The sequence below is a fragment of the Macrosteles quadrilineatus genome, unplaced genomic scaffold (genome assembly GCF_028750875.1).
Source record: "Macrosteles quadrilineatus isolate MER2022 unplaced genomic scaffold, UCM_ALF_1.0 Scaffold_9__3_contigs__length_116548681, whole genome shotgun sequence".
In the NCBI taxonomy this organism is placed as follows: domain Eukaryota; kingdom Metazoa; phylum Arthropoda; class Insecta; order Hemiptera; family Cicadellidae; genus Macrosteles; species Macrosteles quadrilineatus.
Window position 1 is genome coordinate 102,752,301 of NW_026542602.1, and position 72,089 is coordinate 102,824,389.

Consider the following 72,089-nt stretch of genomic DNA (forward strand, 5'->3'; position numbering starts at 1 on the left):
AAAAGTAAACGTGAGGTAATGTTTCCAAGATTTTGTTGCAGGATTGCTTGTGACATCTGGAGAAAATCAAGCGCCTTCATATTGACAAATACACAGATTCTTTGGACAACTTTTTCAATGAGAAATAGCAATATCAAGATAAAAGGAACCCCCAAAATAGAATTTGATAAAAACTATCCAATATAATTACATGGCTTTTGTGACTTGTATTACGTTAAGTGAAATATACACTCCAAGCTTTCACGAAATTGGTTAGTATCAAGAAGTTGATTTTAATGTATGAATTTATCTTTCTCCAAAGAAATATTTCCCAATATTGAAAATAAAGTTTCTTCAAAGGATAATTACAGTGTTTGTACCATATGGATTTTATACTTTAATACTGTTAGATTTACTCGTACTACGCTTAAAAAGATATAAACTTAAAATAAAATAATCAAAGGTACTCCAGAGGATAAACGTTCAATGTCTAATTTCATATGTTAGAATCAGCTGTTTGAAAGTGTAAATTCAATGGCATCTGAGAACGGTAAACAAAACAAATTGTAAGCAGTGTTTTTGTTCGTATGAAGACTAATCAGTATTTACAATTTACTTTAAAATACATACTTCAAAACTCGCAAAGTCCAAAGAGACAGAGCTTTGAGGAAAATTGAGAGGAAATGTCTATGGCTATCGTACTTTTGGACACATACTTATGTTTATGAAAAAATCTCAACTAATTTAAATTAATAAAGGTGGAAAAGACAGGAAATTATCTAGTTATGATGTTCGGCAGAAGATTTATAATTATGCTTATATATTAATTTAGAAGTACTTAATAAATAATAAAATTTATATCATTAGATATAACTGTAATTTCAAAAATACCGTCACTATACAAAATTATTCTGGAAGAGGGGACAGGTACACAAATTGCGCATTTTAAAAGGATTCAACACTGAATTCCAAGGTAAAAATAATAATGCAATATAATTTTACTTTTCAAAGATAATGCTTATAAACACAGTTTTAGACGAATCAACCCATTAATTTACAAATTGAATTGTTTTATTTCAGATCCGCACAAAAAAGACTGAGGAGTGATTTACCTACTTCAATCAGGTTGAAATTGCGAAAAAGTATGCCTATCTATGTTCATAATCTGGTTCGTCTCTAGTTTATAATCTGACTGTGGTTAAAGGATTAGCCGTTAGACTACATTTCATATTTAAACCGTTATAAAGAAGGTTGTTCAGCACATATGATGGATCTTTGAAAGTAACCTATAGAAATAATTGAAATGCAAGGGAGGTGATGCCATAAAAGCAAATACATATTTCGTTACCAATCGCAGGTGTACTGAATCATAAGCTTAACGCTAACATCTCAATTATTGTGAAAATCTGTAAGTAAATCAGTAAGACGGCTAGAAAAGGGGTGTTAATGATAAACCTTTTATTGTATATAGCTTTAATATGTGTATATATTTATTTAAAATTTATTGAATTAGAGGTTTCATTTTGTACTCAATATACTTCAAAGCTATACTAATTTGACAGGATTAAATTTTTTAAGAGAATATATTTGGTTATTACAAAATTTAGACCAAAATTAGTAAGTGTAGTTGGATGTTGAATTGTCATTGTTATAGTTACAATATTAATGAGTAAGCATCGCATGATCAGTATCTAGCATTAGGCTAATATTTCCAAAAAGAAGCACTTTAGATAAATGACATATATTTTCCTTCTTCTTTATTTACTTACTGATATACAGGGTGAGTTTCTACTGACCGTGTTAACTTCGCCAGTGGGTTCTACTCACTAAAAGGAACAAAAAAGTTCCTATAAACCCATGTCCGATCAACATTGCATAAATGCAGGTTTATGTATCAAAGGAGGTCCATGAAAATGATCGTAATTAATTAATTTAATGACATTTTTACTTTATTTTGGTTATAACGTGGACTATGTAATGGTATAATTGTTGAATGAAACCTTTGATTTATAGCAAATTTAATGTTCTTTCCAATGATTTTAACTATAACTCTCTAAAGTAATTGGTTAAGTTTTTATTACATAAATTGTGGAGCAAAGTCTAATAAAATAAGAAAAACACAAAATCCCCCAAAACAGCCAAACGGTCGAAAATCGGACATGGGTTTATAGGAACTTTTTTGTTCCTTTTAGTGAGTAGAACCCACTGGCGAAGTTAACACGGTCAGTAGAAACTCACCCTGTATTTTCAAAGCTGTAATAGTATATTTTGTACCTAGAGCAGAAAATTAGGTTTTTCTGACTCGAGATAGTTTTTAAGCTCGAAACGAAGTCACGAACTTAAAATGATCGAGAGCTGCAAAACCAACTCAGTCCGTGGTAGAACGCTATTTTCCACCACACTATACCCTATTACCACTATTCACGACAATAATAATGGACACTGATAGTCAACACAACTACAACTTTAAGGTTATGTGAAGAAATAATTTGAGGAATCGGCACAAATGATAATAAATAGTTGCTAGGCAGCGGTGGGCAGCGGTGACAATAAAACAATTCTTTTGCAATGCTATGGTTACCGATTGTGTATTTAGTATGTATATTTATGTTTTAAGAAAGTAAGCGGGCAGCTGATTTTGCCCTAGGGATGTAAAAACCTGCTCGGTCCCCAAATGACGATGATAATTAGCATGGTCAGCAAAACGTAACTTTCAGCCACCAATTAACGTATGTAAAATAGCTAAAAACATCATAGTGTGGTGAAAAGTCCTTTTTGAAACCAAGGATTGACAGAATTATTGCAGTTAGTACATCCATACCAACTAATACAGAAAAGTTTACAATTGTTACCATAGTGCTGTGAGTCCTGCTGTACAGTTCCGTTCCGGTCGAGCGGTTAAGGTCAAGACCCAATGACTCTACCATTGTAAACTGCGCGATTGTTCGAGTTCTAAAATAGAAATTAGTCACGGCGTATAAATATTGAAAACATAAAGTCTTTACAAATACATTTATAGCATAAAGATGATTCTTGTTTACGAGTGTATTACTAGTCTATGGTATTGATTAGCTTGATAAGCCAAACTTAATTTGCAGTTAAATGAAGATACACAGCTTTCTTGATCAGAATGTATAATTTATGAGAACAGTAAATTTTATAATGAATTGTTGATTAAAGATATATTAAACACTTCTAAGACGTATGTAAGCCATTCTGTGTGGCATACAAGACGATAAATAATGGTATATGATAACAAATTATTAATTTCTGTTGGCCTATCAAAAAAAAATATCAATAAGGAAAATGAGAGTCAATTACGGAACGCGTATATTTACCTATTGTAACTGCCATCAATTGCGGCAATGCAATTTCTGTTACCATCACTAGAACCAAAGTGCACTTGTTCCCGTATTAATTTATCCATATTTTCATTTGATATGTTGTAAACATGTATTCCTCTTCCCCACGCATGCATCCCCCCCCCCTTTTGATTACACAAAATCAGTCCTCCATTTCCCACTTGAGCTTTTTTCTTTTTTCATGTTAACAGATAGCAACAGGTAGCAATGGTCATCTTCCACACCGACTCATGGTTATGAAATTGCTTTGAAAAACTCAACTTTGATCAGAAAAATTTCGCATCCAGTGGATTAAAATTTTTAAATTATGTCGGATTTGTCAAAGATACGTGATTAAACGATCTGCCAAAAATGGAAACTGGAAAAATGGAAGCCAAAACATCTAGTAAAGAGACCTACACAAAAAAAATTTATAAAAATAAAAACAAAATACGTAACTCGAACGAAAAAAAGTAATGACCACGAGTCATAGTTAATGTCAAAAGTAAATAACATTATACTAAGGACCTGAGCCATTTCGCACGACATTATAGTGAACTTTCTTCTTGTACAAATGAATCCATTCAGTTAGTAAAGTAATCAATATCAAAGTAAAAAAAGAATGTATACAATTTTGCTAGAATTCTCTGCTTACGATTTATCTTTGAAAACGACGTTGGTTAGGATCTGCACTGTTTGTCATTATCTTTTATAACAATCCTTGCTCTATCAAAGTAGCATTGGTACAAAATATAATAAAGAGTCTTTATTTATTGGGGACGTAGGCTTTGGACGTTCTAGCGGATTCCTAGATCATCTCCCATCACTACAGCCACGTCGTTATCATCTCACGCGATCACAAATACATTGGTTATTTCCTGCGAACGTGATGTACGTGACAAGAAGATATGTTAAGATAACAAATGACAATTTGTTGCAGATTGCTTTTGTCAATATTAAAAACTCTTAACTTCCCACACCAGTTCAAATATAGGCACAATACCTAACATTTATCCCGGTCATCAAAATTTAAGTTTATTTCTCAGGTTTCCCGGTTGGATGGACATACTATAGGCTATGTCATACAAATTTTGTTTAAAATACATTAGTTTTATTTCGTTTTAAAATTTATTTTGTATTTATCACACCATCTCGACCGGTGACTCTCCTTAAGTTTTAAAAGACAATTTAATAGGTATAGGTACTGATTTTTATCTTGCAAAACCAAACAAGTTCTACTTAAACTTTAAATTCCTCACACATTTTGCGTTATAATAATAAAAATTCCGATCTTCAATTTACATTTTTTAGGCAGCTAGATTTTTATCAGCGAAAATGCAAATAATACAACTGGGCATTCTGAATTTAACATTATAAACCTCAACAAAACAATGTCTTTTGCATCTCGGAGTTTTATGGTTTGAATCGAAAGTCTTATGCTATTTTTCAAATCTACACACCCAGACGGAGTATCGTATCCACAGTGCATCTCTATAAATATCCACAATTCGTTCCTTAAGACCTGATATGTTTTGCCAACACAGCAACATTCCTGGGGGACTCGGAAGTATTTTGTAGTATTCCACCGTTTGGGCCTTGGACCTGGACGTCCGACGGCCACGAAGACATCGCCCCAAGCGTGGAAGTGCAAGGCTATCATAGGAGGCGGTTTTTGTGGAGTTTGAGCGGTTTTGACCCACATTCGCGAGGCTAGCCAGTGCGGCCGCTCTGGCAATTAGACACTTCTTTAGTGAAACATTATCTGTGATTGGCAGGTCGACTGCACAGAGACTGATCCACTGGAGTTAATTTGGTCCGGAGTGTAGTTGGTTGATTTAAAAGGATGTGAAAAATACATGTTTCTTGTGGATTGTTTTTAAATTGTAGGTATTGTTTACATGTGCTATAGGAAAAAAAAACGTTTTAAATACGTTTTGAGACTCATTTAAAACAACTATAAGATTTTTCTATCAATTGTTTACATTTACACTCATTTTGTTTGAACCCATAAAGTCTCTTTCACATAAGTTATACTCTTTTACGAGATCCAAATAAAAACTGTTAAATTCTGGGATTCTATTATTGCACTTAATATGATCAGATCCCAACAAATATATTTATGCATGTGCTTTCAAACTATTACAATCGGTTTATTTTTGTTTATGATTTCATTATTTTCCTTGTTTCAACATTACTTGTGAGAGGGTACCAGAAGGCACTATGTACAATTTAATAAAGATAAAAACATTATTATTTCATTTCATGTAAACAAAATGAAAATCCACTCAAACTATTAATGAAGAGACAGGCAATATATGTGACTTTAATACAAATTTCCTTCAATATCCATATTATTGTCTAAAATAATAAAAAGCAATATTCGTAAGGTTAAATATTTCAATTTTCAGCACATTTTCCATAACAATTTTTGTACTGCAGTAACAATATAAAATCATAAGAAGTTGATTTTTAAGTTAATCCAAAACAATTAATGGACAATTAATTCTGAAAACTTCATAACCCTTCAATAAAACCAGTTTTACTGGAATATAATCTACTAAATCTTTTAACATAATGAACCGCAACTAATTGAACTATCTAGGATATCAGATGACTATTTGATTAATTAGTTGTCCTAATTTGCTCCGCACTTCAGGCAACGTGTTGATTTGAATTCCGACACATGAAACTCCAACGTAATTCCCACCTTAATAATTGTTACACTCGGTCCTAGATTAATTAACCTATTGCTACAACACTCAAACTAAATAAACAGTATATTAAAACAAATATTTTACCACAACTATAAAATTAGTTGTATTTGAACTATAATTATTTTACCAGAAAATATTTATATGGCATAAAAAAATGTATAGCTAAAATTATAACAGCTTTAATTATATTTCACCACACTATGATGTTTTTAGCTGCTTAACATACGTTAATTGGTGGCTGAAAGTTACGTTTTGATGGCCATGCCAGCTATCATAGTCATTTGGGGACCGAGCAGGGTTTTACAACTCTAGGGCAGCAAAATCAGCTGCCCGCTTTTTTTCTTAAAACTTGAATGCATATTAAATACACAATCAGTATCCATAGCATTGCAATAGAATTGTTTTATTGTCACCACTACCTAGCAACTATTTAATATTACGAGAGGTCGTCCAGTGGTCGAAACTCGACCAAAAATACGTAATGTACTCACTTATCTATTTTCACCCCACACTGTAAATAAAACATGTGATTTGAGTTTCTTCCATTTGTTTTGGTTTTCTGTTTATATTTCGTTGTTATTTTCGTTACCAGCATGGCAACGCATAAGATCCATGTTAATATTTTCAAATTTTTAAACTCATTTTTTGTGCTTATCTTTGAGCCTATTTAAATTTATAAAGGGATTCTGCACACCTACAGGAAAATAGTTTTCTAACGGTATGCGTAGATTTTCCCTACGAATAACACGAGCTGAGAAAAAAGGTTTTAAAGAAACATGCTTGCCTATTAATATATAGATTTTTGCTGATTCCTCAAATTATTTCTTCACATAAAAAGTTTTAGTTGGGTTGACTATCAGTGTGCATTATTAAAAACTATCTCGAGTCGGCAAAACCTCATTTTCGGCCCTTGGTACGAAATATACTATTTCCTACGACAGTTTTTTAAAGTAGCCATTTCAGTTAAGTTCTTAGAATTGAAATTTTTCTCATAATAGCATTGTTTACTTTCATAACAGCATAGTTTTACATAACAACACGGGTTTACGGGTCAATGAGGTTAAAGGATTGAGAGAGAAGAAGTAAAATTGTAATGATTTGAGCTTGTCAGCTAATCAGCTGTTCAGGACAATTTAATTATTGAGTGGTTCAATTAGTTGGTACAATGTTTCGTTGCATAACTGTCAAAGGCAATGAGAGGTTATAAACGAAAACATAACATCTCTTCAAAGTTATGAGGAGTGATTTTTAGTAATTAAAACACTGTCGTAGGTAAAGTAGTGTACGCAACTCGCGAAGAAGTTTTTAAATTTTCTACTCAAGTCGTTAACACTATTTTTACGCAATCTTTGCGTAAACTAAATAACAACCTTGTTTAAAATAATTGTTTTGATTTTATGCTACGGGTTCGTAGATACCATGTACCCTCCAAAAACACGGTGCACACTCTTCTTTATAACCGTTATGTACAATTTCCACACTAATCGCTAAAGTTTTATTTAATTCTGGTTCTTGAATATAAATGTTTGGCAGCAATAATCCGTAAACAGCTAGTTTAAGATTTCTGTTGGCTTTGAATTGTATTTCATAACCGTGTATTGTAAAAAGTATAGTATATTTTTCAGCGAAAATCTTTAAGAATGATAATTTAAAATTGTTTAACGTTAAGGAGCGTTTTTAGCCTCCACATTTGTACTACACAACAATTCCAAATGTTCCACAGTAAAAACAAACAAATCAAACCAAGATTTCGATTTGTGTCATCCACAACGAGTAACTGCACTATATTGAGACGGTTATCATAGCATTTCAATAAAATCCCTGCGTACTTCTTAATCGTATCGTTGTGCCAAATTATGTTGGAAGCCTTGAGCCGAATGTGTTCTGTCGTTGATGGTTGATCACAGACCATCGTCGAAGACAACCCAGACGAGTCATCAGTCAAGGCCAGTCAGGTGCTTGCAGACTACAGGGACGTCAACAATGATTGGAAACAGCTGACTTATGTGAAAAAATTCAGCTGTTTACAGTAACAAAGTTGTTTAATAATGGCAATGGTGGCAATGAACTGAAGTGGTATTTTTATTGAGTTTGTTCGGTTAGAGTTTTTATACATGGCCGTTAGAGATTAGTTTTGACTGAATCATTCGAGAACGAGTTTCTTAATGTTGTATTATTTAAGTCTCTCTCATCTTAAAAATGTAATTCTTGCATCTTCATAACGGATTAAATAAGTTTATGTGTGATGGCTGGGTAGCTGAGTGGTTGAAGGGCTCGCCCGACAGTCAAAAGGTCGCCGGTTCGATCCTTAATAATCAGTATCTTTTTAAAGTTAGAATTTGAACCCAGTCTGTTCAATCATTGATATTTAAGTAAATGATCCTGACTGATGAAACTGTTGATCTTAGTCAGTATCAAAGCTTCACAGATCACCTCACAAAATTGTACACTCATATTCATTGCCGTACTCATATTTGGCTTAAATACGCACCTAGGTGGCGTCTCCATCTCAATTAATAATACAGAAATTAATGGCTTTTTGGTTGTAAATCCGCAATTTATTTAGAATTTATAGATTCTACTCCGCATTCCTGATGATTCCATTCGTAATGTTTCGAACAAACATGAGAAGTGACATCAGCCAAAAACAATAATTGATGGCCTAGAAATTCCATACGATGAACAAACAAGAGATCGCATAATAATTCAAATGATGACATGATACATGTGAGGAAAAATCCATTACCGTACTTCATAAGAAAATCCAGCGAAATTATTAAAGCTTGAGTGGAATTAATTACCTATTTGAAAACACTTTTAACAAGTTCAAGAAATATACAAAACATGTTTACTAATCTTTCTCACAAAAAAGTCGAATTTTCTCTATCTTGCTTACTCTAAGCGATTGTAAACAAACCTTTAGGCAATGGACAATTATCGCGAAAGGTCACAAACTAACAAACCTATCAAACCATCTAACTTGTTATGACTTATCCGGCTTGATAAGGTCTTTAGTCTACCAGGGAAGTCATTCAGGTTGAGTGCAACAATGACTGTGCAACAATAGAAGTGACCTTTGAAGTACAAGGTCATAGTGTAATACTACACTCCATTCATATCAACTCATTCATTCACCGGGAATTCTGCCACCAACATGACTCTGAAACGTATTAAGAGTAAACATTTTTAGATGTATACAAAACTGCAGACGTTTGGAAGGTCGTTTGATGTAGAAGATAATACCTTGCTATCAATACACGGTGAGTTTTAAATGCCCCCCCCCAATTTGTTTCTACATTTGTTCAAATATCAATCCCAGACCACTTCCAAACATTGTTGGGTAGTAAGTACTTAATTTTGACAAGGTGGTAATTTCCGGCCGACATCTTGGATTCTCCATATTGAATTCAAAATATTTTTTTAAATGTAAAGGTGTGGCTATGACCAATTATTTCGAACTATATTTTTACCCTGATTACAATCCCACAAACCGTTTTTAAAAATCTTGATCCAATACAAAGTTATGAGGGATTTGTATAACCTTTACTTTTAGCCCATTTTAACATTATGCATCTACAAACTAAGACCATAATCTCAAAATAGAGCTAGATAAAGATAAGTATACACCACCAGTCATTGTCGACATATTTTCACTTGGTTATGGCGGATGACATTTTTTGGCCACCACCTTGGGTCCGCTATTTTGAAATTTAATAAGTTATTTTAAACACGAAGGGGGTGTTGTGACCCATCATTTCGAATTACTTTTTTAAGCTAAACTCAATGCCGCAATCTATTTTTTGTTTTCAAGCTTTCTTTATGAAATATTGAAGTTTTTTTGTTAAAAATGCCAATATTTCAAAATCAAGATATGAAAATGAAAAACGGATCGTGGAATTGAGTAGGGTATGTGTCAGAATGCTGATACCGTTTATTTAAACCGAAATAGATAGAAGTATCCTGTTTGTGGCATTGACTGTTAGCAAAGGTTCCGTATTTTTTTACATCAAAATATTTTTTAACCCCCCTATTGGGTAGGGGGTAGGGGGTGACTTATTTTTCCCAATAACAACCCCTATTGAGTAAACCCCTCATTTTGAAGGATTTGTCAAAAGAAACACAATGACAAAACCCCGAAGTGGATATCTCACCCCTAGAAAAAATGGCAGGTATTCCAAAATTTGTTCTACTGTATATGAAAAAGCACAAATTTCCCAAATATGGAAACAATTCTGTATTTTTTAAACCGTAATAATTAGAAATATTCTTTTTGTGGAATTGATTGTTAACATAGGCTTTGCATTTTTTTTAAATCAACAATATTTTTTAACCCCTTTAACAGGGTAGGGGATAGCGGTGATATATTTGTTTAATAACAACCCCTATTGGTTGTCAAAAGAAATACAATGATGCAAACCCGAGGTTGGTATTACATCCCTAGCCTAAATGGTGGGTATTAAAAATTTGATTTAATGTGAAAAAGCACCCATTTTGGAATGCCCGCCATTTTGACTAGGGTTGAGATATTCACCCAGATTTGCGTCATTGTGTTTCTTTTGACACGCCCTTCAAAATGAGGGGTCACTCAATAGGGGTTGCTATTTGAAAAAATAACCCCCCTACCCTGTTAGGGGGGTTATACAAATTTTTTTGTGTAAAAAATAGAGGAACCTTTGTTAAGAATCAATGCTACACACAGAATATTTCTATCCATTTCTGTTTTAAAAATACAGATTTGTTTCAAGACTTAATTTACACACTGTATTTTAAATAAAAAGGTATAATAATTATGGTTCTTTTTTGCTGCCAACTGACATTATTATTATTCTTTGTCATGAGAGCCGAAGCCCCCTGACTACGTACCCGGTACCTGTCGTGAGACTCAACCCGGGCCCCATGATGTAGGCCGAAGCTTATGCATCAACCTTTAGCACATCATGGGCGGATGACTTAAGGTCATCAGGCTCGCCGGCTGCCGAAGCAGACCCTTCGGAAAGAGGGTTGCCCCTCAATCCTAACCAGGGATTCCGGCTGCTTGTTTAAGCGTCACTCCACCTGGGTTCCACTAGGTCGGAACCTAGAGGTCCATAATGGAGCGCCCCGACGCATTTAGTGCAAGCAACACTCGGGACCTATCTAATCCCTGACAGGCAAGCCCGCCATCAATAGCCAGAAGGAAGGGGACCGTCAGCACGCTGACGGGGGGAACCCCAACCTCCCATTTACACCGCTGCCCGATCGAGGCCTTACCCATTGCTGGGAAACCAGAGATAACCAGAGCGATAGATCCCCAGATATCCCTGGCGGGCTCGGACCCAGCACCCGATCTACTTCGTTTGCCCGTCAGACCCAACATCACTGCCAAGCCATCAGGGTTTCCCAAAAGGAGGCAGGTATAGAAGTGGAACCCACCCGGATGAACCTATCCACCAGAGGTGGCGACACCCTTGACTCAATTGAGGTTCCGGGAAGAACCCCCCACACTCAAGATAACCATACCGTCCGTGCTCGGCCAACTGACAGGGAAATTCACTTATCCTACTGTTGAATACTACACACATTTAATGTTAATAGAAAATGAGACCGTTTTAACAAACTTTTTTATCCGCCGTTAGTGAGCCAAAACAGTACAAAGTTAAATATCGAGAGGCGATCTTGATTGATGAGATAAATGTCTATGTTTCAAGATGAGTTTCATTTGTTTAGAACATTATTTCCGAAAATGTGTTCCTAGTAGCTCCTCATCTCATCGTAATGATTCAGTCACGTCAGCCCAGTTACTAGGTTCGAGACCTTCCCTAGTCCAGAGGCACATCTCTGACCTCCACTCCAAGGTCACGTACGTGACCCCAGGAGTCAAACTAGTCAATTACCTGACTACCTCCAAAAGTCGGCTAGGTTTTTGCTTTGAGCTAAACTTATGTTTCCATCACTTGTTCTATGTTTTAGCTCAGATACCATTGAATTTTGACCTTTGGAGTGGTTTTTCTAGAATCACACAATGAATCAGTTTACCGCTTATGCCTTCGATACTAATTTAAAAACCCTGGAAAAGTTTGTTAACATTATGAACCGTATCATTTAATTCCCATTCAATCCATACCCCTCCGTACGTACCTTTAAACGTACGTACCTTTAGTTTCAATTTCAAGCTCTTTAATCATGTACAACTGCCATGCTAGTCGAACCTCTATAAGACGAATTTCAATGGGTAGGAGAAAACTCGTACTATCGAGGTATTCTTAATAAATAGGTTCGTTTTATCGAGGTATAAACTGTCCTTATTTGTCTTCTAGTGGCTTCTTCTCGCTCTCAGACAATGATTGAAGAATGTGGGGGTTTCATGTTGAGAAAAGCTTCCGTTTGTTTTCAAAACAACGTACTATGGAGGTTAAGATCATGAGAAATCGTCTTATAGAGGTCGCATTCGTCTTGTTGAGGTTTTGTGCTAAGAATATTTTACAAGAAATTTACAGTTGGGAACCAGTACACAAGATACTTAAAACCGGCCTTAATCCTCAGTCACAAAATCCTTTATATTTATAATTTTTTTAACTTTGGATGGTTAAAATTAAATAAATTCATCCTTGTGAATAATGAATCCATCAGATGCCCAATATGATGAATTTTTGGTTTACTGAGTGTTTAAAAATCCTTTCTCATACTAAAATGATACTTTTATAGTACAAATCCAGCTAATAATCTTTGCTATTGCAAATCTCAGATGTATTACTAATTCAATAGACAGATTTGAGTCAATAGATTATTCCAAATAGTACCATAAGTTTTACATTCCGAAACTTTTGTCTATTGATTATGTATTAATTTAAGTAAAAAATTATATTAACAGAATTCTTTAAATATTATTTGATCACTTTTTTTGCTCTGGATACATTTTTTGCCATGTACGACTCCACTGAAAACTGCATTACCCTAAACCTTGGCCTAATCTGATACTATAATCGACACGGAGTATCAATTATAGTTGCAACAGGTGAGGACACCCGCCTAAACACAGCTGATTTCGTTGACAAGCAGTCATTTTGGCGCGGAAATATTCCAATGCGCGACAATCACGGTAATGTTGTCTTCCGATGAAGCAGTAATTTGCGACAAATGTGAAGGCAACGACAACGACAAGGTCTGCTAACTGACTACATGTTGTGAATTAATTCATGGCGTTACTTCCTATAATGAGGTCACATGGAGTGGTAGTGGTGTGTTAGACTAATTTTATTAGGTCAAGAATGGTGTATTGCCAGCACACGAGATTACCTTAATAGTTAATAAATACACAATCAATATATTATGTTGATATTTATTGTTTAAGAAAATTATGTAGGCCTACCGGGGACTAACGACGTAATGTAATATTAGGGCCTATTTTAAACTCGTTGTTCATGTTTGGACCACGGTGTTCTACTTTTGATCGATTAATAATTACTTTTTCCACAGTTTTTGGACTAAGTTTCACACTTAGCGTGTATTTTCCCCAGTTAATTATAGAAAGAGTGGATAAATAGCTATTTCATGATTCCTGTTGCTAGGTAAATAGTATGCTACCAATCTAATCTATGTAGGCCTACTTACAAGCCTTAGACGCCAATAGTGTGCTACAGACAATTTCATAAGGTTGCATTGATCAAAAAAATAATAAAAAAACATAGTTTTACAGTGATTATAAGATATCTTGTTCCTGTGGTCGAAGATTATACATAGATATTTAAAAAATTAAGTAACAATTGTACTTTCACCTAACCTAGGTACAATGTAGGGCACTAAAAGCACTGTTACTTTGCGGATTATTTTACATTATCTTATCTTACCCATCGATCTTACCAAAGATTGTATTCTTAGTACAAGGGTTGTGCATCGAACCTTATTTGAATTATAGTGTTTGTATTGTACTGGTATTACACTGATTGTACAAAATATTTCACTCGTAGTACAATGATAGTACAGCAATCACATTCGTATAATATTGACAGGAGATCTTTACCTGTTACAGCTATTGGGTGGAAGATTTTTGTCTTACGATCGTTGTACAAACATCGTTGTACACTAATTGTAGAAAATATTGTACTGTTAGTACAGTTATTGTACTTGTAGTACTGGTATTGTTTGATCCGCGACAGATATTTTACCCGCCTAACCTACTTGTTGACTCGACATTGGCAAGTAGCGAAAGGAACAAGGACTGCCACCTCGTTATGGACAACTCACAAAATACATATAAACTGACGAGATGAATCACTTCACCTCCTGTGAGGCTAGTCCTTGCGACGACGTGGGAAAAACATCGCAATTGCCGGTGATACCGAGAACTACTTTGATGTGGAATTGTGGTCTTGGAGGTTAATAGATCAAGATGGGTCATTATACAGTACACCCACTCTACGAATCAGAGTGACGCCACTTATCAGAAAAGCACATAAGCTTAAACATAATTCTAAATCGAACCATTTGTCCGTTGTCTTTGGTATTTCAATTGTTTACTGACTAACTGATAAGCTGATCATAGTTAAAAGGAAGCTACACAAGGTACCCCATTGATATTTAAATTAAACAACAAATCGTGGAACCTTAAAATACAGTGCAATGTATGGAAAATATATTAATAAGTGCGACTCTTAAATACAGTACTATCACCAGTCGGCCTAATTTGTGACGTTGGCCATTTTTGTAGTACAGGATTTTGTTTCTGTCTCATAAACTTGGTACAATTTGGTACAAATGTGGCATATTCCAGTAGACTGTATAAGAATTATTTTTTAAATCAGTAAACTCGGTCGGTAGCTTAGTTCAACTACATACATTTTCATTATATAATAGGTGACAGCTACTGTAACATAAGCACGGCGCGTCTAGATCTAATCATAGTCAAAAATGCAATAAAAGTTGAACCATAATAGGTAAAATTTAATTCGATTTAAATTCTTGTCCTAATTATTAGTCAATTAGGAAAGTTTGTAACTTACTTAGCTGTCTTAAATGTTTAATGGATTAAATTTTGAAAAACATAGGCCTTACAGGAATTTATAGAAAGGGTTTTGTAGGGTGAGATATCAAGTACCGGCAAAGAAATCTTGCCTCAAAGTTCCATCTTCACTTGGTAGGTGACATACATTTTAAGGCAGCTTACTTGGTTGTGGTTTCGTTACATATCAAAATGGCATTAATAATTAAAAATGTATTAATCCTAGACCTTAAGTCTTGCAGTACGAGTCCGACCAATCCAACAGAGTAGTTAACTCATAATACTGCACAATGTACATACAATAGATCCAGATCAATAAATTTAAACTAACACCCATTCTTTGTTCGTGTTTTTGTTCAATTCCTGTACTTTCTGTCTCACAACCCAAACTGGACATGCTTTACAAGATTCCAAAAAATATACGCTGCCATCTGAATGGTTAATATAACGCGTCCCACCTGTGTTTTGCATTTTGATAAGTTAAAGAACTGTTTATATAACACAAACATCGTCCACAGCCTCACTGATAGATAACTGTAAAATTTTCCACTAACATGTGGCCATAATGGCGCCACACTACGACTATAATTTAACCAAATTAGCGACATTGACTGATTGGACGACTGGCAAACGAGCTCGGGCCAGTTGTAAACTTGGAAACGAGGAGTCGTTCGACCGCTACCGTTTTGGTAGTGACTTTGGCTAGGAGATTTAGATTAGTATACATCAGAATCCCATTTTCAAGCTGTAGCTAGTTTAAGAATGAAAATTAGTGTTGTTGAATTAATCAATCATCAGAGGGTGATAGTCAGTAACAACTAAACTGTTATGTAAACTGTTTAAGATTTTAATTACTCTTACTACAGAATTTTAGTGTCAAATAGATTGTCGAAGTACCTAAAACTAATAATTTCAACTATACCCTAAAATTGGTGTATTTCACTATGTTCTATCTTATAAGAAAATTGCTATACCTTCTAGTGTCCTAAATTCCAAGGTACTTTGTTCAGTATAGTTTGTGTGAGACAATGCAAAATATGGAAAATAGGCATAAATATTCAATATGTTTAATACTCTGAAAATATTTAATTCATGTAATGGCGAAAAATTTTACACTCGTTTTGAATATATGGTTTATTAAGTAAACCAATGTACTAAATTAAATGTATATTTTGCAAAATAATAGATAATGTGGGTACCTCCACTACTGGTTGTTTAGTATAAATTGGTTGGTCTGACCCTTCTGGTAACCGAGATTAAAATACAGTGAAAGTGAAACAATGCAATGCGTCTTGAATTACCGGTATTCAACTTAATCCATTCATAAAATTTGAAGGTGTTTTTCGATTCGTTTCGTGTAATAGTTATAATAATAATGTTTTTGATATTTAAGAAATTCAGACAGTTTTTCCTTGTTGGATAAATATTTTGTTACTTATTTGCAATACTGTGTTCAATGGTCGGTCAAAATAGTAAATAATAAACCTTAAAACGTTACATAAATTGTAATAACATGTACTACCAATAACATTGTCTTTAGTTGATAAATAACGATGATACTTTTATAAGAGAATAGGTATAATCTTTGCTTTTGTTTTGATAATACTAGTCAAAAGAATTATGCGAATAAAAGAGGACTACCCTTAAAGTAACTATACTTGTACTTTTTTTCTTTAATCAATACATCTAAAAATTGGAATACACTTATGAGATATTTGAAAACAATTTTAGACGTTTACTACTTTGTTAAATTCAGCTTTATGCATTATATTTACGAAACTATTATTGAAAAAGCTTATTAACGGAAAAAAGATTCATAGTCTATTTAATAATCATAAATATTAACACCACCGTAATGATTTTGAAAAAAAGTTTGAAATTTAAGTTTTCTCTATACTTATAAAAGGCAAATACCTCTGACTGCCAGATGATTATTATATCTCACAAAATATACGACAAAGAATTGTCAAGTTTGGGATAGGGGGTAGATGTGTATGGTGTAAAAGTGCAATAAGGCAACATTCAAAATTTTAAGGGGGCTTAAGGAGAAAAAAAAGCAATTTCCATTGAAATTCTTCCATTAAGCCTTTGTACGAGTATTTTGGTCTGTATAAGATGAACCAATGCCTGGATCTTAAATCTGATGGAAAATTGGTATTGAGGAATCAAATTATCTACAACCTTTTATTACAATTATTACAACAAAGTATCTAAGTTTTTTTTTCTAAAACGGGTTTTGAGTAAAATCAGTTTTAGGTCAAAACTGTGAAAATTGACTTTTTCCTCATGTTTGCGCCTCAAAACAATGCAGTTCCAGTTTACGCACTTCATTCCAGTTCCGAAATACATACAGAATAAAATCCGTAAAAAAAACATTGGACATTTTCTATCATAAAACTTTGTTTTAATGTTATTTTGCTATTACAATTAGCCAAACTGTAGAAAAAAAGTTACAGATTTCGATAAAATTTAATACAGGGATAAATTATAGCAAACCTGCCTACTCGGCCACTCAGCCAATTCCAAACAGATTTTGACCAAGATAAGATCATAAAAGATGATGCGATTTTTGTTAAAAATGTTGCTCATGACAAAACAAACTACAGTACTATATTTCCGCAATGATGGGTTGCACCCTTTTGCCACGGTCTCTTCCAAAACTTCTAATAATTTAATAACGTAAATTTAATGCAAACGGTCATTTCAGCCTTTAGCGAAGTTGCGGATTCAACGGGCTCATTGTACTACAGTACTGCAGTAGTAATAAATCACAAATCTATGTTGGGCGAAGCCGAGGGTTAACAGCTAGTTATTTTCTTATTTGATACATACATATTTCACACCTTCATGTGTTATAACAACTATAGCAAACAAAAGCTCATACTTCCGTATGATATTCGTGTCAATTTGAAACTAATTTAGAAATTCCGAGTGGCTAAGATACACCAGCCAACCGTAGCCGAGACATGTATATATGGCTTCTCCCACAACAATGATCAGTAGTTCACTCTTCTCCATATTGTACACTCACCATCATGAAATCAGTAAGTATTCGACTATACCTAAATAATTTAGATGTGTCAAAATAAAGTAGTAAGTAGATAATTTTTACAAACTGATACTTTTTAGCAGGATACAAAAGGCAGCTCAATCACTGTTCGCTGTCTTCTTTACTAAAACGTTGTAAAAACGAGTTTTATGCTTTAAAAACTCAGGATTGCCCATTTAAATACTTTATTGGTATTTTATTGCTACCACAGTGTTGTTTAAACTAGGCACATAGTAATGATATAGGTTTAAAAACAATGTTGTCATTGACGGAATATTTGCTTATTAATTTGATCAAACGATTACAAGTTCTATACATTACACTTTATTTTCGTAAAGTAATTTTAAACCTACTTAAAATTTGCAACGTTACATGAAATAAACATTTAAATTTATTTAGGATTTAAGACACGTTTTTCATAATGAACTACTTCCCATATTTTATTATTGGTAACATTGCTTAAATAATCGATCAAAGAAGAAAACTAATAATTTTGTATCTATTTTTCGTATTAAATAATGATTTAAAATCATTCTCTGAATCCAAAGATACTACACACGCATTTACACGAAAAATAAGTACACGTAATCAACAAAGATCAGTCCTACGCTGTCATAACTAATTTGTTTAACACAAACCTATTAATTAATCATTAGTTTTGAACATTTGGCACCAATTTGTATTCGGTACTTTATTATGCTTCAAAAAGACATAAATAGCGATTTTACTGAGGAAACTTGCTATGTTTTGATTATTTACCATTTACATTTTATATTATCTATATCTATACTATTATATAAAAATCTAATGGTATCTGTCTGTATGTGTATTACTAATAGGTGCAAAAACTACTGAACCAACTGGGCTTAAATTTTACAAAAATATAGCTACCATACCAAGGACCATTATAGGACTATTCACATTTCGATACTGACAGTAGGCTTTGCCCCTTTGGCTTTAAAAGTTCTGAGGTGAACATTTTAAAAGTAAATATTGATTGGTCTCCATGGCTGTGATGAGAACACTAACAATGTTTGTTTACATTTGCTTTGACATTTAAATATAAACAAGAAGAACTGCTAAACTGCATATTTCACAATTTCAGACAGCTGATACAAAGAAATTAAATATAATATTTTCCATAAATATGAGGTAGGTTTATTTTAATCTAAACTTTTATCATGGATTATTTATTCTAAAACTATGCCAATGATTATAGAAAAAAAAGATTTTAACCGTTGCTGTATCAACTCCTATGCTTTGGATTTTTTAAAGCGTCTTAAGTTAGTAATCTTAAGTGAAAATAATGTTATTGGTATGTTTTCATGGAGACAGTATGAAAATTACAATGTATGGATGTTTTGTATGAATTTGGAGGCTACTTTAAATAAATTATAACTGCTTCACATGTGTTAGAATAACTTAACATAACTTGCACATCACAGTGTTTTTTATATGTATATTTAGGTAAATTAAGTTATTGTGTTTTGCTAAACCTATGCTTAAATTAAACTAAAGAATATCATCAATAACTAAATTGTCGTTGATTTTAGTTTTCTAAAATCTGTTTTATATGTGTAACTATATTTAATTATCAAATGGTAATACAAAATACTCTTATTTTATCTTAACATAGCTTTCAGTTCACATTTACTTTATATGATACAATTATTATTTGTATTTTGCTACACCACTGATGTAATTAAACCAAGGAAAATATCATAAAACTAAGCAGTACACAGTGTTCTTTTGTCTCTAAAATCAATGAAATATCTGTTACTATGTTTTCTTAATGGTAAATGTGAAAATGTAAAGGAAATGGACGATGGAACTGTTTAAAAGAACTGGTTTGTATATTAAGTTGTATGTTGATATTTTTGTATAGTAGAATCAGAGATGCAATGAAACATATACTGTATTTGCTATTACATTTTTTAGTCCTTGATGCTTTGATAATCATATTAGTTTTGTCTGCTGTCTTTAATGCTAAATTATATTTGTTTGAAATTCTTTATAGTACCTATAGATATAGTTTCTTTAATATTTCAAAAGACTGTATTGATAAGGCACAGCAATATTTCTAAATTTTATAACAGCTGACTTAGTTTTGCTAATGATTTATTGTGAGTGAAAAAACTGAAGATGAAAGGATTTGTAATTTAATATAAAGAAGAGTTTAATATAAAGATATTTAAATTTAATAATTAGTATTTTTGCAACTTCAAAATTGAAATTTAAAATGTCAATAATAAATTAAAAGATGTGTAATTAAGGGAGATGAAGGTAAATCTGGTAAATCATGTATGTCAAAGTTTTACTCGAATATTTGGTCATTTTTTCTCATATCAGCCTACACAAGATTTAAAATTAATCAAAAGCAAAATGGTGGTTATCCACTACTTACCATATTTAAAAATCATAACTTTAACGTTTCTATTAAGGCCATAAAAGTTGAATTTTGTTTCTAAAAGCGTTGGCAGATGTGTAACTATTATATGCAAGAGATAAAGATTAAAATGTTTCTATTTTGTGTCCTCTTCCCGTTGCAAAGCACGGGTACAACAGCTAGTATTAACTATTTTTTTACTTGGGCCAACGTAATGTCGTATATTGTTATTATTATTATAATTTTACTATGTACCAGTAATAATAAATACTTTGTTAATTCTAGGTTTTAGTTGTCATAATGCTGGCAGCGACTGCGTTCGCTGGCCACCACGAGGAACATGAGACTCATCACGTAGAAAAAGAGTCCCATTTTGAACATGGACATTTTGAACATCATGAACCAAGAGTAGAACTTCATGAACAGACTTATCAACCTCATTTTGAAGTCAACGAGTCCGAGTTTCAACACCAAGAACTGGGAGAGCATGAATCTGAACACCAAGAACTGGCAGAGCATGAATCTGAACACCAAGAACTGAATTTTGAACTGCACGAAGGACATAAAGAACACCATGAGCCAGCCAGGTCTTACCAGAATTTTATTCTTCATGTTGGCCATCAGATTCCAATCAAAGTACCCGTGATTCATTTCTTTGAACATCACGACGAAAATGTTCTCCATCACCACCATGAACACGGACTTTGATTAGATTAAGAAAATGACTGAATAAATTACGTTACCAATTGAGTGTATGCTTATTTAAAAATTCCCTCAAGAAGTGCAATATCGTTACCTTATACATACAGCATAATGAGTCAAGTTTACGTTGTACATATTTGTTTATAATTCTTTGTCAACTACTTTTCATCCGAAAAATTGTTGTTTTATTGTTTGATAACATTTTGATAACGCTTTTCACAAAAAAATTCTTAGAATATTTTGTGAAACTTTTAACTAAGTAGTAAACCCTTTAATTTCTTGTACATCCCGTAGTAACGTTCTACTAGTAATGGTATAACCTCCTGTTGAGAGAATAAATATAGGGATATAGAATATTATATGACTGTACAGAGAATCGAATTTTATGAAATCGTCAAAAGTTACACAAAAACAAAATACATTGAAAATCTTACAGTTATTATAATTCCTGAAAGATGCATAAAATGGAGGTCTCATAAGTGTAACGGGTCACGTCACAATAACCACTAAAGAGTCAGAACAATAATTCATTAAACAGCATTGCGATGAACTTAATTGCTTCAATTACACTTTTTATCATGTTATAAATCTCAAAGTGTTAAAAGCTCGTGGAAAATCTAAAGAGAATGTAACTGGTCTTCCTTTCTTAAAAACCCCACATTTACTCTTAAATTTGTATGTACTAAAAACAAATCTGTATTTATTGTAGAAATAACAAGAAAATATATCTACTAAGAACGAGTTAATTGTCATTAACTTTTAACTTAAGTCAGCTAAACCACCTTTTATTTTAAAAGTAATTTTGTGAATTTTTTAGTTTACCATAAAAAAGTTGTTAACATCTTCGTAAAACTAAAATTCATTTTATTTAAATAAAATTAAGTGTACTAAGGCAGATGACTCTAATTACACGATTTACTTAATTTACTCTAATTAAATGGATTAAGTAATCAGTTACATGTTCCCAGTTGTTATTAACTTCCCATTGTCCAGGACGGAAAGATGGAGAATCTCAAAGCTTCTTTAGAGGAAGATGCAAAATTTTATGAAAAAGTCTCAGTGGTATAGGCCTACTCAAATAAAATAATTAAACATATTCTTAGAATCAATATCATACCAAAACACGGACACTAATAGTTCCAACATTAATCTATTTAACCAGACCTTAACCCACATATTAAAACTTGCAAATTAGTTTATCGGTTCCACACCAAAAATAATTGAGCCAGGTTTTTAAGAAAGGATCGATTCTCAATCCTTGCTTGGTCCAAGGTCCTACACTTGACCATGGCTGGAGGTATATATGGGCTCTGGTGACTACTTGACTACATTGTACCAACAGTGCAACCCTACACACCAACATGCAGTCCCTGGTGAGTAACAGACCATTTAAACATATTTTTATCATTTATATAAAAATCAAGTTTTAATATGATATAAATTTTGCTGTAAAATAAATTTCAAGTCTTGGTTCGTTTTGGGTAATATTTAATGCATTTTATGTACCTTTGGGGTTGAAATAATTTTAAAGTTTGCAATATAAATCCATCAGTAAACATTTGTTAGGAGTCGCTGTACGCTGTGTTATAATCCATTCGAAGGCCCATTTTTCATCAATTAAGAAACTTTTAAGCTTGTAAATATGCATTCCTTTCTTACCAAATAAGCTTAATACTCGAGTAAAACTTGTACCATTTTTATTTGAACCGATATTAAAATAAATTGGAATAAAATGCATTAATGCGATGATAATAATGCTTCGATGTTTTATTATAAAATCCTACACCTCATATTGAATACAAAATTAAGCTATTACACTTTCAACGAAAGAATTTTCAAGAAACAAGTTTAGGTAAAATTAAATATTCAAGGAAAGTCGTCATAAAATTTATACAATTTATCCGTATCCAAAATTTATCTTCAATAGTGAGTCTAAATTATTGTTACTCTTTTAAAACTGTATCTATTAAAAACCATACAACCTATCATCACGGGGTGAAAAACAATTGAAAGAGGAGATTCTAAAGTTTAGTTTGACACCACTTTGTAAAAAAAAATAGAAGCAAAAGTAGCCTTTACAGACATTTTTATATTTTAACTACGGGTTTAAATTAATTACACAATTTAAAATCCATAAAACTCTGGCTTCGCAGCACAAATACATTCGATGATTGAAGTCCTCCCAAACCCTACAGAACACTTTTTGAATTTTGAAGGTCCCCACAGCTTACAATAATGGAGGACAACAATAAATGAACGGTAAATTATAGAACTAATTGATACCCAGCAGTAATAATGAAAACTTTTTACAATTAAACATAGAGTATGTAGTTTTGAGATTTGGAAAGATAATGTGTGTTATTAATTACTATAAAATCGTAGTAAAATTAAAAAAAGTCTGTAGAGGCTAATTTTGCAACTATGGTGTTGTCATACAAAACTTTAGAATCTTCTCTTTCAATTGTTCCTCATCCCGTGATGACAGATTGTATAGTTTTTCATTTGTAGAGTTTCAAAATTGTAACAATAATTTGGAATCACCCTGTAATTTGATAGTTGTTACGGTGTATGCATAGGCCTACGCATATTAAATCAACAAAATGTTAAAAGAATACGGAAATATAATGAAATATTGATCAAGCACCACGAAATATGTAATCTATAGAAAAGAATATTGGGAAAGCATACATACAAGCAATATTATTTCTCTGGAGAAGAAGTCGCAGTAACAGCGGAACAATCTGTCATACAAGTTAAACAAATTCAGTTAAGTTAACTTTTAAAAACTTAAAGTGATAATGATGTTTAGGTATTTTATATCATGAAAAGTGACACCATTAGATCACGTTAAAAGGATAAAGTTTCAGTTAAAGCATACTATTCGAACCATAACTTCTTGTATTACCAAAACAACTTATTAATACGGAATATTAAAAATAGCAAATTTTATTACAATAATCATTTAACCTGATTGTAATTAGTTTCGCACAACCCCAAACCTCCAGTTAATTTTTTGATTGCATAAATTTAAGAAAAGATAAATCTTTATTACGAAATCAAATAAATAAATAACCAAATTAATTATTAAACTTGACTATATCAAGAATAAATAAACATTTTCATTTTAATTAACAATTAACTGTATATCAGCGGCTTACAGTTACAATATATTTTGATAAATTTAGTTTGCGTTTTCATAGTTTAATAGTATACATAGATATCAGACCTTGATACAAGGTAAACCAGCTGAACCTTGACCTGAACCCGGTTACATAATTTTGACATTGGCCTCTCGCCGCGCCGGTACAACACACCAACACACCCCAGAGTCCAACAGCCAATAGACAGCCAAACCTATGTAGGAGAATGAGTTTTAAAATACATATAAACATTTCATTTAGTAAAGGGTGGACCAAAAAAACAGGGACAATTTTAAAATGTTATTTCTCAGCTGTTATAAAGGCTGGAGAATTCATTGATGCGGCAAAAGAAAGTTTATTTGATGCCATTTAGTGTATTGTTTTATGGATCATCAATGGTTGCCGCAACATCGTGCATTTGTCATAGAGACTTTTTTGAAGAATAATTTGACTTTCATTTCTACTCAACGTCAATTTCGTGTTCACTTCAACTGTGGCCGTAATGGTGCAACCCCCAACCGAATAAACTACTCAAAGATGGGTAAACAACGTCCTAAACACGGCTTTTGTACTTAAAATTAAACCTATGCAAATTTAAATTTCAATGCAATGTTTTGCAAACGGTTGGCTTTGGACGCTCGACGCAGGACACTCGCGCGAACCATTTCAATGTTTTCTGGCGTTCGAACAGTCCGAGGTATCCCACTAGGTTTGACTTTGAGTGCAGAAGACGTGTTCTGGAAATTACTTACCCAACTTTAAATAGTTTTTCGCTTTGGGGTTGCACTATGACGGCACATGTTGAAGTGAAAACGAAATTAACGTTGAGTAGTCAAATTATTCTTCAAAAAAGTCTCTATGACAAAGGCACGATGTTGCGGTAACCATTGATGATCCATAGTAACTATACACTAAATGGCATTAAATAAACTTTATTTTGTCGCATCAATGAACTCTCCAGCCCTTATAACAGCTGAGTAATAACGTTTTAAAATTGTCCCTGTTTTTTTGGTTCACCCTTTACAAAATAGTTTGTTATTTAAAAACACAGTTCATCAGTTTAAACTCTATATATACCCACTAGATTTTAAAACCATAAAAGGTATTTAATTCAGTAAAATAGCAGTTTATTTTGCTATATTACCTCGTAATTATGTATTAGTTAAGCGCCTCGTGTTTGTTAACAAACAAGTGAAATGACAAGAATCATAATTATTTTTATTTACCTGGGATCTTGTCTAATTAAAATCTATGTTAACTACACTATGCTTCCAATTAATGCTTGGGTGAGCTAAATTTTATATTTGTTTTGCATGTGTTAAAATATTTCAAAGCAAACAGTACGAACCACTTTAAAGAAAATTAATTGGTCAAAAGAAATTTTTGATGTTACTACGTTACGATGATACCTTATTACATGATCTAAATATTCTACCCAATGGAAGAATGATGGTGTCTAAATAGAATATGTCGAGAATTAGTTTGTGGTGATACCTAGTACAATCAATTTAAATTTTTTCAGGGGTAATAATACCAAGGATAACTGTTCAACACATTCTCTTACTCGCTGTCCTCTCAAATTTGCTGGAAATGCTCTTCCTCTTAAGCAAAGTACATTTTTTTTTATTATTTCCAACAATATAAATGGAATCTTCTAATTATCAATGAATGCTAAATAAATAACTCCATTCGATTGCAAGTACAAAATTGAAAAAAAAACTGTATAGTATTGTTATTTATAACTAGTACAATTTTGTACAATAACTTGACATTTATTCATTCTACAATGTTTTGTATTTTTCCAGATTGTTTTCTCCCTGGCTATTGCCACCGCCTTCGCCGCCACCCCCTTCTTCGAGTCTCCCCACAACGAGAAGGCCTCCGCTTTCTACAAGGCCCCCGCTCACGGAGGTCCCGCCCCCATCTACAAACCTGCCCCCGCACCCTACAAGCCTGCCCCCGCATACAGCGCTCCCGCACCCGTGTACAGCGCACCTGCTTACAAACCCGCCCCCGCCCCCTACAAACCTGCCCCCGCCCCCTACAAACCAGCCCCAGCCTACGCCCCTGCTCCTGCATACGCCCCTGCCCCTGCATACAAGCCCTACAAGAGCGACTACTCCAGCGGCGCCACCAGCTACCAGAACGTCAAGCTTGAGGTCGGAGAGCAGTCTTACAGACAGCCCGAGTACAAACCCCAGTACAAACCTTCCTACTAGACAACACCACAGGACTCACACGCCATCTGTTATTTATTTCACCACATGATCACTAAATAAAGAAATCTGTTATTCTATTTGTGAGTTCTCATTGGAATTTCTTCTTAGATGTAGACCCAATTTAAAAATAATGAATTTACTGTAAGCGGGAAAAAATTCTGAGTAAAATAATGCAATGGTAAATTTTTACGGTAAAGACAATTATGGATAAAAATAAATAGTACATCCCCTAAAAAAAAAATCATGAGAATTAATTTGTATGTATGTATAAAATTGTATGTAAATTTAATTGTATGTATTTGTAATTTACTTTCATAAATTTTGATTTTTTTTTGGTCATTGGTATTTTTAGTAGTAGTATAGTGGATTGTGTAGCTAAATATACAGCGTGTCCACAAATGGTAGATAAAGGTAGATAAATTATTTGTGCTCATTGGTGAAGGGTTTGTGTTTTCGATTTATACTAACTCAATAAGCAATGGCACAAGTATACAAAGTAAGGGAGGTAGTATTATACTCAAAGTAAATTACAGAAATGTAACTGCTTGCTATGTAATTACAGAATTAGCTGAAAACATAATATTCCATAAATAATGCGAACAATGATAATTTATGTGTTTCAGTTCATAAAGTTGAGATGACAGTTGCAGTGGCAAAGTAAATTTATCGTTGAAGTTGAGTTATTGAGTTAGCTTAAAAAAACCTTATGCGCCAAGGTAAGATTAACCAATTCGCTCATTCAGGATGTAATAATTGGCTGATATTGGGTCTGTCACTGATCAACTACAGTTCGTGCAATCACCTCGATTGTAATTCAGCCAATGGCCGTCGTTTTGCGAGAGTGTGCTTATGTTGTTTGATAACAGGCCGTTGGTAGGTTAAACACCACAAATGTGTTAATATGCCTCGAGCTATAATGATTATGGACGAATATTGAAAGTGAAACCAAGCTATCAGAGCCGGCAAAGACTTGGATTGGGACAAAATGTTGTCAATGGTCTGGATTAGGATCTATTAAATTGTAGGAAGCCATAATAGGCAGGGTTGTTTTTAATTTACTTATAACATTTAAGTGTCCTAACGGTTTTTAGGATATAACCTAATGAAAATTGTTGCTCATGTTTAAAATAACAATTTTAATACTTTTATCAAGGTTGCTTTAGTTAGTTACTATACTTAACATTGTAGATAATTTCAGGCGGGGACGCATTCAATATTTTATACTAGGTTTATCATACTACATTTTTGTTGATTTAGCCTCTTCTCACGAAACCAGAATGAGCTGATTTATCACCTGGATTGTGTACATATAATCAACACTTTCTTCTCAAATTTGATTTGACCAAGCTGAACTCTGAACGCTCCAATTTGGGCAATACTACTGAAATTTGAAAGCTGAGAGTATTTATTTTGTAATATTAAAAAATAGCCACAAAAACAATAACCAACCCATTACACTACGTGTTTTAGTATAATATTTATTTGTAATAGTTCTAGTTGTAGCTACATTATTTTTTCTGTGTAAGATCACAAACGTTTAGATAATGTTGAGTGGATAAAGAAACAAAGAAATAATTAGTGATTTATATTTTTTGTTTATTGGCTTCAGTTAAAAAAATACCAATTAACTGAGGTAAGTATTTTTGTATTAGAGTAAATATTTCTTCAAAGTGCCTTGCACTACTTAACGTAAGTTCCATTCCATTCTTTATTCTATTACATTTACGATGGCAATATTCCCTAACATTTTGAGTTCTATAAATAAATGGTTTGTAATTTAAAACTATGTTAAGTGGTTTTACAAGTATCCATAAATACCTTTAAATGAAAAATCCTATGTGGTTATCTTTTTAAACATTTTATATCAAAATTTGTTATGCAAACCCACACAATCCGAGAAAAACTTGATGATTTGGATCCCAACACACAGCTCATCAATCGATTAATACTCTCCATGATACGAAACAGTTTTTTTTTTTATTACAACTCTAACTAAATACCAGTTTTACAAATCGATTAATTTATTGGTTTAAAATGTATTATCAAATTTCTTTACCAAACCTAATCCTCAATATTTTTCTCGTCATCTCTTTCCAAACTGATCAATAAAAATATATGTGATTGATAAAGGGCAAAAAGAAACATTATAAACAATTTGTCTATACGTTTTATAAAACATCCCCATAGTATTTTATCAACACGTCCTGGACAATGAGAACTTACTTTGATACTGGACAATGGATTTTATTGGATATGTGAACAAATATTGAGTAAAAAAATATTCTCGGACATTCAATATTTTTTAGAAAGAAGCTGACCATAATCTTGTAACAAATAACACTATTATTTCTTATTGTTAAAGTCTAAAAGAATGTGGTCATTAGTTTACTTGTGCTGATTCTCAAAACTAATAATCGCTCTTATTTTTGGTATCCCTTTACATTTTTTAATTAAAACATTTTTAGACAAAACGTAACTCAACCAAACATCTGATCAAGGCCAACAACCTGAAAACTGATCAAGGCCAACTACCAATCAATAAATTAATTGTTTTACCGAACAAACGTATCGGCAAAGAACAAACCATAATTTCAAATGAGTAAGTTAACTTAAGCTTAAGGGTTGCATTACACCTTAAACTATTTCTGATAACAAATCTGAATAGCTCTTAATTTTAATAAAATAGGCAGAGCGAGATATAAATTTATTGTCAATAACCCTACAAAAAAGGTCGTCGTCGATGAATGAATAATCAAGCTGGCGATTGAACTTTGAGCAGCTGATTCTTTTGTCAGAATATCTATATACAGGGTGTTGAAAATGTCTGGAACCAACATTATATCTGGTGAGTGGTTAAAGAAAAACAAATGATATTTTGTGTACGGATATACTATGGTTTTATCTATCTTTTGGTGCCTTATGAAAATTTTTACCACTTATAGGGAACGTCCTGTGGAGGATGCAGTAAAAAGTTTAAATGGAAGCCTATGGTAAATGATACATCATTTTAAAGGCCATTTTTTTCTGAGTAAGGAGCCACAAGTTTCATCTCAAAAGGACCACCCTAGCAAAAATGGTGACTGTTTGAAATTTAATTAACCACTTATAGGGAACGTTCTGTGGAGGATGCAGTAAAACGTTTTCATTGAAGCCTATGGTAAATGATACATCATTTTAAAGGCCATTTTTTTCTTAGTAAGGAGCCACAAGTTTCATCTCAAAAGGACCACCCTAGCGAAAATGGCGACTGTTTGAAATTTAAAAATTCCGTTCCCTATAAGTGGTTTTTTAAATTTCAAACAGTCGCCATTTTTGCTAGGGTGGTCCTTTTGAGATGAAACTTGTGGCTCCTTACTAAGAAAAAAATGGCCTTTAAAATGATGTATCATTTACCATAGGCTTCCATTAAAACCTTTTACTGCATCCTCCACAGGACGTTCCCTATAAGTGGTAAAAATTTTCATAAGGCACTAAAAGATAGGTAAAACCATAGTATATCCGTACACAAAATATCAGTTGTTTTTCTTTAACCACTCACGAGATATAATGTTGGTTCCAGACATTTTCAACACCCTGTATAAATAGGCAAGCGTGTTTCTTTAAAACCTTTTTTCTCAGCTCGTGTGCATGGCAGGGAAAATCTACGCATACTTTTAGGAAGATTTTCCTGTAGATGTGCAGAACCCATTTATAAATTAAAATAGGTTCAAACAATAAGCACAAAAATGAATTTGAAATAAAAACAAGTTAACATGGGCCTTATGGGTGATGAAATAACAACAAAATATAAACATAAAATCAAAACAAATGGAAGAAATAACAATCACATGTTTTATTTACAGCGTGAGGTGAAAATAGAAAAGCCTGTACATTACATATTTTTGGTCGAGTTTTTGACCACTAGTTTAACTAAAAGCATACTTATCCCCCCGGTCCAAATTCTTTAAAAAATACAACTCATATTAGTAAATTCACTGAACTTCTATTGTTAGAAACAACATTCCTCTTATCTCATTATCACGGAGACATTACCACAAAGGTAGAAGTGAACAGCTGTGTTATGTCATGGAGTGATAGCTATCAGCCAATCAAACAGTGATAAGAGCCCCACATTAACTGTCACCTCGGGCCACTACAACTGGTCCACGATGACGTAACATGCAGTGCAGACGATCACGAGATGTTGCAGAAATACTCAACAGTCAACAGATCACTGTATCCTTATTAAGCTGCCCTCCACGCGATACAGTTTGTGGGCTAATGGGGAACTAGGAAATAAGCATTTTTTTGCATACAATATTGAGCATCAGTTCGTAGTATTACTGCCCCTTTTATGACCTGGAATGTACTTTTAACAGTTACTTGGTTCAACTTTCAGTGTGAGCTATGAAAGGTGTTAATAATGTTTCACCTCTTGTATGAACTCAAAATGATAGAAATTACAACAAACTAATAGTACAAATATTATTAGTAAATAATATTATTATTAGTAGTACAAATACAAACTAATAGTATATTATTAGTTCATGAGTGCAGTCGAGAGTGTAATACTCCCCCTTTTATGATTTGGAATGTAATTTAAGCAGTTACCGTTTTCAAATTTCTGTGTGAGCTATGAAAGGTGTTAATAATGTTCTCTTTGGATGAACTCAAAATTATGGAAATTAAAACAAACTAATAGAATTATTACTTTATGAGAGCATCCGAGAGTGTATACTCCCCCTTTTATGATCTGGAATGTAATTTAAGTAGTTACTGTTTTCAAATTTCTGTGTGAGTGAAGAGGGGTGTAAATGATGTTTCATATGTTGAATGAATTGAAAAGTATAGAAATATTCCCATTTCTGTTGGCCTTTTTGCACTGAAATATTGGATAAATTTTAGAGCTTTTTATAACTCAGTCGGGACCTTCGTTTTTAGTTAATCACCCGTTTCTATATAATACTGCTTTGAGCGTTGGTCAGCATTAAAGAAGTACGGAGACAGGCCATTATCAAACAAGCAATGTGAAACTTGTCAGATGAAACATCTACCATTGGTCTACTGTGTTTGTTAAACTCTAAACACAGACGTGAAGCTATTTAATACGAGCTAAAAAGATTTGTTTAGCCTAAAGAATTCATCATTACTGGTATTGGGATGGAGGCTTTCTTTTCTCACAAGTGTGTTCAAACTTGACTGACCCTATGCATTCAGTCAGGTCTGAAAATGTAGTATCTTAATTATGAGTGTCTTGCTGAGACATGTGTTAGAATGGGAAAATAGTTTCCACAATGATAAGTTTAACCGTACAACGATTTCGAATGTGTTTCCAGAGGACATGCTGCCATTGCCATTTACCCTGAAGTGAAAATTATGTCTGAAACCGCCGACATTTTCCTTTAGAATTGAATTGCATACAATCAATTTTCCTTTAGAATGGTTGACCGTAGGAACTTCTACTACGCAAGTCCTATCTAAATATCAAGTAAACGATCTATTTGAATTGATTTTAGTCGAGAAGAGTGTGCATTCTCGCATTAAGGCTAAATGTTTTTATAAGTGCAAAAAATAAAACATGTCAATAATTTTTACAAAGGATTTATACACAAAATATATTTAATTTTCCTGGCCAAGTATCAGCAAACCCGAGCGTTCATTAGCTTATACTTAGCTTATAGTTTATGCATATACTTGGCCTGGACCTCTAAATTCACTTTTTTAAATCATGAACCTACTTGAGTAATAACAAATTTAAAATTAATATTTAGTCTACATGTTACCATGCATGCCGATTAATTAACGTCACGTCTCATTCAAGTCTATAATCATTCAAAAATAATGAAAATTATGAAGTATCTAATTTATTAATACCACGAAATAAACAATGCGCGATTTATAGCTTTTTATTCCAAGGAATGGCATTATTATGGTTCTAAATTGAAAATGTAGGCTTATGAATTCCTGTATTATATAGATAAAGGACATGTTAAAAAACAAAATATACTTTGAGTACGTATCCATTTTACATAAATATGAAATCGAATGTAATTGTTACTAAAACACACAAAAATGTTAATATTAATAAGTTTTAACTGCATGAGGTTAACATTCCACTGTTACATCGCTGTTTACGCAATCATCACTTTTGGAGAAAGTGAATCCACCCATGCGATGAGTGATTATTCGTTATAATACTCGAAGTACAAGAGATGCAGCCATTCTTCAGCTACGGAGCTGGAGTTTCACAAGTCCAATATCATGATCAAGGTGGCCAGTGTATCACTCATGCAGTATATATCATGTGAGTATCGGTTAAAAACTGTTGTACCATCAAGAAGTAAGAAATTAGGTGATTTGGTAAAATCTTTGTTTTTAGCGAATTCATTTAGGGAATAAGATATTACTGTGGGTCTCATGGTAAGACCTGGACCCATGACCATTTTTTTCGGTTTTAGGTCCCTAGAGGCCAAAACACCATCCGTTCAAACTTATATTCTCGTAGTATATAGATACTTTAATATATGTGTCTGTTAGCGCAATTACTCATCAAATATCCGATTTTGATGAAATTTTGTATAAACTTGTAAACCTATTTTTATTCTAAAGATTTCGTGAATATCAGGCTATAGAAACTGGGGTGTATAGGAGATTTTTTGTGGTAAAAATGGTTTTCTCCCAACTTTTTTACCCTAAAATCATAATATTTTACAAGTTCTTCTCTAGCTTATTTGTAGAGCTTACAAAGATAAATAATTTGGTATATTGAATGCACTTGGTATGTTAATGGTTAAGGAGAAAAAAAATAATTTTTAATTTCCATTATTTTTATGGAGAATAAGTTAACTGTTGTAGTCATCATATCAGGAACATTTATTTATTTTATCCTATACTATTGAAATTTAACTATAAAACACTTTATCACCTTCCCTGTAGCAGCAAGCCTAAGAAAGTACTCGTTAAATTAATGTTATTTAAATAGGGCTTAAGTATGCAATTTTTAAGGAGATAATTTAGTGAAAATCCAATCAGGCAAATGAAAATTCACTTAGCCTGCAGGTTTGCTGTGGCGGGGGTATTTTAACATAGGTCAAAATTAAGTGGAAAAGGTTTGGAAAACAATGAAAGGCCAAGAAAGGACACAATAATTGTTGCTAGATAATGGACTCAAGATAATTAGTTAAGCATTTATAGTAGTACTTCCTTATGGTTTTTATGGCTTACTTGTAGCAAAATAAGGTTAAACATAGTAAAAGCATGATCACTCGATTGTGATCACAAATTTACTCAGCAATGCATGCAAACAAGAAGAAATTAAATGCAAGACTATCTAGCTATACGACAATGAGTAATACACTTTTAATGCATTGCTGTACTTTTAAAATTCGTAATAACTATTAATTTAATATGAATGTTTACAGGGATATTTCGTAACAATTCTTCCTCCAATGATAGTACAAAGAAGAAAACAAAAAGTGTAGCGTGTGAAAAACAAGCATTTATTGTTGAAGAAACGTACCGATCTTCGGAAGATAGACATGAGCAACTACAAACCTCATGAGCATTGTGTACATATTGTGTTTAACTGGTCCTTCATGATTAAGATCATTTTGCCTTATCATTAAATTATATGTAATTTAATTAACAAATTTATCTGTCATCTTTTTTCTTCATTCTAAAAATTGTAAATAAATCAAATTTGTTCCCATTTTGCGTATTTCTTATTCCTTTACTCCTAAATTATATAATTTTATTTGTGGTGAAGCAGAAAATTACCTCGTTTGAAATTCTTCATGCCATCCAACAAAAGGGAAATTGAAATTTGGATTATAATCTGATGAAAAACCACAGAACCCACTGAGTTTATGTACAAAGTCAGCAACCAATCATTTCATTATATAGTATATGAGTAGTATATAACAGATGTACATAAATGTAACAAAATTCATAACAATGACAATATATTCCAGTAACATCTATAAAATGATAAATAAAGTTTGATCCAAGCACATTTTGTCTTTAAGTGTCACCATACTTTTATAACTTTGGTTTATAAACAATCTGGTTACAATATATCTGATTCATTCAATCCTATCAAATACCTACAACACAATTAGTAATAATTTATTCGATTCAAAGACCAACGAATGGTACACGTTTTCTCACCGACCACTACATGTAGACTGGTAAGTGCGTCACTGGTTTAGACTCTGCTCTACTCGCAGAATGACGATGCCTTAAAGTATTTTAATCATGTTGTCCGTTAACGTTCCTAACCCTATCGCCTTTCGCCTCAAACCGCTAATTGTAGAAAAAGTGATTCCATCTGAAAGTACACGACCTTATGTCAGTATATAAGGGTATCACTCTGATCAACACAATCATTCTTGCATCATGAACAGTCTTGTAAGTATCTGTTGTAGAATAAGATTTGATTGTTCACTTTTATCCTTTTTGTAAAGAATATACTGATAATCATAGATCAACTGCCTTTTGATTACTGGTTTTTGGAGTTAATTTAGAAATTGACGTGTTTATCATAAATGTTATCTATGTAATATAATTGGTTAAATAGTCAAATTTTTCTTCTTTATTCAGTTTATTAGGTAATTAAACTGAATATTTTATGCGGAGCTCCTGCAGATTGGCTTATTTTCACTGAGTGTTAAGAGTGATCACTTAATTATCCAATGCTATGGTTTGTCATTATAATATAGTAACGGGTTAACTGTAAGGACTATGTAATGTCACCTCAGCAAAGACGCTTTTGTACTCAATTTATTTTCCACATTTCATTTCATTTGCAAAATTTATCTCTGGCTAATCCTAATAACGAGAAACCTCTTTGCGTTTATTCTGGGTCTACTTAAAAAAAGTTAAAGGTCTGTAATTACTATTTCAATAAACTTGAAGCTACGTGGTTTCAGGAACAACCCAGTATCCATACAACCAAGCAATAATTAGTTTGTTTTTAGTTTCAGTAAATTATATTTCTTTTCTATTCTATTGAGTAAATTCTAGTTTGTTTTCTAGTCCACGATAGGATGGTTTAGTTAAATTACATTAGGTTTCCAGTTCACCAAATGAATCAAATAAGTTGATTGATGAATACAATAAAAGCTATTCTACTTATAAACCGAACAGGAACATACCTTAACATCAGGCTGATCCACAAGGACAATGAGTACATAGAGTATATTTAAAGAGATGTGTACTGGAATGCACAGTTAATAATGAATAAGATTACCAACGATATATTATTTGACCGCTGTAAAATAACTGTAAATTGTCTACAGTTTGTAAAATTACCTTGGCAAATTAATTTGTTTCTAATAATGCCTCAAAATGAGACATGATAGAAAATTTCATACTTAGAAAATAACATTTTATTTTATATTATATGAAAAATAATTTAATAAATTTATTTTATGACAAGAATTAAAAAAAATGTGATTTAAATTTAATCCGTATACTTCTAGTTTAATAATCAGGAGAATATCTTACTGTATCATTGTAATTTTTGTCAGCTTTCATTCTTGAAGTTAATGATTTAGTATTAACCGTACTTATTACGTATTATTTTCTCTATCTGGATTTGATTTAACTTACAATGAATATCAGTCAAAGTTCTAATAATAACTGCTGCGGATTTTCTCTAGGTTGTACGGTTAAATAGAAAATAGAGATTATATTAATTCTACAAAATAATTATAGCTTCAAGATACTAAATTTTTGCCTAATGAAAATACAGTGATATTGTTAACAAGTAAATCTCGTAGAGGCCTTTATTATATGACTAAATAATTTCCAGACCACTGGCAGATGTTACGAGTAAGAGACAAAACTGTAATTAAACGTTTAAAACATAATTTAATTAATTGTATTTTGTGTTAGTCTTTTGAATTGTAAAGTTTCAAAAAACTCTAAAACACCATACATTTCACAAAATCGTTATCGCAATAAAGAAATTATTTAAAATAACGGAAATCATCACATTGCCACAGCTGTAAAAAGGACGCAAAGTAGCTCATTTCCGCTCTAGAGCGGGTATGGATTATTCCCGCTCGCCAAATCAGCTGATTTCACTGATGTGGTTTCTAGACAAACCACGGCCGCGGATCCGATACTTTAACAAGCACTAAGCAAATAACTTATATAAAAAGAAAACATAACTTAAATGACATTTAATTACAGCTAAAATTTAATCTGTGCGATATGACAAGTTATGGCGGTAGAAAAATCTTGGGCGTTAGTGTCTTTGCCGCTCTTTGCCGCCGAAGATTGACGTATACTGTATTGCTCTCTCAATACAAATATAGCTATTTTTTCCATTTCTGGGATTTGTTGTTTAAACAATAGGCAATACGAAACTAAATAGGCATAGACAAAAATAGAAAAAGTGACCTGATTGAACGCATTGAAAGTGCAAGTGGTGTGCTGCTGCTGTCAGTGAGCGTGCAGTAGTTGACCTAGTGAGAGGCAACACGGTGGTTACTGCTTATATAACGTTACAAGGTACCGGTTCCGCTCACAACCGGTTACTCGATCAGCTGTTCCTCTGGAGAGCTGCCAAGGATCAGCTGATTGTCAAGGTTACAGCGGTCACTGATCCTCTAACTTAGATACTTGAGCAAAGTTCTGAGATATTACTTACCGGATGTAAAGCCTTTGGCTATATACACACTGCGACGAGGTTTACATTGAAGTTTCATTTTACAAACTGTCCACGTCTTGAAAAATAAAACTCAAGTTGACTGTGTTCAACTTAAAAATATTTAGTTGGCAACGAATACCAGATACAAACATTATAGTCTTTTCATTTCTTGATAACTTTATTGGTAGATTTTCTAACGATTTATTATTGTTTAGGCTTTCTGTCTACTAATCATGGTTAATGTAACATTACATTATGTAGCTAGTGAGTTCATAGTTTTGCACTGAGCATCCACTCATTTCACTGAAATACAATTTGGTCCAATAATGCATAGTTTTTATTTGGAACAATTCAAGGCACTTTTATTGTAACACACTAAAAATGGCAACACAACCCATATCATTTTACAAATCACGCTTTACACCTTCAGTTGTTTATAATGGCAGATATTTATTGGTTTATAAGTATTTCAGTGTTTTTTTTTCAATGTGAATAACCATTTTCACGTACCGTATAAAAGTCAGGAAATTTTGACTAGTATTAATCGTTATTTACCCAGCCTGGAATTCAATAGCTTACCCTGATTGATGCTATAAGGTAGCTACTGTATAATCCCCTTAATATAATAACCGACAGGTTACATAAAAGAATTTAAAAACAAGTTTATAATGTGATAACTACTTAATATACAAGTGTCAAATATACATTTGTTGAAATTTATAGCTCTGTTTTGAAATGACTTTTCTTGGGTTCTGAAGTAGTTTGCACTTTTCCAGGTAGTTTTCTCCGCCCTGGTGGCCGTCGCCTCGGCCGCGTCCTATGGGTACGAGCCCAAGTACGAGCCCAAGTACGAGCCTAAGTACGAGCCCAAGGAATATGGAGGCGCCAAGAGCTACGCGAGCTTCCACATGGAGTCTCACAGTATACCCATCAAGGTGCCAGTCGTGTACAAAGAGAAATACGAGTACAAGCCCAAGTATGAGGAGCCCAAGTATGAGAAGTACGAGCCCAAATACGAACCCAAGTACGAGCCCAAATACGAACCCAAGTACGAGCCCAAATACGAGCCTAAATACGAACCTAAGTCTTACAAGTACGAAGAACCCAAGTATGAAGTGAGCTACGAACCCAAGTACGGACCGAAGTATGAATTCAAGTATGAAGAGCCCAAGTATGAAATTTATGAGCCAAAATACGAGCCTAAGTATGAGCCCAAATATGAATTCAAATATGAGGAACCCAAGTATGAAATTAAATACGAGCCCAAATACGAGCCGAAGTATGAAGCTTATGAACCTAAGTACAAGTATTAGACATATTGATTGTTAATTCTCTTACCTTCATGTTATTTATTTCATCCAAACTCTAGAAAGTTCCTTAAAAATTCACAGCCTGTATCATTCAATTCAAATTAAAAAATCTATTACTGTTTATAGTGTATTATTTAACGTTTCCATAAAGGCTTATGTACATTTAATTTATATTTATTAGGTTACTTGCTATTTTTTTACACTTTTTCCACAGGATTGTTTTGGCTTTAAAGTGTTTGCCTTTTTTATGCGTGGATACATTAGCTGTGATACATGATGTATAAAACAAACCCGATATCATAGCAATTGATATTCTAGCGATTGATATTCTAGCAATCTCTATATAGCCATTTATTACTCCAAACCACCTTGGTGTTTTTAAAACTTGCTGTTTAATATGACGTAATAATCGAATTTTTAATCATAGACAGTAATTATATATAGCTAACCATTTACCAACTATAAAATGATTCGCTGACAGAGTAAGAAAAACAGTTTAAGGATAAAGGGAAAACTATTGTATTTACAAAATAAAAGACAAATTAAAAATCACAGTTAGTATGAGCCATGCTCATGATTATGGGGTTCTTCGTGATGTCCATGATTATGACTGATGACGGGGATCTTGATGACCTCCTGATGGCCTACGTGGAGGTTGTAGTTCTGGTAAGACTCTGCAGGTTCGTGATGATGCTCATGATGCTCGTGATGGCCGTACTCCTGGGCTGTGATGGCGACAACCATCAGGGCCAAAGTGAGGAGGACCTGACAACAATTGAGTATATTACTAATTTGTTCAACCTATTTACTTGCACTTTTCGTGTATTTATGCATTATTAGTATTAAGGCTCTTGACAATTATTTGTGGTACTTTTGACTATGAATCGTACCATTGTATTATGAAACGAGAAGGCCAAGTTTGCTCCCGAGCACATTTGAAAACATTTTAGGGGTTAAAAAATAATGTGTTATATTTATATAAAACAAAAACACTAGTTTAACACTAAAAATCTTTTTGAACTATGACGTCAAAAGCATAAAGGCAAAGTAGTGGCTACTAAAACTGCATGGACCATTTGTACGAATAGCTTAAAATGTGCCCTTATTAATCTAAACCATCCAAATACACACCATGAATATTTACAATTAGTTTGACTTGTTGTGTTTAATTTTACTTAATTTTAACTCCAATTTAAAAACTCTAATTTTATTTAAGTAGATAGTTATTAGTGTAACTAGTATGCAAAGTTGAACTTAACTGCACATGAGAGTTTCTTGAGTGCAGCAAAGGCACTTTGCACTCTCGTTATACATTATATTTTCCCTAAAGTTACTGTAAGGCATTTAAATAGTTTGTCTTCCAAACACTACTGTATACAACACTTTTTTAGGTTAGGTCAAATCCAAGGTCTGAATGAAATGGGAAACTCTGCACCATCTGATCGTAGTCGTAGTATATTTAAGTGTTGCCAAGCTATTTTCAGGCATACACATATTACGTGACTAATGAAAGCACACTGTTTTGCAACAAAGCCAGATAATGTTATTTTATGGTTGGAATATTGAAAAAAATAGGGCGACAAAAGTAAAATGAGTGCGGCAAAAAAAGAAAATCAAGCAATTAGCTACTTGGCGTACTATACTGATTGCAAGGAAGGCCACTTTGTCTGTTAGCTGTAGGAAATATATGTAGTGTATCTCATCACTACATAAAATCATCACGCCATAAAGGGACTCTCTTTGACGTCATCAGAAGTATAATGAGCCGAGGCAATCTTTAAAGCTACTTTAAATGGCAAAAAAACTAAACCATGATCATCTACAAATCTACATCAAGACAACCCAAACCGACATTACCATTATTCAGATTCAACATGTATTAGTCCGCCAACGCAGTAATACATTCAAATTTAAATTACCGTAATATTTTTACACGCCACCTTGTCTAAATGGTCATGAAAGAGTATTTTATGTAATGAAATAATGCAATGTGATATTATAATCAACACAAGCCAATCAATACAAACGCGATCATTTGTTTATTATTCGGGACTATTTTTCTTTGCAAATTAAGAGGATTAATATTTATTAAACCTTTATACAATAAGTACCACTCAGTACACAATGAGAATACGCATGGTTCTGCAGCTTAAAGTGTCTGGCTTGTCGTATTACGATAGGAATGTTAAAATCTCTGGCTTTCATTTACCAAGAGCTAGGAGAATTATTGAGACAAGATGATAGGAAACGATGTCTATTGAATTCCTTAAAACTATGGCGATTTGAAAATGTAGATCAAGAAAATTACTTACTTGCTATTGAATTTTCCCCTATCCAAAATTGTTTACTTATGCTGTTCATAATTTGGAAAATGCTACGACTTGTAGTTTGCTAAAACTCAAACATATAAAAAATATATATATGTTTAATGATAAAAAATAAGTTTTTCTGCAAATTATTAACGTAATGTTCATGAAGAAAAGTACTCACAATTTTGCACATGTTGGATCCTATACAGCTGCTCGCACTGAACTATTTTGAGACTCCAGAGCAGGATAATATATACTGTGGGCCACGCTCTGAGGCACTTCCTACCCTTACATCACGGATTTTCTCCACACATCGTTATCTCAAGTGAGACACCCGTTATGATCGCAAGCTAATGACTGGAAGTATTAAACAGGCAGGAACTGAAAGTGAACGAGACGATATCATTACCCCGGCCAATGTACAGATTGAGGAATCGTTGGGTTTACATACACTGTGTAGCAGAGTATAAAGACCTTTCTGTTGAATTACAAGTTGAAAATCATTCAAACATGTCTCTTTTAACGTATTCTAGTAATAACATATGAATTTGAAGCTGTAAAAATGCTAGCTGTGAATGTATGGTAAAAAAATCCAATCAAATATATTTGAAGTAACCAGAATAAACAACGAAAAAGCTTGTGCGAGCTATTATTATGATTATTAGAACATATAACTGTATAGTTCATAAAGAAAATGACGTCACTAGCCTAAAAGTAAACATGTCTGTAATGTTATATCAATTGAATTTTCCATAAACATTCAAACTCTGTGTTACGGTAGTATAAGATGTGGACCAGTGACATCATTTGTATATGTTTATGGTCCATACCATTTCTTGTTCTAATAACATTGGCTGGTAGTTAATCTTTAGACAATTATATTGAAGTCCATTACGCATTTCACTAGTATACTTAGTATGAACACTTGCTACAAATATATAGTTTTAAACAACTATATTACTAGGTAGATAGGTGAATACAAGACCCCCAAGAATACAAATTGAATACAATTGAATACAATGATTGAATTGAATACAAGATATTGTATAACTTCTCTGGGAATGAGTCGCAAAATGTGATTAAGAAACAAGTGCAGCAAAATATGATCATGCAATAAGTTTCAGTGGTCTATCCAACCTTACAGAAATAAGGTAATAGTTAAGTTGGTATGCTAGTATTATACATCATGTTTATAAAATAACCAAATAACCTAATGACTGATGATTTGTTATGAACGAGATTCTGTAAGACATATATAACATATTTAGACATAATTTCTACTAGCACCCGTATGCTATGATTATATTTTATACTTAATATATACAAAAGGTAATATTTTTGTAAATAATTAATCTAATCTTTCATTAGCGCGTTAGCATTATAATTTTTTAATGGTACTTGAGTGGAGTTGTGTAGTAAAATAATATGATTTAAGTGGTAAATTATTTCATTACGATCATGGTTTAAAGTGTATTCCATTATCATTAATGGTGAGAACCAGTCAGTGAATACTAAGCAGTAACTTCCAAAAGCTGATGCACATACTAAAATGGACGGATACATACTTTTAGATTGCCTATTAATGTACACAAGCTTTAAAGAATATTTGGTTTGGTTGGATAAAATTGCTGTACCTAATAAACTCTTAACCTTAAAAACAGTTTAAAATATACTTAATAGTTTTGTTAAATCATTAACACACTCAATAGAAAGTTTTAATATAATCATCCCCTCCATTAAAAACACACAAAAAACTAAAGAAATGTATTACTAAAACTCGTTTAACATTTTACACAGCAAATAAAAAAGAAACACAATTATAAAAATATGTCCTCTTTGGCTTATTAATATAAGTTTCATTCTCTATGAACAATTGTAGTATCCAATGTACACAACTATGATGGTGTAAGTGTTCCTCCGTATTCGAAAGTCTATGATTTAATTGCATGTTGCTGTCAAGTCAACCATGACTCGTGGTATAAAACAAGTGGTGTACTCCAAGTACATCATCATAACACCATCTCTACCACATACACCGTACAACATGGTTAACATTGTAAGTACATCATTTAAATTTTAATATAAAGTTATTAATAGTTTTGTATTTTTGGAATCAATGACTAATCGAGTAAGTTTATTAGTATACAAATCTTATATATTAAAAAAAAAATTGCAATACTTATGACAGCTAGCCTGACCATACTACTGGACCGAACTACACACGGGTTGTAGCAAAAGAAAGGTTATCGGTCCTATATGCGTAAGTTTTATTTGTATTTTGAAAATATTTATGTTAATTGGGTCAAAAATGGAAATCAATGTTTTCTGATGGAGATTTAACACGGGGCTAATTCTATATGTTAATGGACAAGCATGTTTATTGAAAACCTTTTCTGCTCCTGGGCATCGCAGGGAAAATATAAGTTTAACGTAAGAAAAGTATTTGCCTGTAGATGTGAAGAATCCACATAAATATTCATAAAAATAAATTAAATAAATTAAAATATGACTTAACCTCAATAATAAGCAAAAAAATAATTTTAAATAAAAAACTTACAGGGGCCTTATGGGTTGCCATGTTGGTGACGAAATAACAACAAAATATTTACAGAAAATAAAATCAAATGAAGAAATTCCAATAACATGTTTTATTTACAGCGTAGGGTAAAAATAAAGAAGTTTGCGCAATACACACTTTTTGTCCAGTTTTCGACCACGGTGCGAGCTTTAGTATATTACTATCATCAATTTCAATATATCACTTTTGTAAAGGTATTTTCCAATTTTTGAGAATTTTTCATCACCTCAAAAGTCAATAATTTTTATTTACTACTAGAAGCTACAATTTAGGGCTTTCAGTCTATAAGGTCGACATATTATCACATAGCTGAAAATCCTGAGTTATTTGCAGAAATAGATCCTGAACTCTAAATATATAGACTCAGACACTAAATAAATATATAGACGCTTAAATATAGACGCTACCTTTGGTCACAAAAAAACTAAGATAATATACGATAGAAGCTTAGGATAAGACAATTTATATTCGATATTTTGTTTCTGTTCGTTCAGTTTACTTTATTTATATTTCATAGGAAGCTGTTTTAATCCTTTTAGTAAGGCCTTAAGATAATCTTTGTGATTGATAAACTAACGAAATAGATTTTATCCAACACAACGTGGAAACCCCTTTACCTAGTTGATATTTATTAATGGGTTTTTGAGACGACTTAGACTTCAGAGCACCAGAGATTATTATGCATGACTGTCCAGATTTTCCAAACGATTCAATGTTAAATTCCAAAAATTATTCAATTTTAATAGTTTTTAACCGAAGACGTTTTTATAATAAATATAAAACCGAAATTGTAACAATCTTTTACTTTTATTTCCTATTCCTTTTTGAGACACAAGCAGCTAAAGTTTTATTGTTTGTTCTCTTATGTGACAGACTCGGTAATCTTACAAAACTATGAATAAATCCATGCGTTAAAAATGCTAGAACATTTTCAACCAAATAAAAAACATATTTAGATATAAATCTGTTTTATTTTCGTTCCTAAAATAATTAGTTTGTACTTCTCTTATGTAGATAGTAAACATGTACGGCTTAGCAGAATAAGTAAATAAACTTCTTGGTAATCGTTTAACACGGTAAATTATCCTTGATTTAATTAATAGATCCGAAACTTGGTTGTCTTCCTCACTTTGGCCCTGATGGTTGTCGCCATCACAGCCCAGGAGTACGGCCATCACGAGCATCACTATGAGCATCACGAGCCCGCCAAGTCCTACCAGAACTACAACCTCCATGTTGGCCATCAGATACCCATCAAGATCCCCGTCATCCATCATTACGAACACCATCACGAAGAACCACACCACCACCATTCAGAACATTTTTAAATAATAAGTTCAACTTAAATAAATTCTATTTTTCTAATTTGTTGATTTTTCTTCTCTAGACTCCTGAAAGGAAATAACCATACTTGAACCTATTCACATTTTAGGTCTAATGATCGGAAGTTGCAGTAATCAATAAGACTTGCAATTAATTTTAACTAATGTCCATACACATCAGATATTGTTTTAAATACAGTTTACGTATTTTATGCAGTATTTGAAATGTTGAGAGAATTTTAAGACATTGGTTACAAATAATAATTATATTTTTTTTTCGATAACGTGTTGGAAAAATCCTCCAGAATGTTGGAAAACCCACAAACAAATATTAATATTTTGTGATTTGTAGTAAAAAAAAATTATAATTAAGATATTATATACTTATTATATAACTTAAGATACGCTAGAGGTATTGAACGAAGGCCTAGATAAGATATAGTTCAAAGTACCCACAAAACCTACAGAAACTAACATAAACATAAGCAATATGTATGTTCCTAAAAAATTGAGCATTTTAACCCAAAATTAAAATTTTAATTATTAATCTATATGAGATTATATTAAACAAAACTGATATTATATTAATCTATGGCTCTGCTTTTGTACTTGGTGTGTATTAAATAACACTTTTAGGAACTTCATCACATAGTATATTTTATGGGACCTTGTGACTGTTAAATCATAAATTGTTCACTTAATTACTTATATCATAGACAATGAATGGGTAACCGTTATCCATTATATAGTGAATACTACGTCATCCAAATAGCTCAGAAATAGTTTTACACACCTTTTCCAGAAAAAAAATATATGTTATGACTTCTTAGAAGGAATTTTAAATTGATAACATAAATTAAATTTTGACATTAATGTTAAGTAAACTTAAATTAACTTTTGTAGCAATTGTAGGCACTTTATTCCCGGAAGTTCCGGTGGATTTAAATACAGTATAGTTTAATATAAGTAGGAACGCCTATCGATTCTCTTAGATCACTACTGGTCCAATAGAAATACAGTAGATCACAATGAAACAGATTATATTTGGATTTAACTTGTTGTACGTGAACTTTGTATAAAATTATATCTTTGAGGATTATACGCTGTAAATCTATATTAGCACGGAGAATAGACCATTTATTGAGGGGTGGTCTATTGTCCGTGATATTAGGCAAACTCTAAGCTATTTGTTATTAAATACACTTCAGCAATCGTTTTTTGTTGTTTTAATGACATATTTGCATCATCGTTTAGGAGAGTAATTGAATAAAACTACTTCTGGGGGTGCAAATTTGATCACAAAACACGTGCATCACTAACAAATAAGGAAAAGCTGTTGAGAGGCTAAACTAATTCTAGGTTCCCTCAACCTCTTTACTTAACTAGTCTTAATTGCTATAGTATTAAATTAAAAATTGAATTATTATTTCATTCTAAAATGATCGTTTATTTACGTAAATGTAATATAAACTTTTTTTAACTAGTTAAAGATGACGCCAGTTAAACTCTACTTAATGTGAATCCACATTAAAAAGTAAAATTCTTTACCAAAAATGTTGTATTAAGAAGGAAGAATAACTAATATAATAACAAGATGTATTAAGGTCGTACGATTCAGTTGCATGAATATGGAGTATGGGGCTATGAGGTTATTTGCAGAGTGAATTGAGATCTGGATCACCTTTACGGCGGTTTTTAGGTGAAGAGAGTTTTACAAGGATTAAACGAATATGGGCTATTTCGGTAGGACAATAAACCTTCACATACATTTCATGTTTTGTCTTCTTCAACTGGTTACAGGATTGCATTAAAAAGTGTAAATATTTGCATTAGTTTCATGTTATACTCATCACTTGTGATTAGTTTTTTTTAAGTCTTGTGTCGTTATTTAAGTAAATACAGTACGTTTAAAATAAAACACTGAATTTATGAACTATAGTTTTTCCTTTGGTATTATATTTAAACAGTGAGGTAAAAATTGGAAAATAAACCCCAACAAAACAGAAATATTGGTATGATTAGTAGCAGAAATATCAGTGCAACGAACCATCACCAAAATGAACCACTCATAGTAAAAAACTCAAATATTAAATAATATTTTATTGCCACAACTCGGCTGAAGAAGCATTGGCATGAGTCATAATAGTAGTATGTTTCCTGTGGCCATATACAATTACACACTAATTATGAGACTAATTATTTTATCTAAGTGATAATGCCTCAACCCCTAGGTCTAGCCTGAAGTAATGTGAAAACCAACCCCAGGATTGTGCTAGCGTCCTAGGAAAAAGAAAATTTAAAGCGATGTATATTTTTGACGAAGGACATAAGGGTTTCAAATATGTATATACAGGGAAATGTTAATAGGTCATATATAGGGATGGTTTCTCTACATGCCTGTCGCCTCTTTAGTCCAAAGATTATTCTAATTTCACGCTTTTGAATGGTGAGTATACGTATTTAGTGTAAGTATTTCCAGAGCTCCAAATGAGTACACCATAAACTACATAAAAATCAACCATAATAAGCTGTTATTAATGAATCAGTGTTAGTGTAGAAAGATAACATACGAACTTTATAGGTTGAAGAGGATAAATTAGTTGCCAATTTCACTACATGATCAGAAAAGTTGAAGTTTGTAATAAACAGGCCAAAAAGTTGGTACCAACAGTTGTAGAAATAGTGCCACCAGAAAGTAACACAATAGAAACAAATTCATTTTGATTATGGATAGATAAGTTCATCTCACTTGTCTAGCTAGTATTAACAGAGAGTTCATTATCAGTTAACCATTGCAGTAAGGTATTTGATCCAATAATAAAAACAATCTTAATATGATTAGGTCAGATTTTACAAATTCTACTTTTATGGTTTAAAGTCAGCCATTATTAACGTTGTAGAACAGTATTACGCTATATACCTGCCTAAATTGTAGATTTTATTAAAAAACCAGAGCAGTATTTTTTTTTCTACTATCAAAAGGTTCATATTTATTCCATTTCAAATTACAGCGTTTGGCTCTTTTACAAAATATTAATTTTAAAAGTTAGTTTCTTCTAAGAAGATCTGTTGTCTTATATGAGAAAGGTAGGGCCTACATTTAATTATGTTGATGGGTGGTTAGAAATTTTATTATATTTTATACAGGATATCATTAATTATACAACCACTTTCAAAATCAAAAGCAATATTTACATTGTACAGCACTTTTAATGGTCGCGGCCTTTTGTGTTTAACCACGTTTAACTTACAAGAGAATTTAGGATTAACCTTATAACATATTCTTATTGTCTGTACCTTCAGGTCTCAATGTATATTTTGTTATTATTATTTTTTTTTTGTTACTGATGAGCTGTGATAAATGAAGTTAGGCATTTATTATTTACAATGTCTTTATCTCATGAGAGTAAGTTCTATGAACTTACATATTTTTTTCTCTGAAAGTAGAACAAAAACATCGCTATAGTTACAATGTGCGATGGCGATGGTGGACTTTGAGTATGGCAGTTCAAATCTAAATTGTAATGATAATATTCTTCAATGGTTTTATTTGTGTGTTTCAATATTACTTTCTATTATTAATTAATTAGCCGACACATAATTAATGGGTTTCTTTGAGAAATACTTTATATTAGAGAGAAAAATAAAGGATGATGCACACATGAAATACTTTAATTGAACTATTATCTAGGGGTTACATGGTGGACAATGGTATTTTAAGCAGCCAACCAATTTATAGCGTTAAATGTGACCATGCACAAATAATTAAATATTAAATTAAACTTATTATGTTGTAAGTGGAAACTTCATCACTTTTTCCTAGACGACAGAAAGTGTTTTTAGAGCAAAGTTAAAGGACAATTTAAAGCAGTGTTTTATGGCTGGTTACCTAGCCAAGAACAACACGGGGACTTTAAATAAGTGAAACCGCATATATTCTTGAATTCAAAGAAAGTGTTCTATTATTATCATTGTGTGTTTTTTACACTCAAAACCAGTGATGTTTCTTTGAAGGAAAACTTACGCCATTGTGAGTTTTAGTTGCTTTACGGTCTGATTTCCGGAAAAAAAACTTTATTTATTGTGAGATCGGAACAGGCGCTGCCTAATCCTTGGAGGAAAGAAGAAGAAGAAGAAGAAGAACTTTATTTATAATAATCGTCCAGTTTTTTTTAATGTGTAACTTTAAACTATAAACTTAAAATGTATAACTTTTCTATACGTACTGGAGTGTTACACCTTATCATTATCTAAAATAAAAACGAAGAACGATTTAAAGATAATACAGATAATAGTGTAAAATATCACTTGGACCAATAAAACTTTCGTAAGCGCTTAAATGTATTTTAAAACACTCAATTTTCTTATAAGAGCAATATAAGATTAAAATTTAGAGAGAAAAAACCAAGCCATAGCTTTCCGTTATGTTATACGATTGCGATGCACCCTATTTGCTAATACATTACTTTGTAGTTTATAAAACCCAGGACACCTTAGGAAAAGACAAACAACGATTGATATATTTCAGTAATTTAATTAGCCAATGAACTTAGATGAAATAAATAATTTGGATGGTCGAATGGTGATGAAGGCCATTAGAGGATTCTAGTAGTAGTACTTGGGCTCATACTTTGACTCGTATTTGGGCTCATACTTTGACTCGTACTTGGGCTCGTACTTGGCCTCGTACTTGGGCTCGTGGTAGTAGACGGGGACTTTGACAGGTACTTGGTGTCCGACCTCCAGATGGAAGTTCTGGTAGGACTCAGCCTTGCCGTAGGACTTCTCATAGGACTTCTCGTGGTACTGGGCAGAGACGGCCACAGCGGCGATGAGGACGGTGAAGATCACCTATAGAAAATCCAGATGTGCAATTAGTAATAGTAATGATTTTACTCTGTGAGTCTATGAGTCGGTAGTGCGACGGTGCCACTAAGGCAGTATCGGGTTTCCTACATGGCGTTGTTACTTAAAATGTACCACCAAATTCTTATTCTGTGCCGGCTAACATGTTGATATGCTTGCTGAATTCTTCTTACAGACATTCGAGGCCCATGCAGGTAAATGCAAGACCAGCAGATGGTGTGAACATCTTTTAAAATAAAAATACAACCAGACAAATGATCTGGGCTTCTCAAGAGGGATATTGTAGAACTGTAGGTATAAACACTATCTACGGACATTGTAGGCCTACATGGAACTCAAAATAAACACATACCGTATAGTTTTCAGTCCAAAAATAAGAAAAAAACGCTGTCAGCAATCTTAAAGAGAGAAGATACCCATTGAGATATCGTTTGTATATTTCAAATGCATCTGTGACTACTTTCACTGTAATATGGACTTTAAAAAATAAAAAACTTGTTGTTTGGGAATAATTAGCCTCTTCAGTAGGTTTTTTACGGTTTTCATAAAAGTTTTATTATACATTGTCCAATGTTTAATATTTATTTAAATATTTTTAGACATAATTAAATTTAAATAAAGTAGGCTATTATCTTGCATGTGTTCTCCTGGTCTTAGGAAATTTCTATTTCGACACTCCACCTATGAACTATTGCATAATATGATTAACTGTAGCACATAGTTTTAATCACACACTGACAGCCATTTACTGCAGTATTTGCCTAGTATTGGAGACAGGTGAGTGAAAGGTGGCAACTAGTTTGATTATGTCTACAATTTCAGTAATGGGAGCAATTACTTGGCAGTTAGAGTCGGTCTACTTGAACCAATTAATATTATGTTTACTTTCCTTACAATTTGGTCTTTAAGTTATAAATTAAATTTTGTAAAAAGATTTAATTTAAAGAAATATTGACCTCTGGGTCATCAAAAGATACAAATTAAGGTTAAAGCTGTATGTACTCATATGAAACTATCTTGTGCACTTAAATGTAATTGTTTTGATACAGCTACTTGTAGCTCCAAAATTGAAAGATATCTTATCATAAAAAAAACTAGCTTATTTACAAGTAAATTTAACCCTTGAAAGAGTCTTGAATCCTTGTAAATGAAACAGCCGCAGTTACAGTTTGAGAAAGGTAAAATAAATTAAGTAAACGTATTATAACAGACACGTGCAACTTGACTTAATAAAACTTTTAATATGTTGATGTTTGATGGAAATGTAATTTGCTTTTTCCTCTTAGTGTTTGGTATGAGCATATGATATGTAATTATTCGTTATAAAAATATAGCTCTTTAAATTGTATTTGAATTAAATCCTAACAGTTTGAGAAGGTTAACAGTTAAATGAAAATATGAATGTATGAATAGGTCTTTGTATATTATACTGCATTTTTATGATTAAAGTGAGGAATACAGTCATGAGCTAGGCGTGATTCAATTAATAATTATTATAATAAATTAATCTAGTGTACTAGATAAGATAAAATCTATAAAAGAAATGGGTGAATATTTAATCATTATAAATTAATAAAATATTAAGTTTTGTTTAAAACTTATCAAATTATTACTAACATAGATTCCTTTATGAACTCTTTTATATAAAAATAATTAGCCTTTATATTTACTGTTGATATTCAATTTTCAGTTGAAATATTAAATAAATTAATCTTATATATAAATAAATATCCACAAAATTTTGTGGGTTAAAAGATTTTTAGTTTTCTTTCCAAAAGAAAACTATGTCTTGTTGGTTTTAGTGATATACACTTAAATCGTACCTCTTTTAAACGCATTTATTAGTTTGGAAATATATTAGACGATTGTGTATACTTTAAGTTCTCAAACAAAAATTTAAGTTTAAATGAAAGATGGAGTTCTTTGATGTTACTCTAACCATGAAGTTGTAGCTAGAGAAAAATAAATTTAAGAAAAAATATTTTTATTATTTTTTATATAAAAAGAATAATATTATTTTATTTTCTATTTCTGACATATGGACAAAGTTTTTACCTAATGTTATAATTCAGTGTATATTATCTTAAATACTCTCATCTGAAATTAAAAAAATATATTTTTAGAGTAAGGAATTTATAACATTATTTTATGATAATAAATTGGCATTTTGCTTAGATGTATGTACAAAAATCTAAACCAAAAACAATAGTTAATACAGCAATTACTCAAATACAAGTTTTAAACTTAAATTAAGTCTCTGTCAGTTAAACAAAACTGTAAAACCCAATAAAACCCCAGAATTTTTTACTGATATTGATAAGCTAAGCAACTTACAAGCTTGTACATGGTGGATGGTTTGTCGTGTGTAACAACTGAAGTTACGTTGGACGGGGTGACTTTTATATACCTCTACTCCGAGGCCTCTGTACTACTTTCATTCACTCACTCACTGTTGACACATTTTGTGACGTTTTTTGGGTACCGATGTCGGTAATTTCTACTTTTTATATAATTATAAGTACGTAGACCTCTTAATGAAACAGAAGAGATTTTACTTTTAAAAATTTTCTCAATATATTTTGGTGATTTTTCCATATAGTTTGTTCATACTATTAGCAAAAAAAAAAGGCTCTCTGAATATTAAATAGTTTTTTGCAATATTTATGATATTTTAGTTAAGTGAACGTCATACACTTATGAATCATATATTTCATTCTTGGTCTACGTACTTGAATATTATTTTGGTTTATTATTGAGTAGTTCTACATCCCCTAATAGCTTTGCTTGTTTAGCTAAATTTAAAACAAATAATCATATACAACTACTATTAGGATGAACATTTTTAACCTGAACTCTTCAAACTCGACTGTTATGTTTGAAATTATTTCCTTAAAACATTTAGGCTACCAACAAAACTGTTCCTCAGTGGTACAAAATCTTGCTAGAAACCAAATGGAACATTTGTTGATGGAAAAATTAAACTAATTAGTACGTTTACGTACAACTATTGTGCTTCTCAAGGTCCATAATTGGTTATACGATTTCCATCATAGATATATACATCAGTATCGAAGCACGCCTAATTAACCAATTACTAATGATATGAACTAAATTAAAGCAAAGTAAAATTAATAGCTGAGAGTTTGCATGCATGAAACATAAAAAATTTCACTGTAGAACTAAAAAGATTTAACATAAGTATAATTGAGCGTTTTGCTGGAATACTTGGATTTACATTCATTTTGGAATTTCAAAGGATTAGACAAAACATCTGTTACTTCAAACCTTCCAAGTCAAATTACTATGAAAAAATATTACTTGCAATATTTTAGTTACCTTATATTATGAAGTTAATGACGCTTAACGTATAACAGTAACATCCTTGGATTGTTACGCTTTAGTCCACGTATCTACACGATCCGTATTTCAAAAGTATTCAATCTTAAAATAGGAATTCCACTCTACTAAAATGCTTACTTGAAAGACAAACTTACCAGGAAGGTGATTAAAAAGGTATGGATTATAGAGATTTTTCCATAGGTAAAATTATTCAAATCATGCATAATGAATATTGTTTTACCAACAAAACGTTGAGGCCATGTCCCTTCTGAAAAAGACCCATAGTTAAAATTCGAAAGATGCAGTAGTTTATTTAAAATTCGATCATATATTTACACGTTGTTGTTGTCACTCAGACCCCCCCCCCTAACTTTACCCAAGAATGAAATTTATCTCAGCAAAGGCTCTTTACGGCCATGCAATGTCAGCAATGCTTCTATGGTGGACAGTAGGTTTACGGTGTTCCATATAGTCAATAATATTACCAATTTTAGTGTTATTGTTGGTTGACGGCATTCTGCGTGTAGTTGAACCTTGAGGCTACATTCTTGCTTCCCTGCTCCTATTACGAACTAACTGGGTGGTAGAATTTGGTATCACTGCGGCTTGACTAGGCACGAAACAACGTTCTCATGCACAGTTGTTAAAAGCACATTATTTATCTTCTAAATATTCAAGTTATGTTCGTGAATAGAATTTCAAAATTTGCTATGACTCCTGAAGAAGTTTTAATGTTAACAACAAAGCAATGGTGAAATCACGATAAAATTTTAAACATCTTGACTAAGCATTGTGCATAGTCATTCTAGGTATTCTATGTATTGCCCTCAGATTTGTCAGGAAAAGTTATTTACTGCACAATATGGAAATATATGGTTTGGTTCGATTATTTTTGGCGAGAATAATTTTTTTGTGAGATTACCTAATGGAAACAAAAGTCTCAAACATTTCTACAACAGCGTACTGCATTTTACACTTTACCTTTGCTAGCAATTGAAGAGGATCATCCGTAATAGTTATATTTACAAAATCATGATTAGAATTATTTCCAGATCCATGTAGTATCGTTTAAGGACAATGGAAATTTCCTCCGATTTTCCTGTAATTATAAACAATACAGAATCCACTGTTCCTAAAGCGACATGTAGAGAGATGATTGGGGTCTTGTTAAACAATTATGGCAATTTGTTTATTAGATATTGTAACTCTACAAAAAGCAATAACTGATAGGTTATGGAAGTGTATTAACTAGTCGAACGTGGTAGACTATATAAAACTCGACACGTCTTACAAACCATAGTTACTAAAACTTACCACGTTTAACATAGTAAGTTATGGATACATGTTTTGGTAGAAACTGCTTCATTTAAGTTTATAGGCTAATCTTAATTAACATTGTTAGAGGATTGCGATTACAATTGTCCAAAGTAAACAAAAATAAATAAATACCCCCGCCGCAGCAAACCTGCAGACTAAGCGAATTTCCATTTGCCTGATTGGATTTACACTAAAATGTCTCCTTAAAAATATCACATTTATTCCCTATTTAAATCAAATCAGTTTAACACATACTTAGGTTTGCTGCAACAGGGAGGGTTAAAGTGTTTTTTATGTAAAATGTTAATAGTTAGTAAGAAATAAAAACATTTTCCAAATTTGGGCAAAATATGTTAATAAATAAGCAAACTACAACAGTTTACTTATCCTCCATAAGAATAACATGGGAATTTTAAATTTACAATTTTTTTAAATTTTCTCCGTAACCATTAGGCGTATTATAACGCTTCAATATACTAAATTATTTGTTTTTTTAAGCTCTACAAAATAGTTTGGAAAGAAATTGCAAAAGTTTAAGTTTTTTGGGTCGAAAATGGGAAAAACCCATTTTTACCCCATAAAAGCCCCCATAAACCCCCGTTCCCATGGTCCGATCATGCTGGTTGGCGAACTCGTTCGAATAAACGTAGGTTTACACGTTTGTACCAAATTCCATCAAAATCGGATCATTTTTGCTCAAGTTATCGCGCTAACGGACACATATATAAATATATATATATATATATATATATATGAAAAATAGAAAAATAGGGCTACTATATATAAATAAAGATTAAACATTAATAAACTTAGTACCCAAGTAAAATTATTTATTAAAATATTTACTGACTATAGTTTTGGCTCTAAGGCCATTTTCAAAAAAAAAAAAAAAAAATATATATTATTATTTTTTTTTATTTTTTTTTTATTTTTTTTACTTTGAAAATGGCCTTAGAGCCGAAACTATAGTCAGTAAATATTTTAATAAATTATTTTACTTGGGTACTAAGTTTATTAATGTTTAATCTTTATTTATATATATATATATATATATGAATTTGAACGGATGCTGTTTTTGGCCTCTAGGGACCTCAAAACGAAAAAATAAATCGGTCCCGGGTCCAGGTCTTACCATGAGTACTACGGTAATAGCTTATTCCCTATATGGGAAATTCGCTAAAAGCAAATAGTTGTCTAAATTAGTATTATCAGTTAGTTTATTAACAATTATGTATAAACTTTATCACAAGTATCATCAGTTACTACTGTTTTATGTAAAACCCTATTCTTAGTAACATTAAAAGTTAACATGATGAAAATTTGAAATTAATTTGTTGTTTCCGTCACCAAGGAAAACTATACTATGAAGAGAAAATCTCTTTGGCAAGACAGTTATTCTCAACTTACATCATACAAAAATAAAAATAAATTTTTAAGTTATATGGAAAAAATAAAAAAGCCTATCTATAATACGTATACTAAATACATTTGGTATGTTATAAGAAAGTTTTAAAATTATATTTGACTTGTCCAAAACAGTTATCCAAAACCAAATCAACATTCTATTTTTGTTTCATGCTTTTCTTTACAGAAGCTACATATTTCTTTAAAGCATAAGAAATAGTTTAGGCCAGCATAAATTTTAACAATGCAGTGTTAATAGTAGGAGACTACAAAATACTTACACTGTATTGTAAAAGTTTAATGAATATATTTTATTTTTTCATCGTTTGATACGCATAATTCATTGTTTTAACACAAGTTGTTTGGTGAAAACTTGTTAAACTATCAAACCAATTACAAAAGAATCAGCCTTGAATTAAAATATTATTATTCATCGAAATTGAACAAAATACAAAAAGAAATGTAAAGGTGTGAAGCATATTGCTTTTGGATAATGTGTCAAAGACACCCTTATCTCAGGGGTAAGAGAGAGCCTGGCTGGGGGGGGGGGTCGGCATCCCTGGGGGCGATGACTCTGCGACCTTGTGAAGGTCGTACACTCTGTTATCAATCTCTATACATAGTTGTTATGTTAACTAATCAATTCATCAATAAGCTAAGGCCTTCAGATTGGGTGTGATCTAAAATTAATACCTGTTATCTCTGAATGTTTTGGTAGCTTTCACGTATTGTTTTAGGAAGTAAAAACCACAAAGTGTGTCGTTCGTGTTTGTTTTTTGATATTTCAGTAATATTATTTAACATGGCTTAACACGGAAACGATTAATAAGCAAATAGTATAAAATTATTTTGTCGTGTCATAAACAGTAGTATTTTATTCAATGTTGTTAGGTGTACTGAATCCCCTTGGATAAATTATGCTTCACGTTTATAAGGTTGAAAATATGTTCAATCCATTTATCTTTAAATGAAAAAATCTCTTTATTTAGTCTATTTATTTATTTCAACGGTTCCTTCCGTATACTATAGTTTTTTATTAAATCAAATTAACAAGATGACAGTGGCCTAAGTTTTTATGAAAAATTACATGTTAATTTAACCAAGTGAAGCCAAAACAAATAAGCTATTATCAGTGATAACAAACATTACAATAAGAATAAATAATAAGCTAACAATTAAAAAACTGGCTGAGACCTAATACAATAAATATTAACAAAACAGACTAAGGTTATAACGATAACAAATTATCAATTCTTTGTATTTTTCAACCGAATCATTCACATCCCGTTCGCTGAGCTGCCATATTTGACCAGATAAACAATTGAAAATTATGCATTAAAACCTTGCAAATAGAGAATAAATGTGTTAAGTTATTATCTTAACAAACTTCACGATTTTCGGACTAGTCTTGGCAGCCAACTGTTAGCTATGATCATGAAATCTATGGACATAACTATAATTCGTTGTTTTGTAACCATGATCATGATAGCTATACATACTGTTATTTTGACTGTGCTTTGTGCGCCATTCACATTTACTTAGGTATTTAGTAAGGGAGCTTTTTACCATAGCCTGTCTATTATACCTTAGATTTTCAACAACTTCCTATTACAATAAATCACATTTGTTGTAAGGTATTTCATCTGACACCGTCCTCAATAACCATTTTACGTTTGATATCTCTGCATGATTACGCTCTAATAAAAACAAGAGAATCACAAAACCAAAACACTAGAATTTTATTATTTAGGAATCTCGTAGTGTTTGCTTGAGCTCAATTAAGGTGTGTTAATGCTATTTTTTCTGTTGAATTTAGGCCTGTAATATAATAACTGCAACTAGTAAAGAGTAGATTTATTTTCTATCCTCGTGGAAGACAGATAGATGTGATAAGATAATCAAACAATATAATACCAATCCTTAAATCAAGTGTGAGATATTTTTAAAGCTAAATTTGTTCCTCCTTGTAAACCTTCTTCAAAAAATTTCTAATATCTAAACCTAATGCTATATACAAGGAAAAGTGGATTCATTGGAAAATAAAACTCGTTATTGAAAAAAGTTTCCTTATACTTGTATTCCTCTTTTCTCTGTAACAATAATACCAAATGTTCGTCAATACCCTACCGATAAAGCTATTCTTTGTAAGCAATATCATGTTAAAAGTAATAAGTGTTAACATTCTACGAATTGTTGTTAAATATGTCGCTTGGCACCACAAAACTTTCGCTGATGTTTAGGGTAGGCTGGATGCATTGTAAAAGACTTGTAAACTTTGGCTCAGTACTCAATATTAATACTGTAATTCATATACACAGTGTTTACTGAAACCAGGGAAATTCAAATATTTTCATTTTAGAAAAGTAACTTTTGTCTGAAAAAATATATTCAGTGTCAATTTGACAAAAAGGTTTGTTGGTATTGAATTTTGTATAGAATGCTATTTTTAACGTATTTTTAACAATGCACTTTTAATGTACTTTACACACAAAAATATAAATGTTAACATCACACCATGAAGCAAGGACTGAAAAAAACATCGAAACTCAACGACCAAAAGTAAGCGTTGACTTGTCCAATAAAAATAATGTGCACTATATATTCTCGTAGTTTAATAAAACATTATGTTATTGCAAAATTAGTTAAGTTTATTTTTGTTGAAAATTAAAGTTAGTAATGTAACGAAATATACGTTACGAAATACTCTTTGAAACTATTAAGATTTTAGACATGTTTTTAACTTTCGTGGCAGAATTATTAAGTTGAACATTTCAAACCGAAGTAGAAGTAGAACACTTAATTTCCAATACATACTGAATTCATTTCAATTTTTGTTTTTGACAGTATCTTAGCAAAGTACTACAGCTGAAGCTCTTACGATTTTCCACATTTTCACTGAGCATTGGACGAACATCTTATTTCCCAAGCAATCTGTATATATTTTACAAAGATTCCTTAACGCGTATTCCCAGTAAGTACGCGGTCTACGACCAGATGGTAGGCCTGGTATAAACGTTTTTGTGCGACCGACCTTTCGATTGTGAGGCGACCGTCGTATCTGACCCAGTGAGAGTTTGTGCTGTTTCTTTTACGAATAACTTCTTATTTGGATCAGCTTTACGATGTTTATTTGGAAGAAGTGATTGGCACCATTCCGAGATAATCACTTTCAATATGCATTTGATTGCGTCAGTTTAACAGGCATCAACATTAAAAGAAGCGAGGTAATTCTGTCCATTACCCGGGGTAAAATATTTTTTGTCCGCCCGAATATGTGTCGTATCGAGGGAGAATTTGAGAAACATTGACCTGTAGTAGAACTATTCTGTTCGCTAAGTGGTACGGTTAGGAAGTTAAGTTTTACAATAGACTACGGATAGACCGATACATTCTACTTCAATGTTTAATGTTTAGCCAGTTTTAGGTGAAAAATAGACGCAAAAAATATGTAAATTGAGCCATCGAAAGGGTGCTGAAAGGGCTTGCTTTCTGTCAATATTGCAAACTTTCAAACGAAGCCACCACAATGAAATGACTAAGTGTTGGTAAATAAAGAATCAATTAGCAAAGTTGCATGTACTAAGAGAAGAAATATGATTTTAGACAGTTGCACATTCTGGGACTTTAAACTACGTTCGTTTGAAATGTAAAAGTTGGCTATCTGGTTCATACAGATTAGATAATATCTACTTCAGGATCCAAAAGGCAATGGTTCCACGATCACAGTTATTTCATGTTGTATGGATAAAATACTTGATAAAATCTGTAGCACTTGACGCAGCTCATTCTAAACTACGACATCTAATATTTATAACACTGTAAGCAGCAAAACCACCTCTTACAAAGTTGCGTTATCCCTGTGTCTGTATATCCCCTCCTATACCCTTCCCTTTCCCTCATTCTCTGTCTCCACATTCACCCAATTATCCACTTTCTTCATGTAGTTTGTCAGCTATTAACTCTGCTTATCTACCTTCAGTGTATTTGCTGTGCTGTTCAGCTGTTAGCATCATCCTAAAAAAATCCTATAGTCCAGGTGATCACACACGATTATGTGTGAATTATGGATGAATGTCATGATTCATCATAATTTCTTTAGAGTTACTTTGAAGACGTTCATCCAATTATTTGAATTTTGTGGAAGGAAACATTTTAAAAAAGGAAGCAGCCTTTTGATATTAAAATATAAAAAGAGAGGTTTAAGCGTTTGCAGCTTTTGTCACCTGCAAAATGATAATGCTATTAAATATAATTAGAAGATTAAAACAAAGTTGCTGATCTTGTAATGATATACCGGTGACAACACCGTGTTGACAATGTTGATAAGTAGAAAGTTTATACAACTATAACTTGATGGTGATTGATGAAACAGTAAAAGCCTGTACTATACAAGAGCTAAAAATATAAAGAAAATCGACAGTTCCTTTATTTGATGTGTAACGGCTATAGAGGGTTACCCATTTTCTTAATAGGGCCAATGAGGATAAAGATTTTTGAAAAAAATTATTATTATAAAGAATATTGGATATTTTCCTTTATTCACTTCCGGTACGGTAACACAATTTTTTCAGGTTTAAATGTTATGATGATCTACAAACCATGCTTAGGGTTAGGTTATTTTAGGTTGGGTTAGGTAAGGATGGGTAGATAGAACCAAAGCATATAACCTTAACCTTAGATTTTCTATTGTTACATATCTATTGATAATGTGGTAGTGAATTAACGGAAAATCTTAAAAATATTAGTGTAAATTTTAATAATGATACCTCTAAAGAACACAACAATAACCAGGGATAAATACAATTTTATGAAAAATACACATACACACACAGAGAGAGAGACACAAAGAAACCATGATCAAACGATGTTGGTATTGTTTGCAGTGTTTAATTTTACAGCTTCCTAATAGGCTGCATCTTTGACCTTTTGGACAATTGTTATCATGAATTATATTATTTAATATTTTGTAGTTTTCCCTGTGAAATAATTGACTAGGAATTCAAAGAACGCCTACAATACTATCAGATACATTACAGCATACAAGTATGTAAAGAACGCAGCGTGTTTGATTCAGCAGGGTGCTAATCAACCGTATTGTCAGAAGAATGTCATTGTTAAGCTTTACAAAGTGGATCATAAATATAAAATATGAAGGTGTAAAGAATCTGTAGTGACATATGTATTTGATGCCCCTTTAATTGAAATTAAAATACCATAAGTTGAAGCTATTGTGATAGAAGTCGCTTTGAAATAAATGAAGAAAATTTAACAACCTTATTATTGTTACATTTAAATTGTATGCTCATCTCTGTTGCCTAAAACTCATCATAGTGCAAAATATATATATATATATATACATATACAGCCTCGGTGTTAGTGTACACACTATCAACGAGTAGTGCTCCGACAGCGCAAGGCATCAAAGGTACGAATTCACAGCCCAAACGAGTTGACATATAAATTTTTTGTTTAATTCCAACATACAGATAAATTTTACTCCAAAAAAGCTATTTTTTAATTTTTAATTTTTTTTTAAACTTTTATAAAGTTTTATAAAAAACAAAATTTTTAAAAAATAATAAAATTTATAATTTTAAGTAGCTAGTGATTATTATCTTATTTTTCCACACCTGAATTCCAATTTGGTGAGAACCGCATTACCAATTCTCCCTGTGAATTGGTACCAAAGATGAAAAATATACTACTTTCAAGCTCCATATATCTCGTTTGATATTCAAAATATAAAAAAAATTTCTTATACATTTGTATCTCTAATTTTTAGTACAATTGAACAAAAAAAATCAGACATGAAAATTTTCGACCAAACACCCTTAACTATTACACGATTGGTTAGCTACATAGTCGTATTTAAACCAAAATACGAATGAATGATGAGTTTGTGATGATTAAGAGGTCTTGTGCAGTTTTGTTGCTCGCTAAGACCAGTTCTGTCTTTAGCCAGGACCATTGATTAAAAGACACCTTAAGGGCAGCTGGATCCATTTTTGATCCATAAAAAGCTACTGACTCTAATAAAAATCGAACAAGCGACCGTTGGATTGTCAAGCAAGCTGTATAACCATTAAGGAGCGGTTGACGAGTTCGTAATTTCATTATTCGTGGTTATCAATAGTCGTGGAATAACGTAACCGACGCATAAAAAATTATATAATAATGTAAAAAAAATTTCTTTTGTTGAAAGGTTAGCAACACACATCAACCATCTGCCCCTCTGGCCGGCTTGTCGATCATCTTCCGAATAATAGGATGACACTGAAAGGGAAACCATAGCGATTATTCATCGTTTATTTTACTATTATTCCAAAATCAAGTCTAATAACTAATTAGACATTCAAGTTCAAGTTTTGACGTTACAATAATTATACATTAATAATATTCTATTCAGCTTTATCTTATGATACATATAAGAAGTCTCTACAGAATTGTCCTGTTCTGAACAGTCTAACTCTTTCTATACATACTGTAAAGTCAACAATTCCTTATGAGATATTTTCGCGTAAGTAAAGGTTTGATTTAAATGAAGGTGTGCTTTTGTTACTCATAGTAAAATTGCCAGAAAAATCTTTCAGAAATTAATCACGTAAAATGTTTATCCATGGACATGCTATTCAATTACCTTAATAAATTATCCATCCAGTTTATATACTCAAAAGTCAATAAACCAATGAAATCAATGAATAATTTGACGTTTTATGAGAGTAAAATGATAGGAAAATACTTTGAAAACATTGTATTTTGTTAGGAATGTAATATATAAAGTTTTTTGTTTGTATTTTTGTCAATATTAACAAAAGATATGACTAAAATTACAACATATGAAGTTTCAAAACACCTTCTATGTCAATTTACAGCCACATTTGAATATTGGGGGGAAATCTCCTGGATATTAAAGTTTGTGTATTATATTCGGTTATTACGCACATTTGCAAAAAATCATAAATAACGTTGATTCAATACTTGCACGCGAAAACTGCCATGTATCTGCATAAACACATTATGAGAAATATATAATATTTAGTATGATTTGATTTTTGCAGAGTCTGAAACTTCGAACAGAAAACATAAGACAATAAAATTGGAGAACCTTTTCTATTAGAATAACCTATTATTTACCCATCAATTCCCATTTATTTTCATTTTACTGTCCAACGCCGTAAAATGAAACTTATTGCAATTTATTTAAAACTACATAAAATGTCGCACTAAAACCAATTTTCATAAATTGTAAACCGTTTTCACACCTACGTGACTTTAAACTAACAATCGTTATTTATTTTTTTATCAAACGATTTTCTTCTGTTCTATTTTTTAAATAACTTAATGTAGGATGTTTATAGTTCAGCTAAATAAAACCGTTATAGTTATTAGTTTTACCGTAGTAATAAAGACTAAGTCTTTAAAGATGTTTTCATATTAATGAGTAAAACCAATATAGTGAAAGGTTTTTTACCAAGATTTGCAATTTAGAGTGAGCTACTGCCAAAATTATTTGTCCCTCTTTTTTATGCAAATATAGTTCATGTGCCTTAAAAAAGATGCTATAGTTTATAATAGTTTGTCTTTTCAGTTTGGTTATGGAAAACAATAGAAAATTACCGTACCATTTAAATTGTTTTTAACATTTTACACACTCTATTTATAAATAAATTTGCACTACTAAGACTAAACATTAGCTATCCATAAAAATTATCGTAATAAACGCATACGATTTTTAAATCAATAAAATTAACAATAAATGCTTACTTAATATAAGTTATTTGTATGTTTTGATTGTTTTGAAAGTATTTTGTTTGACTCGCCAACAAATGTTTTCATCTTCTCCTATCTATATAAATAAAATTAGAGTTTTGTCTGTACATTGCTCAGAATCATAAGTTTTTAGGTTATTTTTATGTTTTATACATTAAAGAAGCCGAAACAAGTCTCATCTAAATTTCTGTCTGTCTGTCTGTCTGTCTGTCTGTCTGTCTGCAACACTCAAGATGGCATTTTACGCAATCTTCTCCAGGAAAACGAGAGTACCTATCACGATCCAAGTCATTTTAATGTATTTACTGGATTGGTGAGAGTGTCTTTAGCCATTAAAATATGGTCTCACTACTTTGTAAATAAAATTACGGACGTTCAAAAATGCAGTTTTGTGCGATTTTTATCACATAATCATCTATGAAATAACGAACAGCTGTTCGGATCAAGATTATTTTTTCTAGCTGTCACTGATATGTTTACAAATGTTGTTTACAAATACCGCAACCATTTTCGATCACGTTTTGGAAGCGAATCTCAACGAAGTGAGATTAAAAACGTTTTTCTTACAAAACGGATTTAATTAATCGCAAGTTCAATAATATAGTGTAATAGTGTAACCGTAAATGAAATTAATTAACTAGGTATCATCCAGGTCAGGAACCAGAAATTCTTTAGTGTATGAAATTGTTCTTGAGTTTTGATAACAAGAAAGAAGACCTTGAATCAGTGTTGTATAACGGGTGGGAAACTTAAATTTAATAATGATCGTCGCCAATAGCTTAGAAACAAGATTTCCACTCAGTGAGTGACGGCGCTTCAATGGCGGTTGTGTAAAGTGTAAAGTAAAAAAATCACAACTGCAGTAGGTGATTGTAACAGAGGTTTACGGATGATGCTAAACTCGATTTACCAATGTGTCACTTTCTGTTCCTACCAATGACTATATATATAGTCAATAGTTCCTACTCACCGTGTGATGCAATCGCTGGACCATACAGCCAATAGGCAAATAGTCCATCTCTTGGGTACGTACGCCTAGCCAATTATTCATAACAACCTTTTTGACGACGATCCTTGATGCCGGTACTTTTTCCTAAAATACACGGCCTACCTACTTAAGAAATAAAATTACAAACGTCCAAAAATCCAACGTTGTGTGATTTTTATCACATTCCCTTCTAATGTTAATGGATAGCCTATACCAATCATTGTTTAGAGAATACGTAATCTGTTATATAACAAAACAGTTGTTTGTATAAGGTTGTTTTTTTTTTTTCACACTGACACCGATAAGTTTAAATTAAAAGTTGTTTATAAATAAGGCAATTAATGGTAAATAACTTTGACTGCCAATAACCTTTTACGAGAAAATCCAAAACCAAGAGATCAATATCCTCGGGGCTTGATTAACGCATACAGTTGGTCGGATGTACTACAGTTCTTAACTGTAAACGTTGGTTTTTGGTACTGATTTCCCTTAGAACCGTTGGTAGCAGCAAGAATAATTTTTACGTACTACAACATCATTGTAATTTACAAATTAGTTATCGTTGGTGTTGCACCTTATTTATTACAGGCGTATTCAATTTAACTGTATAAGTTTTGCTTTTTCTGTCTGGATTCCAAAATGTTAGTTTATGCTAAGAAAACGATAGGCTAACGCATTTTAGTAAAACTCAGTAAACCATCATGAATTGTTTGAACGCTTTGCGTTGTTTATGCATCAATATAGTTCGTGGCCTATTTTGGTAATTTTTATTATAAATCACTAATCTAAATTGTCTATAGTAGGCCTACTTCATTTCATAAAGTAAGCCGTCATTTCGACAGCATTACGGGTCATCTTCGGTCCAAGCAAATATAAATTGTCATGATAAAATTTGATGACATTAACAAAGATTTCAAATACTAATTTTATATGTACTTTGTTATGCTTAAAGCGTGGCAAATTCCCTAATTAAGTTCTGGATTTGTGTGTGTATGTCTGTTGGTAACGCATTAATGTCCTTTATTTCTCAGTGTTTCACGGAAAGGACAAGCGCACCTTGATAATGAAAAATGTCAACCCGAATAAAGTGTTAAATTGTGAGGTTAATGTAGTACCTTATATACTTTTAACCATTGTGGAAAGTAACTTTCAGGCCTACCTTAGGGCTATGCCTCATAGATCTATAAAGCATTTTTTTAGTTTAATCATTGGATTTGACATATGGACCAACATGATCCGGGTGACATTTAATTGCGAAGCATTTGTTTTGCCTTGTGCTTGAAACTGTCAGATACTGTATTTGCGAAGGTTTATCTATAATTGTTTTGCCAGCACATCTGAAAATATTCAAATCAACTGCTGTTCTTAATATAAGAAGGTTTCAACTGGCTACGATAAGATCCCCGTGCGTAGAACGGGCACACAGCTAGTATAGAATAAAAATATAAATAACATAAACATTGTGTTTGTAAAAATATATTTTGTAAATACCTTTTCAAAACTAATAGTGAATATAAAAGTAGTGTGTTTTGAATTATTGATTGGCTTTTCATAAAGGTTATACAAATACAACGATATAGTTAGTTAATCTATAACATTTATTGATAATTTTAAAAACTAAAAAATCAATATGTTTGATCAATTAAGATTAATTTGACTTGGCTAATGTATGTATATGTTGATCCGGCCTAATAAATGACTTATTGACTAACCAAGCTAAAATGTTTTTGTTTATCTACAAAAACCCAAATAAATTAATCTAGTTTGCGTATTTGTGAAAGAAACGAAAACAGTTACATTTAAAATTACGTTACTCACTATGGCCGGTTTACAAAATAAAAACGTCAATAACCTATTTATCAACAAAAAGGTCACTTGTTTCAGAAAAGTCTTTTGGATTAAATGAGTGTCACTAAATAAATAAGTACTTCGAGGAAAACGTAAAATAAGGACAGTATTGTTTCTCTAAGTAAATTCTGAACTTACGTTTTACCATTATCATTTCAATTGTGATGTAGCCATCTGATGTATATGAACCAGTTTATTTTTATTTTTTTTATATTTAAATCGCACAAGATGGGCACAACAAAATGGGCTATGGTCAAAATTAATTCTTATATTTTATCTTTTAATTGTGTATATTACTATAATTGATGTGACTTAAAAAATTCGATAATTTACAAAATGTCCGTTCAGCTTGTGCTAAATAAAAGTTAACATGTTCAAATAAATCAGTTCTTGCCATCGTCAGCTCACTTTGTTGGGGACTTAATTGGATTATCCAATTTTTTATTCTAAAATTCGAACACCTATAAATGAGAATGGTAAATCTCATTCAATGATCAACCTTCAATTCAAAACTAAACTTGATTGTACAAATTGGTAGTTAGTAAAATAATACAGAATCTTGATTCAATTACAATTCAATTAGTCCTATCGAGTAAATCGTTAATCAAATCAATCTCTTTGTTATTTGAACTACTTTTTGATATATCTGTTTGAAAGACTCCTAACAAATTAACCATCTGCTATCTTGCATACCCTTTCACCAAATATGTTCAAAACTATTAGAATAATTAATTAAGTGATACACTATGCATGCTAATGCAAATAATTAATTTTAAATTTAATATTAACTGGGTAGATGCTCAAATGAGAAAGAGCTAAAGACATACGTAAAAACTTAATTTTGTTAATTAGGTATTTTGCGTTCTATTAAAAGTAGTATGTAAAATTAAAATGTTACTTGCAAACAATACCCTTTTCACATTTTTTGACATCACACTACTGTAGTTAACTAAAGGGACGTATTTACTGCTCCTTACTAACTGAAGACCCATTTTGCAACACCAACTAGCTTGGCTAGCGGTATTCCTTATATGTAGGAGTAGCAATCGAGTATTAAAAGCTCTTCCGTTAAGATGTTTCAAGATGATTTAATAACTATGGGACAAAAAAAATTGTAGTCCTACCTCGGTTGCAGATGTCATGGATTTTTAATTACTACAAGGCAAGTAAGAAAAATCCTGTATGTTCTATGATATAGGTAGGCATGTGCTTTTTAAAAAAATGTTTGTATAGGATTTTCAGTAGTAGTTGTCAGCTTACCAAAGTTTGACAGTTTATATTACTGAAAAGCCACTACCTATTTTAACCCAATAATTGTCATGACTTTTTATGGTGCTAGAAAATAAATATAAATTTACATTTAAACATTGATTTATACCATTTATTATGGAAGATATCGTATATTGCTAGTTTTGAAATAGTATTTTTCAGTAATGATGTTTATTTTTAACAATATTATTAACATTTTACTACGCTCAACACTTTAATTGAGCCTGGAACACATTTTACATAATTAATTGATTATTTGATTTAAATGATTTAAGTAATTGGATTGGTTTTACGTGATGCAATCATTCAACCCTCTGAGATGCAGTTAAAACTATTGACTTCTGACCTCAAAAGAATGGTAAAACTACCTCAAAATATAGATTAGTACATGTCCTAAGAAAGTTATCAGAATACTAACGAATGCACGGCCTTTTTTAATACATCCAGGTAATTTTACCACACATTTTAAAACTAAAGAACTTCACGAGGTGAAATTGCATCACTCAATACTATTATATTACGAGCTTATGACTTGTACACGTAAACTACTGTACACGTAAACAGTAGATGCTGTCATATAAAAATCGAGTGAGGGTGTTAAATTTATTCGAATGTTAGGTTTAGGTTCCTTTTATAGCAAACAATGGCACCATTAGGTAGCCGTTGTTTTGCTAGGGACTAGTTTATCACCACACCAGGTGTCGTTGAAGCTAGACCTCTTGGGAAATGGTAAGAAATGGCGAAGTTATTCTCACATAACTGTACCAACAAAGCTTTTCAGTTTTTATGACAAAGTCATATTGGTGTGCTACTAGCAGACCGTTCCTATAGTTTTTTTTTTCTTTCTAGCGACTAAACGTTCAAATTCTGGTACCCGCCACTAAACTTTATCAGTAAAATCTAATAAAAAAATTGCTTTATTTCCAAAAAAGGTTGCCAAAGAAAAAAATCGCATACTTCTAGTAAATATACAGGGTTAGGCAAACGTCTGGAACCCCCCAGTTAAATTTTCAACGCGTTGCAGAAGAAAAAGAAAACTCGGCACATATTTTCAACATAAGAAATGGCACTTTTTCATCAAAGTTAAAAATTTTCCCTAGCCCCCAAAATGGGGTATTTTGGGGGCAGCCCCAAATTTTCAAATATAAACACCTATCATGTGACCCCTCATATTTTAAAGGGCTTAAAGGGCTTTAAAGGGCTTATTAAAAATTGAATGACGCAAACCAGAGTTCAATATCGCTTCCCTAATCAAAATGGCAGCCATTTTAATTATTTAAGATGAGCAATCAAGATTAAGTCTGGACACCCCCAGTTATGTATACAACCTTCCCATTTAGGTGTTAGCTAGTGTAAGTAATTCCATCACCTATGCATGGTCAGACAATATTTGACATTGGTCTAACAGTCAAATGGCCACTCTAGGCCTAGACCGCCTATAATATCATAGTTACGCCACTTGGAGGTGTGGCCTTGCTATTGTACAATTTTGAGATAAGAGCAAAACACTACGCTAAGATTTGAAAGGGGAATTAGAGAGTTTAAATCAGCTGATTAGCATTTCAGGGTGGCCAACCCTCGTGACCTAGAAAACTAAATATAACTCACACTGTCATCATATATAACACACCAAATAACAGTGGCCTAGCCACGCACACATACAGGGTGAGTTTTAATTGTCCCCCCCCCCAACTTTTTTCTACATTTTTTCAAATATCAATCCCAGACCACTTCCAAACATTGTTGGGTAGTAAGTACTTCATTTTGACAAGGTGGCCATTTCCGGCCGCCATCTTGGATCCGCCATATTGGATGTAAAATTTTTTTTTCAAATGTAAATGTGGGGTTGTGACCCATTATTTCGAACTAAATTTTTACCCTGATTACAATGCCGCAAACCGTTTAAAAAAATCTTGATTCGTTCTAAAGTTATGAGGGCTTTTTAAAACTTTATTTTTAGCCCATTTTAACATTGTGCATTTACAAACTAAGACCATAATCTCAAAATAGTGCTAGATAAAGATAAGTATACACTACCAGTAATTGTCGACCTATTTTCACTTGGTTATGACTGATGTATTTTTTTCGGCCGCCATCTTGGATCCGCCATTTTGAAATGTGATAAATTATTTTAAATATGAAGGGGGCGTTGTGACCCATCATTTCGAACTACTTTTTTAAGCTGAACTTAATTCCATGATCCGTTTTTCATTTTCATTTTTTGATTTTGAAATATTGACATTTTTAACAAAAACATTTCAATATTTCATAAATAAAACCTGATAACAAAAAATGGATTGCGGCATTGTCTTCAGCTTAAAAAAGTAGTTCGAAATGATGGGTCACAACACCCCCTTCATATTTAAAATAATTTATCACATTTCAAAATGGCGGATCCAAGATGGCGGCCGAAAAAAATACATCAGTCATAACCAAGTGAAAATAGGTCGACAATTACTGGTAGTGTATACTTATCTTTATCTAGCACTATTTTGAGATTATGGTCTTAGTTTGTAAATGCACAGTGTTAAAATGGGCTAAAAATAAAGTTTTAAAAAGCCCTCATAACTTTAGAATGAATCAAGATTTTTTTAAACGGTTTGCGGCATTGTAATCAGGGTAAAAATTTAGTTCGAAATAATGGGTCACAACCCCACCTTTACGTTTGAAAAAAAAACTTTGCATCCAATATGGCGGATCCAAGATGGCGGCCGGAAATGGCCACCTTGTCAAAATGAAGTACTTACTACCCAACAATGTTTGGAAGTGGTCTGGGATTGATATTTGAAAAAATGTAGAAAAAAGTTGGGGGGGGGGACAATTAAAACTCACCCTGTAGAGATAGTAAATGTAGATCAGTATAAGGAAAAATCTATGTTGTTGCAGCGATTTGCTTTTCTGGCAATGGAAGTTTTGGTTATTGCATGAGGTAAATTCTTTCAATACTTCAATTTTCAATGGTTACCAACATACTTTTTAAAAATGGTATTTTTATCATGTTTATAAGCTTAATTGCTAACTGTAAAAAGTAATTTTCCATGAATGGATGCCCCACTTGGATAAAATTTTGCATTAACATTATTGATTTAAATTAATCAATAGCTAGGCCTATTACCTTTAACAATTAAAGTTTTCATGCGGTTAACCGGACATTCAATCGATTTCATAATTTCGTTACATAAATAATAACCTAAATTTAACCACTAGGGATTATCTCGTCTTTGTTATAAAAGAATTAAATTTAATTTATCTTTATACAACAAAAAATAAATCCAAATATCAGTGCAATGGTAAATTTAAAATGGTTTAAATTGTTGCTTTAATCGTGTGTCCAATAAATCATTCTGGCATATTATAATAAGTACATTCACCGCAGCAAACCTGCAGATTGAGCGAATGCACATTCCCCTTGTTGGATTTTATATAATTAGTGATTAGTTCTACAAATTTAAAATATCAGATTTATTCTCAATTTGAATAACATTGGCCTAACAAGTTTTTAGGACTTATGTTGGAGGAAAAGTAATTAAGTTTTTTTTTTATAATGTTAATATATAGCATACTAGAACAGTTTACTTCAGAACAACAAGAAAAATTAACCTTTTTTATTTCTCCCGCGTAACCGTTTAGTGCACAACCATGATTCAATAAACCATGTATGAGGGCTTAAAGCTCTTTAAAAATCAATGGTTGGTAAGAAATCGCAATTTTTTATATTTTAAGTGTCAAAAGTGCGAAACCCCTATTTATACCCTATAATACCCCATATCCATAGTCCGATCTTGCTAATTCACGAACTCATTCGATTAACGTGGGTTTACATGTTTGTACTAAATTTAATCAAAATCGATTTTTTAAAACAATTTAATTCAAATCAATTCACGAAAGGTCATAAATCATCATTCGACTTGTCGTGCTGACGGCCACACAATTTGAACGGATGGTATTTTTGGCATCAGGGGCATCAAAACAAAAAAGTAAATAGCACTGGAACCAGGTCTTACTATGATTCATACGGTAAGAGATTATGCCCTATATCTATATGGGAAATTCACTAAACACCCGTTATACTTCAATCAAAGAACAAGAGTAAAAATTTATCAATAACGAATTCCATTGTTCTCACGGTATCGCCTAAGAAATCGCTTATGTAACATACAGCGTCGTTCCCTGACAATAGACCTGATTTCATGGTCCATCGAACACCAATTTACACTTGTGATTTATCTGCAATAAATCATGATTGCTGATCCCAACACATCTGTGGAGGCTGGTGCTGATCCTCATGAAGCAGTAAACTGGTTCAGCAAAGGCAGACGAGGAGGGCTACAGTTGTAAACTATTCTTCAGCTCTTGCTTTCGGATGCTGGACATCGAAACGCACGAGACATCAGACATCCACTGATCTTTCTAGGATGGATAATCAGTCTGAGTACAGAGGAAATGAGCTGATACGCTTCCTAATAGACAAAAAATTCTATATCTGAATCATTTTGTTGAACACAACACCAGTGTTAATATTTTCCTTTTGTCATTCAATGTCTGCTCTTATAACATCTAAGGATGCGTATGAGTCCTAATTTGGTTATTATTTTATATTTTACGAATTACGAGCAAAGTTTTATTCAA

General features: G+C 32.2%; 3 protein-coding genes and 1 long non-coding RNA gene across 4 annotated transcripts; 3 read left to right on the plus strand and 1 right to left on the minus strand.

Moving 5' to 3' along the window:
- Positions 1-18,022: 18,022 nt before the first annotated feature.
- On the plus strand, positions 18,023-21,178 carry LOC129002173 (histidine-rich glycoprotein-like). The gene is made up of 2 exons (XM_054429784.1): positions 18,023-18,055; positions 20,732-21,178. The coding sequence occupies exons 1-2, from the start codon at positions 18,047-18,049 to the stop codon at positions 21,152-21,154; spliced, it is 432 nt and encodes a 143-aa protein (XP_054285759.1). The 5' UTR covers positions 18,023-18,046; the 3' UTR covers positions 21,155-21,178.
- Positions 21,179-22,490: 1,312 nt separating this feature from the next.
- On the plus strand, positions 22,491-26,584 carry LOC129002174 (uncharacterized). Its single transcript, XM_054429785.1, has 2 exons — positions 22,491-22,521; positions 26,094-26,584. Exons 1-2 carry the CDS (start codon positions 22,510-22,512, stop codon positions 26,505-26,507), a joined length of 426 nt encoding a protein of 141 aa, XP_054285760.1. The 5' UTR covers positions 22,491-22,509; the 3' UTR covers positions 26,508-26,584.
- An 8,270-nt stretch (positions 26,585-34,854) lies between these two features.
- On the plus strand, positions 34,855-38,571 carry LOC129004320 (adhesive plaque matrix protein-like). Its single transcript, XM_054432858.1, has 2 exons — positions 34,855-34,892; positions 37,917-38,571. The coding sequence occupies exons 1-2, from the start codon at positions 34,881-34,883 to the stop codon at positions 38,451-38,453; spliced, it is 549 nt and encodes a 182-aa protein (XP_054288833.1). The 5' UTR covers positions 34,855-34,880; the 3' UTR covers positions 38,454-38,571.
- Positions 38,572-38,945: 374 nt separating this feature from the next.
- LOC129002143 (uncharacterized) lies at positions 38,946-40,973 on the minus strand. Its single transcript, XR_008491545.1, has 2 exons — positions 40,941-40,973; positions 38,946-39,215 (listed from the first exon to the last, which is right to left on the minus strand). It is a non-coding gene; the product is annotated as an uncharacterized LOC129002143 (long non-coding RNA).
- Positions 40,974-72,089: the final 31,116 nt, after the last annotated feature.